This window comes from Manacus vitellinus, unplaced genomic scaffold (genome assembly GCF_001715985.3).
Source record: "Manacus vitellinus isolate BGI_N305 unplaced genomic scaffold, ASM171598v3 scaffold_70_pilon, whole genome shotgun sequence".
In the NCBI taxonomy this organism is placed as follows: domain Eukaryota; kingdom Metazoa; phylum Chordata; class Aves; order Passeriformes; family Pipridae; genus Manacus; species Manacus vitellinus.
Window position 1 is genome coordinate 1,481,405 of NW_021940754.1, and position 60,948 is coordinate 1,542,352.

Below are 60,948 nucleotides of genomic sequence, written 5' to 3' on the forward strand. Positions count from 1 at the left end.
AGAACACAGGGCCAAACCTAACCCAATTCAGTGGACAAAATCTAATGCTCATCCAGCCTTCATCCTGTGGCAAGATATTGCTCCAAATGTGTTTTCCTGCAGGGCTTGGTGTGGAGGTGAGTGTCGGTGTAAAACAGCGAGCACTTGGCTCTGATGGTTGGTTGGGGTTTTCTTCCCTTAATTGTAGGCTGCAGTTTGTTTTGGAGTAAATTCTTCCTCCACGTGCCACTGCGCTGCCATGCTGGTGGAGGCTTCAGCTGGATGGGTTTCATGTGTGTCCCTACCTGAGCTGGGGAGGGAAGCTCTTGGGTCACACCACCTCTTGTGGGGTCACCAGTCAACCCAACAACGTTGTGCTTCAATCCCTGGGAGATGGGGAGTGCTGGTGGCCACGGGGAGCTGGTATCCAACCCATTCCCAGGCCACCAATAGCCTTTTTATTGGGGTTTGGATGTGGTGGCTTTCAGGATAAATGATGCCTCGTGGTCCTTACCCCCAGCGGCTCTTGGAGGCCATAGTTGGGCTTGTCAGAGTTCAGTCCAGGCCTTTGCCTTGCAGGGCACAGCGAGGTGTTTTAGGTAAGCCATGGTTTCCTCTGTAAGCTCCTCGCTTCCAGCCTTGCATTGATTGATAGCGTCGCTGAAGCCGGTGACTCATGGGTTGTTTTTTCATTTCAGTGGTGGGTGAAGTGATTTGATTTTTTTTTTTCCTCCAATATATATGGTGTTAAAAGAAATAAGGACAGGCTCTCCTGATAAGTTTTCTCGAGCTGTCAGAACAATGGTAGTATAGCGTGCTATTTGCCCTAGATATCTGGCTTTAATTTGCATAGCTATTCTTGTTTCACAGAGTGCACTGTGAGCAAATGTTAACAGCCAGATTACAAAAAAAAAAAAGGACCACTGTCAAGATGCCTTTTAAAATAACCCTCTTCAAGTAAACAACAAAGGAGGTCTCCCTCCATTTTTTTGCCTTTTTTTTTTTTTGATAATTTCTTGAGAACAGCTAGATAAGATTTTGAGTTTCGAGACAATTTATAAAACCGAGGAGAGGAAAAAAAAATGGGGCTTAGGATGCTGTAAACTCATCGGTCCCTTCACCACTGCACCATTTCGGATCGATACTTAGAGGTCAATTTGTCATTGCAAAGCGAGCGCCTCAGTCTGCATCTCAGCCTTTATTTCTGCTCCCACTCCTTCCCCCCCTCCACACGTCGCAGGGTTGGGGGAGAGCGGGGACGCCTGATAATAAATCGGAGCCATAAAGCTGCGACGGTGGGAGAGTTTTCGGGAAGTGCTGCCTCTGTATCCAGACGATGGGCAGCTGCCCACTGCGAGCGGTGACCCTCTCCAAACCCACCAGCTCCCAGATGGGCTGCCGGTGTCTTTCCGTAGGGAGGATGGAGCTGAACCCTTAAAGTGACTCGGTTATGGCCGGAGGCTGCCGCCTGCTCGTTCCGATGCACGGTTCCAAGAAAGTCACAGGAAGTAATTAAATGGAAAAGGTCAGAGAACGAGGAAGTGTTGGTCCGCAGCCTCTCGCTGCCTGGGATGGAGCCGCGGTGCCCTGCCTGAGCCCGTGTCCCCGAAGTGTCCCCGCAGTGTCCCCGCTCCTCGGAACGCGCGCTTGATTTATTCCGGCGGGCTCAGAGCACGCCTGCCAAGTGTTTGCAAGTGGGACTGGTCCCCCGGAGGTTTTTAACGAGCTGGGTTAAGTGGGATATGTGTAGGGCTGCTGTGGTGTCGTCCAGGACAGCAGAATGTGGTGTGAGATCACACCGATGCGTTTTTCCCAGTCTAGGCAAAGAAAATTAAACTTAAGCCTCATTTGTTCTTTTGCTGGTCCCAAAACCCCACTTCCCTCCACCCCTGAGCAGAGATCAGCGATGCTTGTCTAAATACTGAGTCCATCAATGTTGCAGTTTGCCCTTTATGCTGAAAAAAATAATTTATTTCCTTTTTTTCCCCCCCCCTTTCATTTTTCACTGTGTTTTTGCCTGGTGATTTTTCTGTAGGTATCAAAGGCAGCTCATTCAGCCAAATTATTTTGCTGCAAGCTTCAGCCAGGGAGGAAGGCATGGGACATGCTGCGTGTCATGACATTATTGCTTGCAAATAGGACAGGAAATGAAGGATTGCCAAAATATAACTGTTTATTTCTTGGCCTGAAAACATGCCTGTTTAAAATATGACATGTAAGTAGCTGCTTTGTTCAGTCACTGGGAGAAGTTGCTGTTTATAAGGGAATAATAGCTCTGTTGGATGAAAAGAAAGGGGGGGGGGAGGGAAGAAGGGATTTACCCTTTCTACTCTTTCTCCTTCTGTCTTGGAAATGCTTTAAAAAGAAATTGTAGGTGGAAGATATATGGAGAGGGTATTTTGTCGGACAACTGGAAAGGAAACCTGTGGGAAGAGGGGTTGCCACAAGCAGGAGGGAGATGGATTTTGAATTTATCAGCACATTATTAGTCCACACCGTGGCCCTGGGCAGCCCTTGGATAACCCCGATTCTGCATTGAAGAGAAGAAACCTAAACAACCCACCTTTGGGCCAAAACGTGAGGTTTTTCGGTGCGACTCCCCTCATCCACCAGCTTTGGGATGCTGGTGGTGGGATAGTGCTGGAGTGCAGCGCAGATGCCGCACCAGCAGTGGGATCCTCTTTGACCTGTTTTTGCAGCCTGTTTTTTATCTCGCCGGGGCACACCCTGGAGCGTGGGTTAAAAGGTAGGTTTTATCTGCCTGTTTAATTAAATCCCGAGGCTGCAAACAAAAGTACGCTGTGTGGCAAGGCTCGCTCTCAACATGGGCTTGGTTTGCTGTTAGCTGGTTTCAAACCACAAAATCGTTTCCTGTCGGCCACCAAATTGCAGGGAGATGATGGTAGTTGTCCTCCTTCTTCCTGGACCAGGCTGGAAAATAGGAGCTCAGGAATGAGACACAACTATTTGTTTCAGTCCCTCCTGTTTCTTTCTTACACACTCTGGCATGCTTGAGGAATCGATAAATTCAATTTTCTGCCCTCCAGCAGAATGGCCATAGGAACTGCTTCCTACAACAAATTCATTGAAAAATGTGAGGGTTTTGTTGTTCTTTCTTTTCCGCCCCCTTTTTTTTAACAGAAGAAGGTGATCTTTTTTGCAAGAGCTGTGCAGGGGTGGAGAGGGCACAGAGATCAGTGAAACTAAAAGTACAGCTCTGTAGACTGTTTTTGATACATGCCCTGTTTGCATTGTGGAGCGTTTGATTTTTGGAGGACTTACACTTCTAAAGCAGTGCAGAAATTTAAAAAGAAGAAAACTAAAAAAGGTCAGTTGACTAAAAAAAAAGGCACAAATAGACTGCAGAGTTGATTGACAGCAGATGCAAGCCGCAGCAGTCCCCATTTCTGTGGGCTACCAAAGGCAAGCAAGAAGCTGTTGTCACATAAATCCCAGCACTGGAAAGAGAGGTCTGCTCCAAGCCTGGCAGCAAGCAGAGCAGGGCAGCATCTCCCAGCCTTGCTTGCACTGACCATTGCTTTACACCTTAGCCATGGGTATGCTCAGCTGATGGTTTCTAATGCTTTCTTTTTTCTTTTTTTTTTTTGTTTCTTTTCTTACCTATTGGTTTTCTGCCAAGATCTTGTGAGCTTTCCTTCCTTCCCGTTTCTCTACCCACATCCACCCCCTTTCCTTGTCAAATTTCCTTTAATCATTTATTTTTCTGGTGCTTGCTCAGTACTGAAAACCTGACCCTCTCAAGCTGCAGAGAAATGCAGCAGACTGCCTTATTGATGCCTTCCCACTGCATCTAACCCTCACCTTTGGTTTTGCATCAGCTTTTCAGAGCAAAGTTGGGTTTGCCCAGGTAGTTTCTCGTGCTTTAGTTCCTCACAAGGCAAACCATCTGCTTGGCCCCCTCTACTTGGTGAGCTGAGGGTGCCGGCTGGCAGGATGGAATTGGGATGAAGGGCAAGCCCTGCTGAGGCAGCAAGAACAGCAAAGCAGTGCCCAAATACTGCGCTTCTGCCTGCTGGTTTTGGGGGGGTTTATCATATCGGTGTGACCGTCAGTGTTGGTACCCAAAAATATAGCAGCGTTCCCTACCTTGTTTTTCTACTCCAGCTGAACGCCAAACAAGCGTTGGGTGGGCAGGTGGACATCATCTCAAAGTCCAGAGGATGTCTTTGCTGCATTTCATTTTCTGTCTCCATTTCTTTTCCCTAAGCTCTTGGGGGGGTGTTTTTTGCCTCTTGCCTATTTTATTTCTACTTCCTCCTGTATCGCTCTTGTCTGGAAGCAGGACTTCTCTTGCTCCAGCGAAACCCTCCTGGCAGTATTTTCTCCTCACATCAGGAGAAGGTGATCACGGTAACATGCACCTGATGTAACCATTGGAGTGAAATACTGTCTGCCCCATGCAGTAAAAGTAGATGCTTCACCTTAAAATAAGGTGTGTTTTATCAAAAGCAGCATTACAAGGTCTACTTTCAAGGCTGTTGGAGACCTTTCTGCCAACAGCCAGCAGGTTCTACCTGTTGCAGTAGGTCTAAGTGAGATTTAACCCAAATTACTGTTTTTGTCTCCGACCTGCTCTTTGAATAACTTTATTCTTTGACTTTCTCTGCTTGCAACTCACACTTCAAGGACTATGTTTTGGGTTTTTGTTGTGTTTCTACTCCCCGCCTCCTTTGTTCTCAACTCCTACGTGTGCCGTAATCGGAGGAGAGATCTTGAGTCTATCAGCTGAGTATTGCTGATGGCTATTCCAGCTAGGAAGGAAACTTCTTACTGGCAGGCGTTGGGAGGAGGGGTTACAGGGCTTTCTAACAACATAAGTTGATTTCCCCATCTGCAGGTGTGTTCAAAAACAGTGGAATTGCAGAGTTGCCCAAAATGTTTGGGCTTTGACAGAGATGCCTGGCAAGGAGAGAAGCATTTCATGACCTGAAGACTGATGTGATGATGGAACTTACTCCTTGCTAGCTAGTTCTTTTTGTCCAAGGTACTACAGAAATCAGGCAAAAGGCAAACCAGAAGTAGTCTTCAGTGAACTACCTAAACAATAAATAGATGGTTTTTATTTGCATGTGTATTAAATGGGCTTTTAAAAGTAACATTAGAACTTGTTACCTGCATACATCTCTTCCTAGGAACAAAAAGTGTGTGTGTCTTTGTTGAGAGCAACCACTTCCCCCCACCTTTTTTAATAGGAAAGTTGAGTTGGTGGCTGTTCCACCTCTGCTGCTGCTCTCTGCCAGACCGGTGCTGATGGCGCTGGGAGATGTGTTGTAAAACCTGATAGCGTCTTTTGATCCTGCGTATGGGAAACACATCTCTCTGCTTGTAAGGACCTGCGCTGCCGTGCAAGGACAGGAGCGTGTTCTGCACATGCACTCGAGTCCCAGGGAGATCTGGAAACACTTAGATTGGGGGGTTTTTAACTGCGTTATACATACATCCTGTTTGGATAGTCCCATTACTCCTTTTCTTGCCGGTTAAAAGTGAGTCTGAGGACTAGGCAGCTTCTCCCCCTGTGCTGTACATTGAAGTGTTGAGCATTGCTTGCCTGTTTGTTGAATAGTTGGGAGCAAGATTAGTTTCCATCGCAGTATCTGAAATACACTGAAGGCATTTGCACAGCAGTCAGAGTTTCAAAACGCTGTGGGAAATCGCAAAGCTCCTTCCCTAAACACCAGAGCCTGTTGCAGCACCACAGTCTCGCCTACCAGCTCCTTCCTGGTCCTCCCCTCGCCTGCGGAAAGACAAGATTTCTTAAATGATGTGGTTTTATAGGAGTTAAGTCCATGCTTAGGATTAGTTGATGCCACTAGCAGCAATTAGCATCTGAGCTAGAACATATCTGCGTGGGTTTTTTTTTTTCTTCTTTTCTGTTTGAGTCTCTAGACCATTTATGCTTTTTATTTATTTCTTAATTCAGATGCTGGTGGTGGAAAGCGCTTTTTGGGGGCAGGGACATGAGCTGACATACACATAGCCTTGTGTATATCTGTTTTTAGGGGGGGTGTTCCTCCCTTTAGATATTGGCAGCACTCATTTTTCTGCCGCTGTAGAGACTCCTCAGCTTTAGCACCTTGAGCAGGTCCCCATGGTGAGTTGGATGCTGCCCAAAAACATACCCATCGTGTTCACCCCCCAGGCTGAAGGCAGAGAGCTCAACTCACCTCCGCTCACTGCATTTCTTCCGCTGACATGTCCAAACACTCCCGCCCGGGTTTCCAAGTGCTTGGAAGGCATGCTGGCTGTTTACCTGGTTTTATGAGTGGAAAGGTATGCCCCCGAGCTGATGGAAGGTTGCTAACTAATGCTTCAAGTTGCAGCATATAGGGAAGCGTGTGCTTTGCCTCAAGTTGGGACAAAACGAGGCAAGGGGCGGGTGAATTGCTGGGATCGTACCTTGGAAGCGAGCGGCGTTCTGGGCTGGAATGCCAGGAAGGTCCCACTGGGACAGTTGTCCTTGGGGCCTTTGTAAAACCTTGAGGACTGAGAAGAGAAAAAGTATCCAGGTGTTAATACCGGAGAGCTCCTTCTTTTGTCTTGCAGTAATCCAAGGGATGCCATAAAGAGGTGCTGGAAGGCATCAGCAGAGCTGGCGGGTGTGTTCAGCCACTGCTGCGGGGATCTGGCTCTGGGGTTGTGATTATTTACAAACTGTCTGGTTCTTAAAAGTTGTGTGGAGATCTGAAAGTATCACCTGAGCTAATTTAAAGTAGGTTTGGAGTTTCTCAGCTGTGTAGCTTAGTTTTTGTGCAGTTGCTTACTTTTGTTCGATTTATTTGAGTGATTGCTGTAATGCTTGGGTCTTTGCATCTCTCCGTGAGTCGTCTGGACCTTGTGGGTGAGGGTGTGAGATCAGAAGTCCAGCGGCTCAGTGGGGTGATGAATGCCCAGTTTTGCCTTAGATGCCCCATGCAGTCTGTCCTGATCATGCCAAGCTGAGAAATTCACCCTCCTCTGCTTCCAGGTTGGCTACTGAAGAGCTGCATGGGAGAGCACGTTGCTGAAAGTGGGGGCTAGACCTGCCTTCTGCCGTCTTCTCTGTGATTTCAGCAATGCTGCTGCCTTATGTGATCACATTTGTTAAAACCCAAGGTGCCTGGTTCCTTAGTGTTGATTTTTTTTTAATGTTTTTATTTTAATTTTTTAACTTTTATTAAAACCCGTGCTTGCCTCAATGGCAAGGGAGAGCCAGGATAGGCACCCCTGCTAGACCTCAGCGTAAATCCCTGTATTTCAGGAGCTTGTTATGCTCCATGTATTTAAAGTCTGTATGTCTAAATTACACTGATACTTCAGCAGTGTGCTGCCTTTTGTTTTTTTTAAATACTAGTGAAATTACAGCAAAAAGTTTATCGCTGGAAATTTATAGTGCTGCCAACATAATTCATCCTTGACTGAAACTTGGCATGGGAACTGTTAAGCTGGTTGCAGCTCGTCATTGCTTTACATGTTGTTACTGGATGTATGCAGTTTGGTGACTGTAAAGATAAAAAGGTTAGGAAATGGTACAGAGTTTTATAAAATAGTAATTGTGATATTTGCATTGCTTGAGTGAGCTCGGGTTTTTAAAAAAGGCACCTGGTGTTTGGTTGACCTAGAGAAAGAACTTAGTGAAGAGCTTTTCTCTGTTTAATTGCAATTAAACCACTAGAGCTGCTTAAGAGAAAAAAATTCCTTTTTTTTTTTTTTTTTTTCCGTGAAAGTATTTGGCATTTTGGTATAGTAATGCTTCATGAGAGTGTGTTGAATGGCTGGAAAGTTATTAAGCAGTGCTGGAGATGAGCTTCTGCTTGTTGTCTGAAGGAAGTGAAATGTAGAGAGTTAGCTAGGTTGGTTAAAAACAATAAATAAAATAAAATAATTAAAGGGGGAGTGATAGGAGAGGGGCAGGCTGGTGCAGAGATGATCTGGAGACTTACGGAGAGCACGATCTCACAAATGCAATGAGGAAGTTCTAGAAATACCCTTTATAAACACTGCATCCTGCAGGAAGAACCTTAAAGCCCAAATAAACCATTTCCCCTTGTGCCTATGTATACATAAACTCCACTGGTTTGAAAGATCTTATCAAGTCAGTGATGTGCCTTTTTACAGTAGTTCCTAAAACAAGTTATATGATAAATGTCAGCCTTTTTTGTTTGTTTGTTTTTTGAGCTGTTCATCAGGTTTGTTTATTAGTCCTTAAAGTCTATGTCTCCCTTGCCCTTCCCCAGAAGTCTTAAATCTTCCCAGGTCAGTCTGTCTGGATAAGTGACCATTTTTGGTTAGAATCCTTCCAAACACAGAGCTGTGTGGATGGGCAGAGTCAGGAGGAAGGTGGGGAATTTTATCCGTTCGACTTGATGTGTACATGGGGGAGGATGATCTTCCCCCACCTAAAAGTTTGGATTTTAAGTATGTGGCATGTGCAGAAATGATAAAGAGACAGCACATAAAGAGGAGCCAGAAATATACTTATTTTGATGCCTTGGATTGAACTCCAAAAGAGTCTGTTGGTCCTGGGATTGCTGTGGCTGTCTTTGCATGATACCGGGCTGGATGATGTTAAATATGTGTGATGTTTTTACCCAAGTCATCTCCTGTGCTTGAACACTAAAAATCTTCTTGCTTTCGTCCAAGATTTATTATTAGATCCCAAAAATGCTCATGTGCACAGAGGCCAAGATCTAGCCAGGGTCTCCCAGTTTTTGGGTGTGGAGATAGTGGTTGGTGTTCCTGTTCACCTCAGCTATACTGATCCTCCCCCAGCGAGCGGTCGAGGAGCCCTTTAAAATCACAGCCTGTGAATGAAAAAAATTATGGCTTAACAAAGTCTGCCACCAACCATTCATTTGGTTTGGTTCTGCATGCACGCCTTTAAACAAGATTCCTGAAATAAATTTCCAGGGCATGCAAAAAGGCAACCCCCCTTCCCCTTCATTCCAAACCTCCATAAGCAACAAAAAAGACTCTTCCCTAGAGCTGGCAGCTGAATGGACTGTTTTAGAAATGGTGGTCCTAAGGATCTATAAATTCAAACACAGAAAACCCCATCTGAGGTGTTTTTATCTTGAGTACGAGGGTTTGGCTGTGGACCACTGAGATTCTACAGTGCTTAGTGCCTCTCCATTCATGTACTCTATATTTTCTTGTTCAGGAAGACTCTAAGTGAACTGTGAACTGGGATAATTTGTTGATAAAATTTGCTGTTCTATGCAAAAGTCATGAAAAAATACATTTAGCAGCTTTGTGGCTGGTGGGGGTGTTTCGGTGGTTGGGGTTTTTTTTTCCTCCTTCCCTTTGCTGTATCTCTAAGGAAGCGTGGGCTACCTTTATCAGAGTATTGGTGGAATAGCTTCCCTAGCCTTTCATAAGGTCAAATAAAAAAACAAACAGCCCTCCTTATGGGAAGGAAGGGATGGGGAAAGAAGGGTGTTTGTGTACACTTTCCCATTCATGTTTTAAAAAGAAAATATATAAACTTCTGGAGTCGGTGCCATGTATCTCATGTGATTATAGGAGCTGAGAGTTGGAAGCTTAATTTGCTTTTTCAGTGCTGACTTAAAAGAAAACCAAAGGGGAATAGCAGTGGGCAGGACAGCAACTTAGTGCTTTGGGTTTGCTTCTGTTGGCCAAATGCTCTCCACGTTCTGCAGTGATTAAAGCAATAAAATCACAAGGTGCTTTTCTGAATCAGTTCTCGTTGGATTACAGATATATCTAAGGTTTCTGTGTTGATTTTGGGTACGATGATACAGGGGAAAATGTGTCCTTTTTGTTCCAGCACTTAAATTTTGAGATTTCAGTAAAACACATACCTTTTGTGCAAACTTGATATGAAGGAAAAAAAAGGGCAGTTAAATATTACTAGACTGTTTCCCTCTTCTGCTTATTCTCTGCTGCAGGAATGGGAAGAATAATTTTTCACAAGACCATTTACTGGATTGTGGTTCTACATGAATCTGGTACCTTCCTGAAGATACTCAACTGCAAGTAGCACTTGCCTGTACATGTTTTAAGAAGGAAAAGGTTGCTCTGATTTCTTGAGATATAAATGGTAGAGGTGGGACTAAAAATGAGCATCCCTGGTTGGACCTTCTCCCGGTGATCATCTACCTTGGATCACAGGTAGTGAGCCCTGGCTATACCTACTCATGGTATGGATATTTAAAGCAGCCAGGTGCTGCCTTTGTCCAGTATTAAAGCAACCCCTGCCTTGTAAGCAAGGGTGGAAAAACCCAGCTGCTTTGGGAGAGGCATCTGGATCTGTTGTCTCTGACCAGTTGTCTGAGGAACAGTTGTAGTCAATATATAACATATGCTGTTTGTTGTGATTAATGCTATAAAGGACTCATTAATGGACTTCAGGGATCTAGCTGAAAGCTGATGATGATGGTTGTAGGGAACATGCCTGTGACTGGAAGAGTTTGTCTCTTCAGATGGTCAACATTAACTGGCTTTCAGCTGAGAACTGAGCATCGAAGACAGATCCTTCACATCCTCTCATCTTTTTATGAAAGGGACTGTCCAAACTTTAGCATGCATTAAAAAATACTTGGTAAATAGCTACCAATGTTACTTTTGAGTGTGCTTAGCACTAGATTTTTTTTTTTTGCAGTGTATATTGATGTAAACATCCCTGCATGTAGTGAGAGCAGTGGGGAGAGAAGGCAAGGATAGGATGGCAGAGAAATTTGTCTAAATTGGTGATAGGTCAGCAGAAAAAACACTTAGTTTTTTGTACTGATTCATTCCAGTTTATGGTTTTATTAACTGCCATGGTGTGAATTGGGGCCAGTTGGGTCACTCCTTGCTACAGGGGGCACAGGAAGGTCGTGACTGTATTTTTCTTAGACCAGGAGAAGTGAATCATCTTCTGTCTGCAGACAGTACCTTCCAGTGTCAGATGTGATGGGTCTTCCTTGGCTTATCATTCAGAGGTGCATGCCTTACCAGATACAGAACACCTGGCTTTTTTCTTGCCTGTTAAGCCCTGTCATGTCTTCCTTTCTGGATTCTGCAGGGTGCAGATGCCCAGCAGTGTGGCAGTTGGCTTCTACCTCAGCTGCTGGTTCAAGCCTGCATGCCTGGGGTTCATCCTCATCACCTTGCCTGCGTGATGTCACCCAGATGCATGATAACAGGTGTATCTTCAGATGACTTCAGAGGTACAACACCACCAGTTTTGTGCATTTCCTTGGCAGTACTGAGTTGCTATGATGTTTCCAAAGGAAAAGCAACTCTGCTTTCTTCCATGAAGTGGTGGGGAGCAGAAGGTCACACCGAACCCCTGTTTACAGAATGGTTCAAGAGAGAGGGGTGCTTTGGGTTTTTGCAAGTTCTTTAATTGAAAAAGGCTCTCAACAATACCCAACCACTCTTTTAAGCTCTCGTTTCCTTAGGTGGATGGAATAAATGTTCAACCCCTTTCCTCCACTTCTGCATGTGACTTTTGTCAGCAAGAAGCTTCTGCTGGTCCCTGAGCTTCTGAGTAAAACCGGCTCCTCAGGGAAGAAAAGGGAAACTCCTTGAGAGAGCACTCTCCAGCGTCGAAATGCCCGGTATAAAAGCACGTTTGTACACTTTGTTACACGAAGGAATTCCTGGCTGTACCCAGCCTTAAGTAAATAGCCAGGGAGAGGCAAGTGAAGCATGACGGATGGCTGTGGTTGGCAAGGAGGGACGTGCAGCGTGGAAGTCCACAGTGCAGAGCAAACAATGAAGGGAGCCGTGCTGTGTTTCACAGAAGTGCTGTTGTGTTAAGAAAAAACTGTCTAGTGCCTAAAGCTCTGCCCAAGAACTCTTGCAAAAAGTACAGAAAATGCAGAAAAGTTTGTTGGGTTTTTGTTTTGTCTTTTTGAATCCAGAGGGGAATTTTCCTGTTATGTCGTGCATTTCAAGACACTTGGAAGTTATAAGTCTTCATCAGTGAAAGGAAATAGCCCACTAGGGTGTTTTGCTGATTTGATGTTTAGCTTCGAATTCTGGACAGCAGAACACTTGGAAAGTTTATGATCTTTTGCTTGAGGATGTATTATATAAGGTCCAGGAAAGTCCTACCTGTAGATTGCCACATGTCCTTACAGCTCCCTGAGTAGGGTTTTCCTTGCATGGCTTCAATGGAATTGTCATCTGTTTCAGGCATCTCTGGCTGCATCATTCACAGAGGGGATTTAGAAACTCCTCTGACAGCAAAGGTAAATTTTTAAAACCCAGAGAAAATGTACAACTGGAGAGAGGGAAAAGTGTGGTTTGTTGGAAGGTGCTGTGTTGCAGGGAACATGAATGAGTTTCTTCACTTAATTGAATAGAGAAAACCTGAAAGGATTGTGCTTGTTCACAGCTTGTACATGTTCTTACTGTTTTATATTTAACTTATTCTGAAAACTAGACCTTAAATATGGGGAAGGAAATACCTGAAAGGCTAAAATCCAGTCCTTCTATTCATTTTATTTTGGAACGTTTTAAATACAGGAACTTTCTTCTGCGACATTGTAGCTTTGTCATTCATGGTCTAATTAAATGTTAAATACACTAACCTCTTCTGTGCTTCAGAAAAATACTTACTTTTCTATGTGCTAACTTCCCTCTGCTGGATGGCCTTAGTTTTGTCAAGAGTGTGCTGTTGGTAGCTCCAAGGCTTATGCAGGCTGTCTCCCCATCTTGTGTAGCACAGCAGTCTTGGCTTGTGTTATCCATGGTTGTGCCTCTAGTTTTGTCAACACTTTTTGGGATTTAGCTCTCCTCTGCATTATGGATCGTGCATATATTAGTCTGCTCATGTCATGGAGCAGGACTGTGGCAGAGTGGATTTTCATTTTATTTTTATTTCTTTAGCTAGGCACTGCCGAACGTGTTATTCCCTTTTGGCTCAAATTAAACCTTCTTCCCACCTCTCAATGCACTCCCACCCTTGGACTTCCACCACACGAGGCATGAGAGACATGCAGAGAAGACCATAGGTTGGCACAAAGTTTCAATTAACTGTTAAGTGTTTTAGCCAGGGATATGATCTAATTAAGCTTGAAGAGCGTGCTTGCCCCAGGTGAATAGAAAGCCTGCCCGAACAAGCATTGTGGCACCGAGCAAGAATTACTCCCTATCAAAGGAAAAACTTAATTTTATCCCTACAAATCTCAATGGGATGTAGCACTTTCAGCAGCCCGTGGATGCAGGTTATTGCCTTGCCAGCTGTTAGCAGGTTGAAGTTAATAAAACCTGCTGTTTGGAAATGGTGTGAGCACCGCTGGGCTCAGCAGAGCCATCCTTGTCCATTTCACAGCAGGGTTTCAGGAAAGCAAGTGAGGAGCCACGTGGAGCTTGCAATGCCACGTGCTTGGCAGAGGGTCACACGGAAGTCCCAAGCGCTATCCAGGAGTGGGATTTTTGAAATAGTCCTTGTACCATCCTCCATACCAGCAACAGGTGGTCATTATAGGCATGCTGGGCATCTGGGGTCCCTGGCACCAGAGCCCAGCCTTCCCCTTGCTACCTTGGTTGGCAGGAGAGTCCACAGTCTGTAAGTGCCACCAAGATTTTTGAAGCTGCTTGACTTTTTTTTTTTTTTTTTTTTTCCTGGTGTCATTGGCATGCAAGTACCCATGGATCTCCAAAACTGGTGGATTTACTGGATAAGGCAAAAACATGCCAGCCAGGGCTGTGCAAAGCCAAGAAACCATGAGATGTCCCAGAAGAAGAAATGTCCAATACTTTCAGCATCAGCTGGCTTACAACTGTCCTGGACCCCATGTGTTCTGTCACCAGGGCTGCCAAAGCTTGAAAGCCTCCTTTGGACAAGGCACCCAGCGTTTTAATTTGTTTTTGTCTTACTTCATGCCATTTTTATGTGCTTTGAAGGCAGGGACTTGAAGAGCCAGTCTGTGACTTGTGAGAGTATCTCTTGGGTATTGGCAGATGACAGATGTATCTCTTGGGGATTGGCTCTCACCTGATGATCTACCTGAATGGCAGAAGTCAAAGTTTGGTATTTTTGTAGAAGTACTGTCCAGGTTTTTTTGGTAGCTCATTCCTTCATCTTCATCTAGAGCAAAGAAGGGGTGAAGCCAGGTTGTCTGGGTGTCATTTCAAGGTTGAATTGACATTTCTGCGTGGCATTTCAGAGTGCAAAGCTTAGGGAACCTTGGTGAGCACTGTATACAGGTCCACCTCAAATACTTAATTAGCAAGAGAGCATAAACTTTAACAGTCTTGATAGTAATTTCCTAGAAGCTGGTGCTCAAGGGCTCTGTCTCTGTGTTGTTATTATTCCAATTTCTGCTTGTAATTGATGTGAGATGTTTAATTACCAACACTGGTAGTTAACACGAGGAGCTACAAGGTGATGTAGAACATTTGGTCTCATAAAACCCTGGTACATTAGGACACATGAGAGACAAAACCAAAAGATAGCAAAGGTAACAGCTGGTCTGTTGAATGAGCAGCAGTTCATTAAAGGATTTTAATGTAATGTATCACGTGAAAAGGGAATGTGAATTGGCAAAAGGCAGGTACCCACTGTTGACCATACAGTCATAGTCCTACTTGACACAAAACCAGAAGACATCTGGCTTGGTATATTCTGTGTCAAACAAAAAGCAAATGCTTAATATTTGATCCAATATATAGATACTTATATATTTGTACAAATGGTCCGTGCAGTAAGCATACAAACAGCATCTACATCTTCATTCCAGTTGTGGTAGAGGTCAAATCCAAGTGGAAAGCTGATTGTACTTGTCTTTTTTTAAGGTAGATCATTTCCCCACGATAGTTAACTAACATCCTCTAACTAACGTGGAAATTTAATTGTATTTCCTAAACTAGGAATGCCCTGGTTCAAAGGGATCGCTTTCACTGGACAAAAATAATTCATCTGTAAGTGGCAGTAAAGAGTGAAGTGATGAGGACATATTAGGAGAATAAATACTTAAACCTTTCTTTCGGGTTAAGTTAAACTTATTTTCTGCATTGATGGCTTTTCGTGCCCTGGGAGTTCTGCAGGCAGATGTGAGCATCATTCTGCTCCTAGGTTGGCACTCAGCACACGTGCGTAGCATTGGCTGCAGTGGGAATTATCTACATTTCTGTTAGGCTTTTGCAGGGAAAAGGTGGAGAAGTTGCTTCAAAAAGATCCTGGGTGAAGATAAATTGATGTGGTGTCCCTGTCTCCTACACTCTCCACCTCCTTTAACAGCAGAAGACCCCTGGGCAGTGCTGTGCCTCAGACTGACTCACTGGAGATAACTTAGGTATAAGACGTGACGCTAGTGGCAAAACCCTTCATTTCCAACAAGTACTACCTTAATGTTATTACGGTAAATATACCAAAATACGTATCTGGAGGGAGCACCCAGTCCTGTGGCTGTGGGGGGAAATGCAGCAGCAAAATAACATGATTTATTGGCGTCACGGACAGAGCACTGTCCGTGCAACAACTTGTAATGACTTCAGATGAGGTGAAAACTGAATAGCAATGTCGATTAAGGAGGCAGCAGATCTGTAATGTGCAGGATGGCCTCCTCATCCAACAGCTCTGGGGACCTGGGTGAGGAAAATCTGTGCAGCTGCTTTTGTATAGAGAATAGTGTGACCTGCAGATGGAGGCTTTTGCTGGTATCTTAAGCTTCAGAAAAACAAATATTCCCTCAAAATAACATAAAAAAATAAACTTCCACTTCTTCCTGTTTTTATAGTTCGTTATTTCCTCAGTGTCATGGTTTTGTCTCCAGTACTGTAGATTGTTAATCTTCAGAGGATCAGGACCTTCATAGAAGTATTTCCTGTACATGTTTATCTGTCTTTTTAACAAATTAGTATCTACTTGTTCTCTTCTGAGTTTTCCTACAAATAATAGGAAACCCTCCCCTCAGTAATAAGGCTTTTTTGCTAGAAAAAATATCTTGATGAATCACTGCCAGGGGTTAAAGTACCTTCTTTATGACTTAGTTGATGGCATCCTTTAGGACATCTGCAAGTAGCACCAAATTCCAGAGGTCACTGTCTCTGTGTTGGTTTTGGCGAAGCATTGTTTCAGCTAGACTTCATTTACTTGGTTGTGAGTGCATCTGGAGGTCTCCTGTCCAAGTGTGAGCTGGACTCCTGGAAGAGGGATGCTACTACATCTGGGCTTTCTCTTGAGACCACAGATTTCCACCTAATTTATTAGCAAGGTTGAGTGTTAGTCAACAGAGAAGTGCCCGTTTTCTACATCCAACTCTTGTGTTGCCTTGTTATAATGGGATGGAGGCAATCTTTTCAGCCACTACACTGCTAATTTTTGTTACTGTTAGCTTATCTCAGCACAGTTTTAAAATACATGCATTAAATGTGGGCATGTAAATGTATTCCTCCTAAAACATGCATGCGCTTGTGTGTTGGATGGACTGAACTCCCAAATCCTCCATGGACTCATTACAGCCCAGGCACATCTGGACGGGGTGAAGACGGGAGAAATGTGATTTCTCCCATCTCAGAATTGACAGTATGCATCATCCATGCATTTCCAAGGGAGAGCACTGGATTTGGATGAGTAACTGGCTTTCCCCCTCAGCTTTCTATTTCGAATGGAGCTGTCATCATCCGACTCTGTCACTGAATCCTTTGGAGCTGGGCCTGTAACTCGGTGCTCGTTCTGGCACTGCCTCGGATTTCTGTGGTGGGATGCACTGGATTGCATTGATATCCCAGAGCATCTTCACAGTGTTGGCCTGGTAGCTCCCAGGGCTGTCCCTGCAGTGGAGGAAGCACAGTTTGGGCACCGGCCTCCTCATGGTGCTAACATTAATAAAAAGGCATCCCTGGATGAAGAAGCAGCTTGCAGGTCCTTGCCCCACCTTGCAGATTAATACTGAAAATAGCACTTCGTCTGCCTCAGAGAGTCTTGGATGAGGGGGTTTATTTGATGGGTTTTTTTCAGACATCTTGTCAACTTGTGATTTCCCATCATGGTGAGAACTGTTAGCAAAGCTTGCATTCATCTTGCTTTTGGGCAGTGTGTGCATATGTCTCTCCCTTAGGAGGCCGAAAAGCTGCAAAGCCATTGCTCTTTCCTCTGAACATTAATTTCTAGTGCAAAAGAAGGCCTTGCAGGGCAGTCTTGACATGTCAGTCTTTCACTACTGTCTTGTCTGGGAGCCAAAACATCACAGTGGAGTGCTGGGCATGGAGCTGCCCTCCCTTTGCACAAATACAGAGGAGACCTATCTAAAGACCAAGGCTCTTCCTTGCTGTAATTTCTCTTTCTGCAAGATATTAGTGGATGCAGTGGCAGAGGCAGGCAAATCCTAAGCAAGGAAGTCAGACTTATAACTGGATCAAACTGCCTTGAGGAAAAAGAAAACCAAGTTTGTAGATGGGGCATCAAAGGATAAGTGTGCATCTCCTGTCGATTTTGTGACCTTGATAAACAGGAATTAAAACCCTAGTTAAATCTGAGTTTAAGGGGAGAAGGAAAAAAAAAAAAAGAAGCCATTTTGGATTGAGATAAACACTTGTGGTTTCATTATCATCTGCTGAACATGCGTAGAGTGGTGGTAACAGAGCTTGAGACAGCAAAAAACCAATGGGAAGTTAGGGAAAAAAATCAGGGTCTATCTTCTCTTGTAGATATTACTGTAATAATTTACTGGAATTGGGCAATGCATGGTATAGATGGGGCTTTACACAAAGAGAAAAGGTAAATGCTTTCCTCTCACAGATCTTCCACAAGAAGATAATGTTGCTTTTCTTCAGTATTCATTTTTTGATGTTTTTGAACAGTGTTGTTGCCCATTAAATGGGACTTGCATAAGCTCTTGCCCCCTTATGTGGGGCATTGATGTTATGGTATTCCAGGAGATTTGAGATGGCAGCTCTCAGCTGATATTGAGTGCACCAAAAACTCTGATGGGTACAGGATGAGAAGCTCCTTCACCGTCTTTGGTGCTAAAAGGAAAGACCATGGGAGGCTTCAACCTCCTTCAGGTGCCAGAGGACTCCAGCTGTCACTATACTGAACCTTTTTGGAAGGAATTGGTGTGAGAACGTGAATGTGCAGCTGAATAACTCATCTGATATATAACTTACCTGCCAGAATGAGAATACAGAATGACCCCAAGATGATCCCCTGACTGACTTCTCTGCAAGCAAAATGCCTCTTGCCAGTGATAGGTTCAGCAGGCACTTTGCACCACCACGTCTTTTAGCATTTAAAAGATCTGCCTGTTAAAGCAGATCTCAGGAAACACAAGCTGTTAAATGCATGTGACACTGTTGTGACCGGGCGAAGGACGGTGGTAGGAGGAGAGGCGCAGGCACGCAACTGCCAGCATTTTGAGGAAGCGCTTGTTTGTTTGTCCTTTTTTTCCATAGCCCTCCGGCTTTCCAAGGGAAACGACGGCAGAGATGTAAACAGGAAAGCTGGCTGCAGGGAGAACAAAGTAGAGGTTAGGAGATGCACACAGTTGGCCAGAGGAAACCAAAGGTATTGGTGCTGCCTGCTAGAGAGCTAGGAAATAGAATTGTAGAACCATAGAACGGTTTGGGTTGCAAGGAACCTTGAAGTTTACCCAGTTCCAAAGCCCCTCCCATGGGCAGGGACACCTTCCACTGGACCAGGTTGCTCAATGTTCCCTCCAACCTGACCTTGGACACTTCCACATCTTCTCTTGGCAACCTGTGCGAGTGCCTCACCACCCTCTGAGTAAGAATTTATTCCTAATGTCTAATCTAAACCTGCCCTCATTCATCTTTAAAGCTGTTCCCCCCTTGTCTTATCACTGCACGCCCTTGTAAAAATAGTTAATGCTGGATGTCCTGATCCAGGGCAGGCATGGTGAAGCTTGCAGTGCTCCATACAGGAGGGAAAGCCTGCCCGGTGTTGCCTTCTGTGCTCTGACAAAAGCAGACTGTGAGGATCACTGTCATAAATGAGCAATAATTCCCACACTACTAAAAATGAAAGTAGACTCGTAAGTGGTAACCATCTTCCTTTAAGTCTGTAAAGTAGCAGATTGTTCCCAAGAGCGCTGGAAAGAGCTGGACAAGGTACATTTTAAGGGCAGGATAATGTTTTACTAACACTGACAGGAGAAGCAGAGTGATCCTGGAAATTTAAGCTGGTTAGCTGAAGTCAGGCCCCAGCAAAACAGGGAGCTGGCTGACAGGAGGTGCAGTCAGCATCAGATTGAGAGTATGAACTTGGAACTGGTCAACATGGTTTTATGGGAGTTCTCAGTGATTTTAGAAATGTAGGTGGATAAAGGTTATCGTATCGTGGTGCTTGCTTCTTCGTCTGCTTTTGCAGGTGCTTCTGGCATGGAGTGTGGAGTCCTGGCATGAGGGCTTTGCAAAAGAAATAACCAGCCCTCAAAGAGCAGTAAAGATGATTGGAAATCTAGAAGGAAGAAACTGGAGAAGACAAGAAACTGGATATATGTTGTCTAGGATGTGCATAATTAGTCTGAGAACGCTTGTATGGGAAAAAAAGAGAAAGCAAAGATGCAGTGGTTAAAAGATTCCCACTGAAGTACTTCGACTTTGAGCTAAGTATTAAAGTGCAAAAAAGAGGAGGAGGAAGGCCTTGCTTTTTCAGTTTGTTGTTGGGTTCTTTTTTAATCAGTTTTCTCTCAGGGAAATGAAAGTTTGCAGTGTGCCCTGTGATGATCGAGTCCATGTCACACAAGTAAAGCAAAGTACAGGGTTAGATTTCCTGGAGTATATTACAACTGTTTGTCCAGGTATCAATTAGGAGCCATGGAGGAAGGGTTTAATTAGAAGAAAAGCACATGAGGCTTTTCCGGCACAGAGGAGCTCGATGCATGTCATTTGTGTAACCTCTTTTCTGGTCGTGGATGTTTATTTGGAGTCAAGTAAGACGCTCTGAGCGCTCTCCTTTGATCTCTGTGCAGGAAAATTAAATCCATATGGCCTCCACCCGGAGCCTTTCTGCGTCCTGGCTGGAAATACCATCTATGCTGGGGTCATTTTTTTGTTGTCATCCATATGTACAAAGGTCCATTCATCCCTGAGAATGATGTGGAAAATAAGGAAAACATGGATAATGATATGGAGGGAGGAGCATTTCAGTGCTCCCAGAATGTTCAGAAGCCCCAAGCACATCATAAAATGTTTGAGTCCTTCCTAAGGATCTACTTTTGTGCCATTTTTTCCTATTTTTGCCATACTTCCTGCTCTTCCCTACAACACGATTCTTAATGAACGCTGTATTCAAGACAACTTTGTGGGCAACAAGGACAACATGAGTGCAATGGGTATCTCTGAAGTGCTAGGCATAAAGCTACACTGGCCATGTCTATAAAATCTTTTGTTTAGGTTTGTTGTTTGTTTGGGGGGAGGGGGGTTGGGTTGTTGTTTTGTTGGGGTTTTTTTTAGTTAAAAATGGAGAAAAGCGACCTTCTTTACCTCTCACAAGGTACAGTAAGCAATGTTTAGGCAGTATTCTGTAGATAATCTTGAATGCTACACCCAAGATAGGTTGCCTGGTGTTCCCAGATGATGAATCATGACAAGTTTATGTCCCCCATATGGACCTGGGACTGCAGATACTCGGAAACCCTACACTGCACTGAAATTACGTGCTGAAACATCTTTTTTCCTGGTTCACAAGCTGTCAGGCTTGGTCCCATGCACCGTGTTAATGTTGTGCTGCAGAAGTTCAGCCCATTAATATGACTGGTATTAGCAAGGTGACTGGATTTCTTTCTCCTCACCACAAGTAATCCAGCAGCCTCAGTGAAAACGGGCTCCTCTCGCTCCAACCACAGTCTCAGCTCTTTGAACCATGCTTGCAGTTGGCAGGTGGGCAGCAAAAGGCAGATCCACCACCTTGTTGGCTCTCCAGTTGCAATGTTTGCTTTGGATTTCTAACAGCAAAACCCCGTAGCAGTGTCCACCTCTCTGGGAAATGGGGGAAGTGTTTGCGTGTTGGCACAGCCACTCACCAGTCCAGGGTAGGAATCGCAGGAAAGCTTTAGAGGATATTTCACTGTGGCACTGAACTAGTAGGGATGGGTGTGCAATCTGCTGGACGGGGTAGTATTTGAAGGGGAAAATAATGTTTACTGTTATAATAATAATTAAAGAAAAAAGTGCAGCAGCACTGCCAACACTGGAGCTGAGGTTTGCTAGCTTAGGCTTTAAGTTAAAGAACACGTGCAAAGGTGAGAACCCAACCAGTGATTCAGCTGATGCTGATCCAGTGACTTGATACTTGCTTCCCTTCAGAGAAAACCCTTGGGAGCAGGGCTTGAAGCCACCTGAATGAAGTGGTGGTTCTTCTCCTTCTTGACTGATGCAACAGCTTCTCAGTGTAGACAGGAGACATCACTATGGATTGAGCATGCTGTAAGATTTGTAACAGAGAGCTTTTCTCTGTCTTGCATTTTCACATGCAGAGTGTTTCTCCCTACCTGCTCCTTACCCTGGGCAGACCAGCAAACAGGCAGCTTTGCAGAGAATACCCAGGTCATGGATGAACCCAGCCCTGTGAGCTGAGAGCTGCCCTGCAGCAGCTGTACAGTGGGATGGCTTTTCCATGTAATGTGGTAATGCTGGAATCGTGTTTGTTACACCACTTCTCCATAAAAACCCTCTCATAGTCCCGAGTCTCTCCGTGTGCTGAGCCTTGAGTTTCTAGGAGGACCAGTGGCAGGATGGTCTGCAGAGCAGTAGAAAGGCGAGAAAACAGGGAAGCTTCGGGGAGATGCAACCACTCAAGATTATTGTTTCAAAAACATGATTACAACACAGCTTATTCAAAGATAGTTTTGTCTTAACACAGGGAGGTTAATTTCATCTTCTGTCCCTTGGGAGAAAAGCTTTAGAAACTGGACTTGCAGCAAAAAGTGCCAGGCAGCTTTATTTAATTTTTTTTTTTGGCAGATGTTGCCTTGGACTTTTGTTCTGAGTTCTTGCTGGAGACAGCTGAGAACAGAGCTGATGGCTGCTGCTTTAAGCATTTGATGGTAGGAAACAGGGCTGCTGCAGAGCTTGAAGAAGAAAGTGAGGCAGCAAATTTTAGTAGAACTGAATAGGATGAGAAGAGGACTGGGGATGTGCAATTAAAACTTAAAAAAAAACAACAAACACATATTTTTTTAATTGCTAGCATACCGTGGTACTCTGACTAAAGAGCTACCCATCAGCTGAAAATGCACCACTACCAACACAGTACTCCTTGCCCATTAAATTAAAGACCCTTTTATGTTCTATATTGAAATACGGTACACGCAGCTGTCACCTGATACCACTATAACAAACTTAACATGCTGCCTGTTGCCTTCAGCATGGCTTTGGAGCGTAGCTTGAGTCCACTGTCATGACAAAATCCAGCCTAGTTGCAAATAGATGCCTGTAGCTACACCTGCACAGGTGCTTGCTGGGTGCTGGAGAGAAGCAGTGAATAAATGCTGGTGACTCTGAATGTCATAGAATCATAAAATAGTTTGGAATGGAAGGGACCTTTAAAGGCCATCTAGTCCAGCCCCCTCAGATGTCCTCAACGTCCTCTGTGCAGCCCGGTGTCTATGCACTGAAGCTGGGTTCAAGCCTTCTTGATCTCAGGCTCAGCATTTCTGTGGTCCAAGCTTGAAGTTTTCAAGAGTGTATGTGGTTTTAGGTTACTATGTCTCCAAGGTGGGGATGCACCTTTCCTAGAGGATGTTTTCAGGTGTTCACCATTCTCCATCTTGGAGAAAAAAGTAATTTTTGCTCCAAATCAGGGTTAAAACAGATTGGATTTAAGGAAGGCAGAAGCAGCTGAGCCTGGAAACACTTCAGTTAGCTTTCTTCTCCCCTCCTACCTAATCATCAGCGTAGATTAGTTCAGAAACTGGACAAGTATTTTTAGAAACTGCTTTCAGAGCCCCAGTGTCACAATTTTTATTCTTGTCATTGGTGCCGAAGCAGCTCCTGAGCAACATTTCTGCTTTAATGAGAGGGTGTTTAGGGATGATCATATAACTTGGGGGGACATACACAACACACTGGCTGAGCTCTGAGGAGATCCAGTGGTTGGGAAAGTTTCTGAGCTGCAATGGAGCACTTTGAGACCAGCTGTCCAAAATTAAGCTCCTGTGTAGGGGATGTCGCTGTGTTGGTGCTTCAGTAGCATGGGCTGCCTGCAAAGGTACGGTACACCAGGATCTGTAGCTGATACTTAGAAATACCAACCTGCTGCAAGCTGGAAATATTTAAAGTCCCATTAAAACTTGCGATGGAGACAGACACCTTGGGAGGCTGAGTGCTTCCTCTGGGCCTGTTGAGTTGTTTGGACCCTTGGTCCCGGCGCTGTGTTAGCAGCTTTGGGGGAATCAAAGTGCTGACGGGTTTACCAGAGGATGTGACACCTGCGTTCAACTTTGGACCTGTTTGTAGTCCTGGGTGAGCGAGTGCCGCGCCTGCCGGGCTGGTGCAACCTCCGGGGCAGCACGTTCGCCCCGTCAGCTGCTGCTGAACACCCCCCTTATGGATTTATGGGGGTTGTATCGTAATCGTTTTATTTTTTTTCCAGCCTATAACCGGGGTGGGGAAGCGAGGATCTTTGGTCGATGCGTGCGCCTGTGCTCTTCGAGCCGGGAGGATATTGCGAATGAGTAATGGTCCGGCTGGGGCTGTAATGTGCAGAATACCTCTGGGATGACTCACCCGGTACAATGCAGCACATCCCTCAAGGAGACTGAATCACGCATGGGGGGAAGCCGCTTCCTCGCCCAGCAGCAGCCAGCTGGGACACTGGGACGTGGGGTAGCCAGTGCCACGGGAGGCTGGCGGTGGCAATGATGGTAAAACGGAGCAAAGAGGGTGTAAAATGTAGAGGAAATGGCATCCCCCAGCAGGTAAGTGTGTGTTCTGCCTGGATATAGTTTCATATTTTTTTTTCTCTTGGGTTGGTGTTTTTTTTTTTTTTCTCCGCCTTCCCCCATCTGCCCCCACAGCCCTTCTGAATGTTGTCTAAATCAGCATATGATTTATCAGTGAATATGTAAGACTACTTCTGTGAAACACTGCCTTTCATTTCTGGTTTCATATCTTTTTCTTTCTTTTTTTTTTTTTTCAGAAGTAATGGTTTAGCATGCACCCTCTCTTAAATACAGAGAGGAAAATAGATGCTCCCTGGGAAGCTGCTTCCCTTGATGTCCCTCTCCATGGACACTTGATGAAGTAGGAGATTTAAAGAGAGGTGGAAGGCAAAATCAATGTGCATGCTGGTTTTGATGTAGCTAAGAATGTATTCTTTTTTTTTAAAGTTCATTTATCTGGCAAAAGATAAAAACCCTTTAGCTTTAAACCACAGTTATCCTACTTACTCCCTCACCCCTCCTCTGATACAGATTCAGCTGGAATTGAGTCACAGAATTTATTTTTTTTTATATTTGCAAAATATTGTCTACCCTTTGTAGTTGTAACATACGTGTCATGGAGGATGTTTACAGAGGGATAAATAAAGTAGTCTCCACTGATGAAAATGGAGGATAGTGGGGGGAAATTCAATTGCTTTGGGTGAGCAATTTCTGGATTTTTTTCTTTCCTTTGTAAACTTTGAGTTTTCAGAAAGACTGTGTCTATGTTGGCGTGGATACATAATTATTTTTATGGAATACAGTTGCTGTGCTTGTTAGGTAGCATAGGATAGCTCTAACAGTGTTTAAGGTCAGTGTATGTTAGAAAAAAAATTAGGGTAGAACTTGGTTGTGGCGCTTTTTTTGAGATGGGGGGGAATCAATTCAGGATGCAGATCTTATGGATCTACCTGTTTGCCTGGCTAAACTTTCATGTGATTTTTGCTTATCTTACATGTGATATAAAACAAATACCATCTGTCATGCAACAACAACTTCCGTTCTCATTACAGTAAATGATAGTACTAATTAGTTTCCTTGTAATCTGTTAATATTTCATACTCTTGCACAAAAATAGGAGGACTTGAGTGTGCAACTCTTGCCAGTACTGCACAAGCTGCAGGCCAAATTATTCAAATGTATTGTGTTATTTAACTGATTTTTTTGTTTGTTTTCTGCCGTCCCTTATAATTTTTCAAGACATGCCACCATATGCAGCTATAGCCATTTATTGCAAAATTGACCCATTCAACAAATTCAAAGAAAACTTTTTTTTACAGATTTCATTAAATGATTCTGTTTTCATTAAAATTTCGTTAACATTTTCATTAAAATAAATGAAATAAGTTTTCATTAAAAGTTCTGTTGTGAGTGTGTGTATGCCACTGATGTCACATCTGTCTTATAGGAAAAAAACCCAACTTTTTGGGTCTTTTTATGGCAAGATTTGCTGTGGATTTTGATAGCTCTAACACAATTTCAACATGTTACATAGATGCTTCTATACAGACACAACTCATAAATTAACCTGCCCTGATGCTGTTAAGACTTTCTTTTTAATTCAATATTGTTTGCATAATAAGCTGATTTCCGGGAGACCGCTTAGATTCCATGCGCTTGAGCTGCATCAATGGATCTTTGCTTGCCCATCAGCATTCTTGCAAGTCAGCTTTTTTCCCTTAAAAGCTGCTTGCCAGTTTGTTTGAGGTTTTGCCCATGTGTACAGCACTTTGTGGGGATCATCAGGCAAGTCTGGCACAGGGGAGGCTGAAAGATGGATGTAGTCCATGCAGGACTACATTGTATGTATTTATATGTATGTATGTATGTATTTTAAAAATGAGTTTTCATGTACTTCCTGGAAGCATCTGAAATAATTATGGCATTATGAAATCCCATTTGAGCTGGTTAGAATAGAGCTGCTTCTTGTAAACTCAATAAAATCAGCCTTAAATGTTGAACACACGTTTTGGTGAAAGGATTCCTTTGTTCCTCTCTGCCTCGGTATTTAAGGGAGATGTGGAGGCGGGTGGCTGGGTTGTTGCAGGTGTCTTGGTTTTTTGAGAAGTCCTTTTTCTTCGTGAAAAAACCCCCAAACAAAACTGCTGTTAATTTTTCCTATGAAGGATTTTTGGATGCGCTGAAGTGCTTGAAGCAAACCCAGGCTTGCTGAGCACTGGCTGTGGAGGACCTGACCCCTCTTTGGGGCTGCTCTTGACCAGCATCTCTGGAGCAAGGAATGTGGAGACTGACCTGTCTTGTATTTACTTTGACTGTGTGGAAATTAAAATTTCCCAGATGCCTTTTTATTCTGATGGTATTAGATTTGAAAGACAGAAAAATACAGATTGTAAATTTGTGATACTGAGGTTGGGTTACAGATAGAGCAGTTCTATGTTCCTGGTATGGTGCAGAAGTGAGGGCAAGGAAAACTTTTGGGAGGTTTTCCATGGTTTTCTTCAGGCTGCATTCTAACATGTGATCTGACCAGAGAGGCACAGGTGGCTTTTTTTTTCATGGTGAAACTTACTGAAAGAGTTTCAAACCTGCTGAAAATTCAACTGGTATGGAAATATCGACTTTATTTTGCTGTAGCTGCACGCACTCAGAAGTTTGCTTTCCAACAAATTGGTAAATTAGGTTTTGAAGGAGAAAATGCTGGTTGTAATCTTCAGATATTTCACCCTTGCTGGAAGGTTCACAAACCAAACGTCAAATCAAGAACGTGTGACTCCAAAAATAGCAGTTTTTCATGTCTTCCACCAAAATGTCACTGCTTTCTGGCTGTGGGATGAACTGCAAAGAGGAATGCTCACAGCATAATTTGCAGCAATCACCTGGGCGGAATGGGATGGCTTTAACTCCAGCTGCCAGAGCTGCTGGGGCAGGGAAAATACCTGGCACTGCGAAATACATCCAGCTCAGCCAAGAACAGGTTATGCCCCAGTGATCGTAAAGTTATGTTTGCATGGATCCAAATAGTTTGAATTGTGTTTATGTGCCCAGTTCAGCTGAACAGCTTGACCTCTGCTGCTGTTGAATTAGCAGCCTCCTGCTGTCCTTTTGGCTCTTCCCTGAAACCTGGGATCTGGGAATGTCAATGCATTTGTTGAAAGACAGCAGACCATAATTTTGAAACGCATTGAATGCAATTACCTTTCTGTTTGAGACCTGAATCTCTCCTGGTCTTGTAGGCTGCAGAGTTGGGAAGGGAGGAAAATACTGAAGTGCCTTATGGCTACATTAGCAAGGAAGTTTATAAGCTTATATTTTGGTCAAGTAGCTTGACTGGAGGAAAAAACATCATTGCATTATGGAATGTGTCTGGGAAGTGTTTTAGATGCTAAGTGTGACTCAACAAAGAATAGTAAATGTGGTGGGTTGGTCTACTTTTTTTTTCCCTTGGGATTTTTAGACATCTCACATGGTATTTGCAGTTGCTGCGTTGGAAGCAAAGTGGAGAAGAAGAGCAGCAGGTGGAAGGGAGCTGTCTACTTTGACCTTCCTTTTTCAAAGGCACTGGTGAGATTAAAGCCTTAACTAGCAAGTGAATTATTTGGTGTTTAGTCCTGGATGCAGGATAGCAGTCATAAGCCCACATTGAGCATACAAGGCAGCTCAGGGCTTTGTCCCCCATTGGTGTTGCTGGAAGTGATTGTGGCTCATGTTGGAAAGCGCTGGATGGTGTCAGCCACGTTTGTACATGCTGGGGGAAAGCTCTTCTATCAGCCTTAAATGTCACCACTTAGACACACAAATGCTTTGTAAGTTGGGCTGTAGGTAAAACTGGCATTCAGTGATGGCAAAGGTAATCCTTCAGTTATTTCTTGTTTAGGAAAATGCTCAGTGTCCTCCAGAATAGCAATTATACACACAGACACACACACACAGTTTTTTAAATACTTTTATATATATACCCACACCCACAAGCTATAATTTTTAAAGGGTTTTCTTTTCCTTCCAATAAAAACAGAACGTGCTTTTCAGCACTACCTTTACTCCCCAAGTTCATTCTGGTTTGTTGTTGTTGTTTTTGTTGGTTTTTTTTACTCAGGATGGGACGGGCAGACAACCTGGAGCAGCCCTGGAACATACTGGCCAGCTGCCATGCAGCTGGGTAATCCCTTCAGATACTTTCTTCCCAAGCTTTTAAGGCTGTTGAAGACAAATCTGTAGGGTTAAGATAGCAAAGTATTCCATTTAAGAACATAATTAAGAATAGTTTGCATGAAATGCATAACACGTAGGCCATAAACCCGACAGTTAGAGTAGTCTTAAAAGTTTTAAGAAGCCAATAAAACAAGGGGAACTAAGGCTGCTGTGGGGTTTTTCTTTAACTGTTTCATTTTTAGCTGTTGGTATCTCATTAATTGTAACAGACCAAATATTTTCATGTACCTCATTAACCGTTTTTCCTGAAAGAGTCAAATTGCAGGTGCCACGTTAAAAATGCAGGTGTTTCACTGCCTCGGTGCATCATGGTTTCAGCAGTGACATGCACTTGGGATTTGCAGATTGCTCCTTTGCTCCTCAGGATTTTGAATGCCTGGAACCAGCGAGAGCCTTGATGCAGTCGCGTAAAATTAAATAGCAAAGAAAATAAACAGCTTTTACACTAAGGAAGCGAGGTCCTTATATGGACCTGAAATATTTGAGTACCTCCCAAGTATTTATCAACACTGGCATGAGGGAAAGAAGCATTGCCTATTCTAGGCTTGTGGATGGAAGCAGCAGGCAGGATTTAGACAGAAGACTGAAGGAAGCTGTGCATAGCCTTGAAACTTCAACGTGCAGCTTCTGAGTCCTAATCCAGTGATTAAATCAAGATGTCAAGCCCTAAGAACCCTTAACCACCTCCTTTCCTTCAGTCTTTTCTTCCTTTTTCCCCAAGTGCCTGGGCATAGATTGCACTCTGGGAAGCATGTGCCTGTGGCTGGAGCACAGTGGGAGTGGGGACGGGGCTCTGCAGGGAGCCCAGCGTCACTGATGACTTTTGATCCTGCAGGAAAGCGTGCCAGGGGATTACATTAACAGAGCCAGAGCTCTGCTTGCCCTGCCAAAGGTGAACCCTTCTGCTGGACAGGGCTCTAATAGGGGAACAGAGGGCATCTTGCCATGGTAGGGGGATGGAAACTAGGTTTTCTGACTTGATATATTTAATGAGGTAGCTCTCCAGGATGGGAAGAATGCAGTTTATATGGTATTCTCTTGGCATGTGGTGGCAGAGTTTGTAAGAGCTACAGGTCCCAGTATCAGTGTGGATATGAAGATGAAAACCATATGGCTTTGTGCTTCACCAGGTCATCATTATAATGGGCAGGGATAGTAGTCAGGGCACCTAAATTTAATGTGTAGGCATCCACTAGTATTCAAACATAACTACAAACTTAGAGAATTTACTGAGAGCTGATGGAAACACAAATAATTGGTAGGAATCACAAAGTACTGAGTAGCTGCTACTTGATTAATTTTCCTTTAAGTGGACTGTTTTTGCAGCAGAGTAACTGAAGGCAGACATTACTTTTGGGACTGCCCAAGGCTCCAACTGCTGCCATAAAAGTGAATGGTAAATCCTGCAGGAAGCTATAATGCCAGTGGCAATTTTTGAGTGTGGAAGTAGAAGCAGCAGTTTGTGTGTGGATGACTTTTGCGGGAGGATGGGAGAGAAGGTCGTATTGAGCGGCTCCGACTTCAGAAGAGAGCTAAAAATAAGTCTAGGAAGGATCCTTGGGGAACTGTAGAACGATATAGAAATGTATAGTTGGCTTGCTTTTTTTCTTCATCTGCTAATTGCTAATCCTTGTAGACCGTATGGGAAAGGTACAGAGAAGAAAACAAAAACTGTCTTGTCTGGAAGCAGCTCAGTTTTTGCACAGTAGGAAATGAGCTGAGGTATTTTGCTTAATTCTGAGTATCAGGAAGTCAAAGATTAAAGTTGCTATTGTAAAATCTAGAAATGGGTTTTCATTAAAAAATAAAAAGGTAACTGGATCTCTTTATAGACACACTTGCCTTGTTTTCTGTACCAGGATGCTGCTTTAAGGACTGGAGCAAAAATATTCTTAAGAACAAAGTTTCTCTGATTGCCTTGTGTGTGTCAGCTGTGGTACCCCATGGGCCACGTATCTGAGTGTGCTGAAAAGCTTTTTTTCAGCCAGTGCAAAGTCCTCTGAGCAACAGGGGATGAACTTCAAGCATCTGTGCACTGCCCTCATTGTGTAGGGGCAGTGAGAAAGTTGGCATATCCATAAAATAAAGGCGGTGAAGGGAAAATTGCAGCGTGTGCTTGGTGAGATCTCTCTGGCTGCAGAAGGGATGAGCTGGTCCCAAAAGATGCTCACTGCTTCCCTTGATTTGTCCTCAAAACTGCCTTCAGGTAGGCTCCATGAGGCTGCTTGCTTAGATGTTAGGTCTGTCATGTTAGAGAAAGGGAAACTCGGACTTTAAGTATTAGCACCTGAATTACAAAAGTGTTGCAGAAATTATGTCGGAAAACAAGAGGCGGTTCTACCTGGTGCAGAATGAAGAAAGCTACTGCTGTTTGTAATGTTGTACAGGATACTGGTTCTGTTGTCATGTTGTACAGGATGCTGGGAAAATGTCCGGATACAGAGCTTCCCTCAGGGAGAAATTTCTTTTCCTAAAGGATAGTGCCTGTCATTTTGAAGGGCTGCCTCTTGGAGCCCTTTGGAGCAAGTTGATCTTCCTCCTTCTGGTGAGCTCACCTGGTGGCCTGGAGATGGACAATCCTTGGGCAGTTTTCTTTGTGCGTCCTTTTTTTTTGATGTTCTCAGGTTTGAGTGCCCTGCAGCACTTTTGTGGGCACCAGTGGGTGCCTCGGCAGCTCTGCAGCCAGCAGTGCCTTGGTTGTGCCTGGTTGACACTGTGGTGACCTCCCTGCGAGGGCATCACAGCTACCAGTGCTGTCCTGAGCATCACATGTTAATCCATGTCCAACATGTGATGGGCTGCACTGATTCAGTGGCAGCATCAAGGACCCAAAATCTGATTTGGGTATTGCCCAGCAGTTCTGTGCTGGGGACAACCCGTTTTAGCTCGAGGTCTGTTGTGTATTCTGTGCAAGGTGCTTTCTTTTTCTTTTGCTTGCGTTCTGTGGTGGCCTTTCTGCTTCTGAGTGACCCTGGTCATGTCCCGAGCAGATGAAGGAGTGACTGCTCTGTGGAAAGGGTGGAGCAGGAGGCCTGGGGGAGCAGAGCCACCCGCTGTGGGGGCTCTTTTGAGCTCTTGCGGTGGGCATCTGGATTATCCCCCAATCTTAGGTGCTTCCAGAATAGTTTCTTGTGAGGTTGTGATGCTCTGCCTTTCAAAGCTCCTTGAAATGCTGGTAAAACTGTTTTAGGGACATGGTGTAGTCCTGATGACCTGAGCTGAGCTGATTCCCAAGGCTGTCCCAGATGCAAAGGAATTTGAGTGTCATCTTCCAAAACCCACTTCAAGAATTTGATCACAAAAAACTTGAAACACTTTGTGCATGGGTTATTTGAGCTCCACGTGTCCTTCCAGCACTTTGGAGACCTGATGCCCCAATGCATGCCCTGTAGAAGGTGGCCTTGGGGTGCTGCCTTGTTCACCCCACTCTCTTGGTCCCTGTCCCCAGCTGCATGAGGGAAAGAGCGTCAGGAACCATGGGTTGTTCAATCTGTATTGTTAATATCTGGAAGCCCAATGGGTTCTTCCCTTGCTGTTTGATGGGTCTCTTTCCTATGGTGGCTTGAGTGGTCCAGGCCATCCGTCACGGAGGTGGACTTCCATCCTGGGCAGGAACTCTCTGCTGGGGTCAGCCCAGCGCCATCTAAATGCCGCTCTCGAGAAAAACACTGCGATGAGACTGTGTGATGCTCACAAAAGGTTCTGTTTTTGTTTTGTTACCATTGCAGTGACAGCTATATTGTGCGAGTCAAAGCTGTGGTTATGACCCGAGATGACTCCAGTGGGGGATGGTTGCCGCAAGAAGGAGGCGGTCTCAGTAGAGTTGGCGTCTGCAAGGTCACGTACCCGGAGGGCAATGGAAGAAGTGGATTTCTAATCCATGGTGAAAGGCAGAAAGACAAACTGGTAATAGACCCTAATTCAACTTTTGTCTGTTCTTATAATGAGAATTATCCCAAATCTATTGCTATTGTATTCTTGTGCAAGTTTTTTGTTTGTTTGTTTGTTTGTTTGTTTTTTAAAAACATAAAAAACAGCCATGTGCAAATAATAGCAGATTGGACGAAACAAACCTATCCTCATCTGGAATTGCCACCTTTTGCTATCTAGGCTGGCAAGCTGCCACCTGGAAGGAGCAAGTAAATTTTTGACATCCATGCAAAGATCCCCTTTGAATGAAAGAGGGCCTGTGTTGTTTTGGGGGCTTTTTTTTCTTTTTTTTTTCCTAAGACCTAGCGGGGGTAAGTGAGAAGTGAATTGAAGTGTAAAGAACCCATGAAGCCAGTCACATTGCACTGAGTAATGCAGCGCAAGCCTTTTAAAATGGGCCATGAATTATTTATGCTGCGTGCCGTTCAAGGTTTGAACAAGCTGAGTGAGAATATGAAGACAAGTTGTCTCTTATGAATTGACACACTCGGTTTCTCCTGGTAGCTGTTTATCTAAAAAGGAGCTCTCTTCTATCCCTGCACAAATCAAATTAATAAAGCCTTTTCCTGATTTCCAGGGGCAGTTTTAGATGTTACAGTTTGTTATCTCGTTTTTATATGTTTGATTCTTCTGAAATAGACTCCTGTGAAGATATGGGCCGGCTTAAAAATAGCACTCCCTGCACAGGCTCCAAAACTGCATTATTGGAGTCAGAAATGATCTTGCTTTCAAAAAGACTGGTGTTTTAAAGCTGTTTCAGTTGTAGTTTGTCTTTTGCAATTCTGTTTTGCTTAGGATGCTTTTTTTGATATTATTTGGGAGTCATGCTTATGGTTTTGGGGGATGGAGTAAGACATGACAAGCCATTCCTGTTCTCCCAGAGCATCACCCTAGAGATGGTTTTTGGCACAGCAAATGTTGAGATGAGTGTCTGGCTGGGGGTGAACAATTTAAAAACGGTGAGGGGAATGTGGCAGCTCCTCCCAAATCTGCTGCTGGTGGTGGATAAAGTTTCTGCTGAGCAAAATTATGGAGGGAAGAGGTTCTCCCTCCACCTGAGCCCCCAGTAGCTTAACCTGTGCCAATGCTGAGCCTGGGTCTAAAATAGGCTCCTGCGCTATGGAATGAACGCCTACTCAAAGCACAAGCAGAAGATGAATGTGCAGTGGTTATGAGAACAATTACAGAGTCTGGTGTTTGTTAGTCATCGTTTGGTGGGGAAGGATGTTCCCCTACGCGAGGCATGACTTGGCTTGCTTTTGGGTCCGGCCTGAGATGGTGCCGGCCGTGTCCTTGGGGTGGGAAAAGTGACTTTGCTCCTCTTTTGGGGCTCACGCCCTCCTAGGTGGTTCTGGAGTGCTTTGTGAAGAAGGACCTGGTGTACACGAAGGCAAACCCCACCTTCCACCACTGGAAAGTTGACAACAGAAAGTTCGGGCTCACTTTTCAAAGCCCCGCCGATGCTCGAGCCTTCGACAGAGGAGTGAGGAAAGCCATCGAGGACCTCATTGAAGGTAGCATGGAGGTGGATGCTTCCAGCCTTGGAAGAGTGGGGAAGGGGTTTTGAGTCAGGGAGCTGGGAAGAGGGATGGATTTAAAATCAGCTTCTAAGAAATGAGTTTTCTCTTCCCTTAAGGAGATAAGGTGTTTCAGTCCAAGTATTTTTCAATCCTGTCTGTCCACACTTCTCACCCTTAATTATCATCAAGTTTGTTGTTATTGCTTTCTTTGATAGGCTTGGGTTTCACGCTAGTGATGGCAACTCAAACAACCCAGGCTCTTCTTTATGTGCAGTCAAAGCTCGTCTTGCTGAAGTCTTTGTTAAATCATAGGATTAATTCTTGCCTGGAGTTGAATAAAACTTTGGTTTGTCTTTGGTTTTATTTTGAAGTAATTAGTTTTGTCTGCATCCTCTTAGTTGAATGGTAGTTCTTGAAGACTTTGTTGTGTTTTGGGGTGTTGTTTTTTTAATTCTGCAAAAAATGCGTTTGAATTGCCCGTGCTTTGAAGTTGTCATAAATTTTTCCTTTTCCCATTTCATTGCAATCAGGCAATCGTAATACAGCTATAATTCTATTGTACTTTATTTTAATGACATTTGATTCTTCATGGGGTTTTTTTCTTGATTTTTTTTTTTTAACCATGCCACTTTATGTAGGGACTTAGTGGTTCAAAACCTTTTGCCTTCTCCCTCTGTGTGACTGGGACACTTTTATGTACAGATGGTATCATTTTTTGAGGATACTCACTCAAATATACGTCCAGATGTGTATTATTTTTTGAGGACACCAGCTCCATAAGACAGCTTAATGTTCTAGATACCCTGTCCTTGCTTTAACATGAAAATGGTAGATACTGGGAGACAATTAATCATGGTAGATAGTGGGAGACAATTAATCCTCCAGTGCTCCTTGCTGGCAAATACCTCATCAGTTAGAGGAAGGATGCTCTCAAATAGTTACTCATTTGCTTTTTTCTGTGCAATTAACATGAAGAAGCTACAGCCAGACTTTCCACTTTCTTCTTCTTGCTAAAACTGTGAAGCATTTTGAGTCATAAAAGTGATGTTTTATGTAAGTGGCACGGGGCTGTGCAAAGTTTCAAGGAGGTGATAACTCATCTGTATTGAGTGGTCTTTTGGAGATGCCGATACTTGGCAACTCCTGTTTTGCTCTTTTTGATCCATTTTGCAGTGGAGGTATTTAAAATCAAGTTCTGCTGCATCTCAGATGCTTCAAAATCAGCAAATCTATATTTATCCCATTAACAGTACAGGCTGATCCTCATGAATGTGTTCCTCCTTAACTTCCAAATAAGGCTTTCTGAATGAACAACAATAACTGGCTCATGCACACACAGCGTCGGGCAGCCGACTTCATTTGTCATTCATTTTTTGTTCACATACTTGATCGAATTTAGCAGGTAATATTAAGCACAGCTGACTGTGCATTCGGAACTTCGTGAAATCACTGCTTTATTGTTAATATTTAACCTGCAGTTCATTCCCTGTAGCATCAGAAGTTTGGTGCACAAGTACAGGAATCCTATGCAGCTCCATAGAGCATTGGGGTATTTTAACTTTAAAGCTAATGTAGCAAATGGCACAAATGTTTCCACATTACTCAGTGTTTTAAGTGGGCTTTCGCACTTAGCTCTGCACATCTTCATGATGATGCAACTGAGAGCAGCCAAGGCTGGTGCTGATAGCATTATATAAAGCACGTTATTTTAACAAATTTCCAGAATGAAGGCGGTACAAACCGTTCAACTATTTTGGTCAGAGATGTGATGTGGCTGTAATTCAGTCTAACAGTGGGCTTACAGCAGAAAAATAGACCTTTGACTTGGGATTTCTCCCCCAAGACCATCTTGCTGCACCCAACTTCCTTGGAGGCCTCATGGAGGGTGAAGCCAGACAGGAAGAGGGGCTAGTATAAGGAGAGGGGTCACCCCCTTTTAACTACAGCATAAATTTACTGTCAAGTCCAACAATGGTGTGTGCCACCCTCTGTGATGCCCTTCTGGAATGTGGGTGCTGACTGGGCTTTCCAGCAGCTCCAGAGGGGAACACCCACAGGGTGAGGAAAGACACTGGAAGAAGATTTTTTTAATATGCTTTCCCACTTTTCCAGAAGATTACCACATAACTAGTGAAAATGGCACCCCAATATTTTACTCTTTTCTATGGTTTTACACATATCAACTCCTTTCAAATGCTTTGCTTACGTGGGGCAGGGTGGTTTTCTGAGAAGCAGCTGATAACAGAGAAGACCTTTAGAGTATATAACAACTTCCAGATTTGGAAGGAGAAAAAAACTCAGTCCAACTCTTCATTTTCGAAGTCAGGTTTGTTTTTTTTTTGAACAAAAGGCTATTTTGCCCCCAGATTTAGGGAATATGTGAAGAAAAACTCTTATATGGTTTCTTGACAGCTGCAGATATAGCCTCAAGCACTGATTAGTGCATAGCTTTACCATTCTACAGAAATTAAAGTCTTCTGTAGTTGGAAATGGTAACTGCTATTTTTAACATTCTTAATTAGCATTGCCAGCCACACAGTTGCTTTTACAGACACTTTCAGATTTTACCTTCACAAACCTAGCCTGGATTTTACCTTTCCAAAACCCAGAAGATGGGTTTTTCTTCCTTAGTTTGAACCACTCTTTCACATATCTGCAACACACAAACTTGTGAGAATCCAAACCTTTACCGGGCCGATTAAAAAAAAAAAAACCAAAAAAACAAAGTTTGCATGAAAATGTCGTCGTGTTTAAAAAGTTGTTGGTTTTTTTTTTTTCCTAGGATCTACGACTTCCTCGTCCACCCTTCACAACGAGGCTGAGGTCGGCGATGATGATGTCTTCACTGTAAGTACATGTCACCCGAGGTCGTTCTCTTTCATGCTCAGGTTTACATGGTCAAGTTTGAAAGGGTTTTTTGTTTTTGTGCCTCAGGGTTGGCTTTCAGCCACCATCGTGTTTGGCCATTGGGTGTGTTTTATTTGATGGAAGTATATCCTCTACAGAATGTTGGGTTTCTTCTGGCCTCCCACTGCCACGTGAAAAGCATGTCGGAGCAGATGATGTCAGGGGCTAGAAGTGAAGAAATAGTCACCCTCAAATTTCCTGTGGCTTAGTCTGAGTGGTGCACACACACCTCTCAATACTTCTCTCTGTCCATGAGAAGCTTCCTACAAACTCAAGGAGGTGGCTGCTACTCAGGTACATACTCATGGAAATAAGATTTTGAATCACAGTTCTTAACAGAAGCCAACTTTAAAGATGTTTCACCTGTACATAAAATGTAGAAAGTTCAAACAAGTGGCTTTTTAGGTGGAGGAAGGCACAGTAATGTACCATCTGCCTAACCAGCAGTGACTTAAATAAGAGTTAGTTGTTTGCAGTTAATTTGTGGTGTTGTCTAAAATGTATTTTGGAGCTTTGCTGAAACAGAAGTGGCTACACTTGCACACTTTAAAAGGAAAGTTAAAAAATAAAAAAACCTGTCAGGTGAAATTCTGGATCTGGTCAGGGCTGTTTCACAGGCTGAAAATGAGTTACTCAGTGTATACTTTGTCTTATTGAATTTATTTGCTCACCTTAGATTGCAGCCCCCCATGCACACATATATATATGCATTAGTATATTATAAATGTCATTGTTCTGTGGGGCCTGAGTGCCAGGAGGGTGGAAGGCGGGACATCCCCTGTGCAGCAACAGTATCACAAAATTGTCTTTGTGATACTTCCCTGGATCGTTAAGGTGAATGGGGAAAGAAATGAGTACAAGCATCAAGCTGTTTGAAAAGGGGTACCAGGAAGCACCAGAAGCCAAAAGGTGTTTTTGAGGGTGGTGTTTCACCAAGTGTGGGACCGGGTCAGGTTCCCTGCCGCGTTTTGACCAGATCCTCCCGACGGCTGGCACGTTGTCCGCATCTGTCCTTTTGTCAAGGCTCAGGGAGACAAACAACAGCAGGCAGGGTTAAAAGGTGACTTCCTGCACTCTGCAGCAAAACTATCATTAGCAGCTGCTTCCCAACTACCTGCCAGAAGTGATTTATAGGCTCTGGGATGGGACAGACCGGGGGGGAGGCACCGGTGGAGCCAGAGCCGTTTACCGATATGTGCTGTTTTGCTCCCAGATTCACCGGACGAGCTGTGCTCTGCTGGGGATGGACAGTCACTCTTGATGTGTGTGTGGCTATTCTGTGCTCATCAGAAAGGGAATGACTGTCAAAATGTACCTTGGGTGGGTGTGTGCCAGCTCTCACTGGGTTACACATGGGAATACTCAGTGTTTAAGCAGTGAAAAGTAGCCTGTGGAAATAAGAAGGGATATTTTTTACTAAAATCCTACTGGCTGATGTTTAGGGACCTGGGAGTGCTCCCGAATTTCTCCACACACTCAATCTTGAGGTTGAGTGTTGATTATTAAACTCGTAGGATGCTTTTTACCAGGAGGAAGAACTTGTTGCCTTTAAGTAGGTGTTGTTTCGCATTGGAAAAGTTGGATGAATGGTGCTCCAGCTTCATCAAAATCACTCAAACTCCTGCAATCAAAGTGAAGGGCCAAAACTATGAGAGATTTTTCCCACTGTCTTGACCCCAGGGAGGTGACAGGTAACTCCCTGCTATGCAGATATTTATGGGTAGGATTCCTGATGGAGAAGGAGCAAGAAGATCCTCAATAAGCAGGGAAACCTCAGCAGCAGTCAGGATTTTTTTGGGATCTGGGGGATGAGTTGTGCCCTGGATGGCAGCGCTCTCTGCATGTTTTTGTGTTCTCCAGAGAGCAAGAGGGTCTTCACTGGTGGTGCTTCCTCTCATGGTGCTGTTAAGTCGAGCTGTTGCATCAGGGCAGATGTGTTGTTATACTGCAGAAATAAGGCTTTAGGGGCATCTTCTTCCCTAATATTTTTTCTTTGTTTTCCTGAGATTAAGTCTTTCCTTTTCCTACAGCTCTTCAAAGCTCTCAGCTCCTATTTATCTGGTAGATTATGGTGGAGTATGAAGTCTGCATAAGCCAGAAATAACATACTGAAGCATGGAGCAGTTTAAAACTGGAAGAAATTGATAGGGCTGTGAAATGTTTTATTTTTACCCTTCTGTTTCATTCTTTCTTTGCACATATTTTTGACTAGTGTATCATAGTTCACTTGGTCATCCTTCCACACAAAACTTCCCTGCAACTTTCTGTAAACTCTTTCACAGCCACAGCAGTGTATTTTTTGGGTTTGGGTTTTTTTTTCCCCCACCCTGTGTTTTAAAGAGAAAGTACATTTGTTCTTTTTTATTTCCTAGGGTAGTTATTAAAATCTTCACAGTCCTCCCCCTCTCCCACTCATGCATGAATAAACTTAACTGCGTGCGGCAGAATTTTCAAAAGCATCTGCATGATTGAGTCATTTAATCAGTCATTTACCCATCTCTGAAAATCCCAGCCGTTCCTGCTGCACTGCTGCCTCAAGTATTTGGCCCGAGGTCCTGCTCTCCTTGAAGATGTTTCAATCTGTTCAAGCACAGCAGTCCAAAACCTCACATTTCCTAGGATGCTTTGTGACCGGCCACCCTGAGTTCATCGTGCACCGATGTTTGCACCAACCAGTTTTAGAACAATCACCCTCGTTGCATAGAAGCCGTGACTCCAACGTGGCTGTTGGATATTGACTGACCTTATAATGTCAATCCATTGGCTTTTATAATGTTAGCTCCGGTCCTGCTCCGTGGGATGTGCATATTTTTGTGTGTGCAACTTGTGCATCATCCACTTCGTTTATTCATTATGCAGCCCTTCCAGGCATCCAGCCTTCCATGGGAAAGAGAAGTTTTGCCCTAGAGGTAGAGCTCCCCTTCAGGCTATGCTCTTGTGTGGCTTAGTAGAAAATAATTTTCTTGTACCAGAAGGTGGATTTATTTTTTTTGTTTCTGAGGGGGTGAATTATCTACAGTTGTGGCAGTGTGAACATTTGCTTGGTGTCAGGAGCCTTATCTCCTCCCATCGCAGTAACTTGCAGTGCCAGGATGATAACTTGGGCAGCAGTACCCTGCCCCATCCCTGTGGTGTATGCTCCCCATCCATCTTCCTTAAGCATGGGTTACATCTTTAAAAACAGGACTTTGCCAACTAAGGCTTTTCCTGTGGCTCAGACCTACAGCAGACCCCTGTTCTGAAGCTCGTACCTGATAGGGCAGAAAACAAAAGTATATAGAAGTAAATGTCACTGACTCGAGTTGAAAAATGCTTATTTCTTAAATGAAATCTCCATTTAGAAGTTTTAACAATATGTAGTTGTGTTTCTTTAATTTCAGATCCTCAGAAGAGCCCATAAATGTTTTCCATATGTTAGCAAATAAATTTCTCCTGTCTTGTACATTATAAATCGTCCTCTCAAGAGATGCAATCTGAGTAAGACTGGCCATCCGTTCTGTCTCCATTGGGGAAAACACTGTCATTGCAACAGGCTGAGATTGTTCTGTTTGTCTTCATCCATCCAGCCTGCATCTTCAGCCTTCTTTAATTAACATTCATTTCAGAAGTAACATTTAATGCAGGCTGAATATATTCTATAGTTCCTCGGCCACGGAATTTGTCATATAATTGGGTTCTTGTGTAAAATTTTTTCCTTAATCTACACTTTTACTTTCAATTACAGATAATAATCCCACATGACCACAAAGTGAAAAATGTGAATTGAGTCCAAGGAAAAAAGGTCAATGTCTTCCAGAGTCTTCAGAGTGCCTGAAATGGTCTCTTTTAGCATCCCATCTGAAAAAGCAGAGGTGTTTTGTTCTGAAACCTTATGACCAGTTCAGCTGAAACACCACTCATGTGTTTTTCAGATAAATCTGCAGCCTTGTGCCTGCTTTAGTGCTAAAGAAAAGACACCCACTGGCAGGAGGAGCAGCGGCTCCCATGTTTATTCTGGTTTGTGACTCTAAAAAAATGACTGCAGTCTCCTTCTGGGTTAGGGGGAACATAAGAGAGAAAACAGCAAAACTCAGCCTTACTAAGTTTGACATGCACTGTACAATCACAGCTGTTTCATGTAATCAATAATAATGTTTTTAAAAACCTAGTTTTTGTTCAAAGTGAGACCTACAAAATTTTGGAAGTAGAGCAGGCATGATCTAGAGGCCCATGGCTGAGCCACAGAGTTGTGTTTCGAGGCGCCTACATTTGATTCATTGCTTCCCTTGTTGACTCCTGGCTAAAAGCTTGCTTACCTTGGTTCCCCAACTACAAGACAGGGAAAACATTCTCCTGCTTCACTAAGGTGAAGATCTTGCTGCCACTGCTTTTCTTCCAGTAGGAGTCTTCATACTTGTGTTTTTACCACCAAATCGTGTGTTTGGAGTGATCCTGTGCCCCTTGTGCCTTTTGAACGTGGACTCCTGTGCTTAGGATGTTTGAGTTAGGAAGTTTGTTATGTGACATGGATGGTGCTGGTAGTCATTTTAGAGACAGGCACAATTACCCATTCCCCACCAGAGTGGTGCACGTTGGGGCAGATGTTGCCATTACAGTCCTCCTTGCATCTCTTCTGCTTTCCTAAATAAAAAAACAGATTTCTCCCTGCTGCCTTTCCGTGTAACCTTTTGTCTACTTTCATCTCCCATGTGGGCCTCAAGCGTGTTAGAGCCTTACTATTAAAATTTATAAGATTTATGTTAGTTAGATTAGATAAACAGTAAATGTAATTTTTTCTTGCTGGCTCGGACGTTTCACATTCAGATGGTTCTTTTAAAGAACCACTGTAGCTTTTTTTCTGTAAAGTAGACATGCAGAAACCCGGTCCAAATACTTTGGAATATATTTGTAAGTTTTGTGGGATGCTGGAGCATCTCATCCCACCCCTCTGTGGAAAAAGATGTTGCCGAGAGTAGAGAAGCACTGATGTGTTTCTGTCAGAAGTTGTGCTCAGGGATTGAGGAGCCACAAGAGCCTGCAATTTCCTTTTTCTTGACGCTGTGCTAGAGTAGCAGACAGGAAAAATGCTTTTTGGAGGAGCAGAGCCCTCTGTGGGGATGATGGGGCTGTCACCTTCAGCAAATCCACCTTGTTTGCTCTGTGAGGCTGAGCAAAGTGACGAGGGGATTGTCACAGTGACAGGACTCGATGGCCTCACTTCTGTTCTTCTTCCTGCCCAGCAGCCAGCTACGCTGTGCCTGGACAGCCAGAGGGTTCATTGCTGCTAGCCACATCCTCTGATGTCTGGATTTTGGACTCACATTGTAAACCACAGCTATTCTAATTCAGATTTTAAAAGGAAAAAAAGAAAAAAAAGTACTTGCTAAGGAGAGAGAAGTTCACACACAGAAACCAGCAGGCTCAAACCCCTCCCTCAAAAAAAACCAACAACAAAAAACCCCAAACAAACAAACAAACAAACCAACAAAAAGAAGCCTTAGCTGGCTTTGACCAATGAACTCTTTTATACTCTTTTATAGCTGAGTCTCTCACGGTGCTCTGGGCATCCTTGCCCGGCACCCGAGCAGTCAGTGCAGCACCAGTTCAGCGAGCGCTCGTCGTGTCTGAACACGGCTTTCACTCCTCGCACTTCAGCACTGGGAGCTCTGCCTTGATCTCTTCCAGCAGGCTCACTACCAAGGTAGTCCTGGAGGCTGAAGTCATTGGTTTATCTGTAGTTTGTTTTTTTTTCCTTCTTCCCATTAACCCCAGGGTGTATCGGCTTTTCAGTGGAATTCTTCCTGCTTGTGTGCCGGGGGTCAGAAGGCAGGAGAGATGCCACTAAAACAGTGAAAAGGTCCTGAATACCCAGCTGTTTTAAGGCTAGCTGCTTTTTATCCCTTCCTTTGTTGTTTGTTTGGGGGTTTTTTGATGCCTTCAGGTTAACTTTGCCCACACAAATTCATGACACTCAATGGCAGTGGATACTGATGTTCAAAGAGATTTTTCAGTAGGGAAGGTCAAGTGGAAAGTTTTTTCTCTGGCTGTCAGGTTTATTTTCTAGTGTTAAGTTTCTTCCTTTCTTTCGGGACCTCCTGTTTCTTTCCAGTGATGCTGGAAATTAACCTTTTTTTTTTTTTGTCTTTTTACCAATACAAGCAAGGTTTACTCACTGATAATTTAATACTATTGCCAGTGAAACAGAGGTATTGTCTGGGATGGCAGCTGCTCTTTTACTTAAGTCCTTCAAAACTGTGGGGGCAATTACTATCTACTTCAGCCTATAGATTGTCCTTGCTTTCTCATAGCCTGTCATCTGGGCAGAAGGAAATGTGAAAATTACTGTGGCGTTGGAGGTACACAGAACATAAAATCCATTTATTCTTGTGTATATAACAGATCCATGAGATGTAGTGTGGAGCTCAGGGGAGCTGGTAGGAGAGAGATTCATGGGGTAAATTTGAAGCTTTATTTGCTTCCTTTAAAAGAAAGGAGGGGGAATAGGGGTCTTGCAAAATTTATGTATTGCTTTATTGTATTTATCATGTTGGATTTTTTGCTTTTGTGTCACTCTCTGATAGGCAAAGCATACTTTTCTTGCTGCAGGTCAGGAATAAGCAGTTCAACACAATTCCCAAATGCATTGAACTTCAGTTACTTTGGCACTGTTTCACTCTTAAGTGAATTACGAATAAGAAGAACAAAATATTAAGCAGAAAATATCTGTATTGCTATCAGGTATTCTAAGTCTTGCTGTCGTGTAATTTTTATGTAGCTAATTATAGCTGCAACTGGGATGTGTTGAGCTACCTTGCTGAGGGTAAGCAATTTCTCTTGTCACAATATTTCCTCTCAAGACCATGTTTGTAGTGTGTTTTCTGGCTCTGTACCATTCCCACATGCAAACACAGTTGGTTGTGCACTGGGATTGGGATATATCCTGCAGGAAATGGAAATTTGATCTTCTGCTGTGGTGGAAGTTTCCTTATAGCTGCATCTTGCCAGAGCTTGTGTTGTAATTTGTGCACCAGTTAGGTGTTGGTTTTGTTTGGTTTGCCCCAGCAGTTCAAAGGATATCTATCCTTCTTTCCTTCTTTCTCCTTCTCTTCCTTATCTTTTTAACACCCAGTTTGGCCTTTCCCTGTACTTAGATGATGATATGATGGCATGCTTTAGCGTGCCAGCTCTTCACCTTTTATACTCTATTAATTATTTTTGTTACGTTTAACCAAACTTGCACTCAAATATTTAAGTAACCTTCAGGTTACTGAAACCCTTGTTTTCTTGCAGTATGAGGCTTTAGGATGAGAAGGGTCACCAGCAAACCTGCCTGTAAGATTTCCACATCCAAAGGTGACTTGAGTGGTGCCTCTCTCTGTTCGTAGTTTCTGGCTGGTGAGTTTGTGATCAGTGTGTTGTGGCACCATTTCACACTTGCAATCAACCAGCTGCATGTTTGTCTCCTGAAAAAATAAATTGGCTGTGTAGTAATGTACTTAAACTGTGTGATGAGTTAAAGTGTGAAGCTGTTTATGAGCGTGTTCCCTTTTAATTCATCTGGAGCTAAATGCTTTAGTTTATTTGTGTGCTTAAGGCACAAATGTGTCAGAAACAAAATACAGCCAAGATGAAATTGCCATTTCTTAACATACAGTAAAACGGGGTGGGAAAGGATTTTTTTTGTTATTTTATTTTTTTTTTACCTTTGCTTTTGTTCAGCCATGGTTCCCAGGGCATTTCTTCACCATTATGTAAGGGGGGGGGGACCTGATTTGAGTCAAGAAGCCTGTGAAAAGCAAGTTGTTTTCCAGCCAGCTCAGTTCCCCCACCTTGCTTTCGCAGCACAGCCATGCCAAGAGTGGAGCTGGTGTGGGGGAGCAGGATTTGGGGTGGCAGGAGATATTTTAGCACCTATGTGAAACCACAGCCGAGGGATTCAACTTGACTGGTGCATCTTTAGCATGACCAGAGCAGAGAGGGGGCTCCTCCATGCCCCTTTTCCTAGCACGGCTGACCCAGCGCTGAGCCGGCCTGGGGAAGTGAACCAAAAACCAGCCCTATAAAAGAAAGCGAATACTTTTCCGGTGGTTTGGCTCCTGGAGCCAGCTCGCTGTAGGGCTGGAAAAGCAGAAGTGCTGGCTCAAGGGAAACTGTAAGAGTCGAGGGACTGAGCGGGCGGCAAAAAACCTCTTCCACCCCACTAATATTCATCGTGACACCTGAAATTCATCGTATGCCCCCTGGCCCTGGATACATCGCCTTCTGCAAGACCCGGTGGTACAAGTAAGATGGTTCTTGCACTCGTGTCTGAGTCTGGCTTCGGATTTAAGGCATTTTCCTCCTTCATGTTGCTACTGTGAAATTCATCTTTCGATCGAGACAAGAAGGAGATGACAGAATAGCTGAGGTGGTGTCAGTGTGGGTGTGCTGTGGCCAAATGTGGCTTTTACCTTGAAAATACATGGTATGACTATAGTTTTCCATTAGATTCCTTCTTTGATCTGGGCTATGCAGTCAGCCTTTGAAGTTTACAATCCTTTCTTTCAGCTGTGGGGTGCTTGACAGAAAGACAGAGAATGACCTTTTCCATTATTTTAATATTCAACCTGAGGAAGTGACTTTCAGCAAACAGCTGGCTGCTGTGTTGGAACAAAACTCTTTGTCCCAGGGCACTCTGAGGAGGAGGCACCAGCTGGATTTGGGGTGTCTTTCCTGGCCCCAGGCACTGGCTCTGAAGGTGACAGGCAGAGTGGACCCTGCACAGGGTGTAAATACTGTTGGAAGGAGACAGCCTTGGCCGGGGGGGCAGAGCTGTGACTGACAACTTCCTGTGCTGCAGCAGAAGGGATTAGGGAATGGCTGCCTGGCACATAACCTGGTGGGACCAGAGAGATGCAGGTCTGGAGCAAGTGGGCAAAAGCTGTGCTCAACCCCAGCCTCTGCCTAATTTAGAGGGGGTTGCTGAGCTGGAGGGAGCATCCATCTTGGCAGTGATATGGAGGGAGCCAAGCTGGAACTGTGGAGCAAATGACTGTATTGCTCTTCTCTTCCTGTAATTTCCATATGCTGTTTAAACACTGGCAAATCTGATTTGAATCTGTTGTCTTGTGTAACAAGTAGAAAATAAAAAAAAAAAACAACACACAGAGTTGAGACTTCCTGGAGTGTGCACCTGAATTTTGCTCATCTGACTGGGATTTAGTTGCATCCTTTCAAATGGTTTTTGTTTGTTTGTTTACAGTTTCTTTTTTTTTTTTTTTTGTAGAATTTGGAAAGGAAAAGAAGGACTTTGGTAAAGCTTAACAATGAAATGTGCTTTTGCATGAGGCTTCAAGATTTTCCTTTAAATTGGCAGGCTTCCCCTTCCACCCCTTTAAAGAAAGGAAAAAAAAAATCCCACAGCACAAAAAAACTCACAACCTTCTGACTGACAAAATACTGCAGGTTGGTGTCCCCTCTGTCCCAGGTATGTTTTTGGTGGTAACTGAAGATGTACAACAAAATACAAGAGTCTGGGGGACTCAAAACGGACCTTTGCCCAGTACAGAAATGCATTATAAAGAACTGCATCTAAATAACCCTGTTTCCTTCCCTCACCTACCTAATGTGTTTTGCCAAGGGTCTGCTTGCCCTGTATCTTGTAAATATTTTATGAAAATTAAATCAGAAGTCATTATAGGAAGCAGTTCATCTGTCTCTGGCTCTGTCTGCAAAAGGAGAAGGAAAGGCAGAAGTAAATAAGTACCATTACATTTTTAAGCAGAGCTTGACATATTTGCAGTGCATGTGAAGAGGGTATTTTAAAAGTTTGCATCAGCTGTTGGATTCTATTTTGGTGATAAATACCAGCTAAAATAACATCAATGCTCATAACTGTGTGAATAAATGACCCCTAACTGACTTCCTAAAATATCATATCAGTCTGCTGTGGGAAGTTTGCATTTAACTGAGTTTTTTCCCCTCTGTTTGTAAGCTGATGTTATTATATAGGAGCAGCACTGCTGAATTTAGAGGCTGCAGTTTGGAATTTTTACATAGCAAAGACATTCATGATGGATTAGGTGCATCAGTTCTTTTAGCTTGGCTAATTTAATTTTCATTAGCATTTTTCTTTCCCTCCTAATATTATTTCCTTCCCCCTCCTTGAAAGTTTCTGTGTAGAAGAGCTGAGATTCAGTGGTGGGTTCTGTGGAGCCATCTGTTCCCAGCTGTGCTCTGCAGCAGTGCAGGCTCCTGCCATCCCCTGTGCGTGTCCATTGTTTAACACCCCCCTCTGAACTTTCCTCCTTTATTTCCTGGCATCGTTACCCATCTTGCAAAAGGCTTTTTGGCAGTGTTGGATGTGCTATGCTCTCTGTTAGCACCTGAAAATTAGGAGCTCCCCCTCCAGCCTCCCTTACCTCTGCCCTCTGTGTCACCTGGAGACCCTCCTGTGCCACCACACGGATGGTCAGCTGAGGTCAGGGAGCTCATGCAGAAATTATTTTGGCCTGGATTTCTGTGGTCCTCCACCCACCTATGCCCACAGAGCAGGTGATGGGACTCGTGGGAGGGAGAAGCAGTGGCCATCACCTCCCCACAGCAGTACAGACCTTGGTGGCCATTCTCATGGCCTTAGGAGAGGACATGTGGTAACATGGCTAATATTACTTTTTAGAGGAGGGAGGCTTTGCTGATCCTCGTGGAGCTGTACAAACACAAATACTGCATGCTGATCATCCCACCAGTGCTGTAATCTGCACCAAGATGTCACTTCCAAGGCATAAAGGGATTAACAGAGCCTTTTTGCGAAAAGGAAAAGCCTACCTCTACCCCAGATGGTTTTAAGCAATTGGTTAGTTTAAACAGTTCCCAGGTTTAGGTAAAAAGATCCTGTTGAAGCAGTGTAGCTTGTCTCAGCATGGAGAAATCCAATCAGGCCACCACATGGAGGAGTCACAGGAATGAAGAAGGAAACGTGGGAGTCCTGGTAAGGACTCTCCAGATTGATGAGGACATGGGTACAGAGCCACCCTGCTCTCACCACTGTACTGTGGGATTGCTGTGCTGCCTGGGGGAGCAGCCTTAGTCGCTGGGGCTTGTGGTTTGGGGTTTTTTCCCCTTACGACGTTCTGGTTTTCCCTTATAAGTACCTGATGCAAAGACTTTTCCTTCCACTGAAGTGATGCTCTAGCCCAGTGGCACAGTAAGGGCAAGGGAAGAGGGTATCATATGGGAAGGAAATGTTGTGTGGACCCACTCACAGCCTCTGGTCCTGGACTGAGTTTGAGTAAAATGGGTGGTACTGTCTTAGCTCAGTCCTCCTCTGACTTTTGCAGACGTTTGTCTTTGTATCTGTCCAAATGCCTTCTTTTGCAGAGATGTCTGGTGCCTTGTATGTGGCAAATAGTGAAACAGGAAAATCTCACTGAGGTTTCCCCCTTACCACATCTGAGTTTGCCGTGTCATTTAACTGTGTCTGATTCTCATATATTCTTTTTACTCCTCAAAGCGAACTGTTAAACCACATCTGTGGTCCACGCAGAACTGACCAGTGTTGCCAGAATCGGGTTTAGCAGGAGTTTAATGGAGATGATCTTGTGCACCAAATTCTTGTAAATGTTCCCTGAGTTTTGCTGACTTCAGCCAGCACAGCCACCAGCATCTTTCTGGCACTGAAAGCTGTAACCACAAAAACTTAAAATAAAAAAAAAAAAAACATAGCAGTAAAACCAGCTAGCTTTCTGCACTTTATATTGGTATTTTTGTAAGGGATGACTACACTCCAAACATTTGAGAAATTCTAGTCCTGTTCTGGTATTAGAAAAGTCTGAATCCATGCTTATTGTAGTGGTTGTGTACAGCCAATTTGTCTTCAAACTGTACTGGAATATGATCTAACACAAAGCTTTTTCAGACTCTTTGCTAAGGAGTAGAACTAGATTCAGCTCCAGCCATCCTCAGTGGATGAGAGTGGCAAAATGTTTCAAAAACGTATAGAAGCAATTTTCTACAAGACAATTTCTGTCTTCGGTGATAGGAAACAAACAGAAATTTGACAAAACATTTTCTTCCGTGCCTTTATCTTACCATGACAAATTAAAAGCTTATGCTCAGGAGACAGGACACTCAAATCTTAAAAGATTTTTCATGCTGAACCTTTTTCTTAATACTTGAAATAGGCTGTCATGAGTATATAGGGCACAGTCAGAGGTGGATGGAAAATATCAGCTGTTTCCTTTTCTAAATTTCTTGAATAGAGAGAGAAAGGTGTTTTGAGACAAAAATTAGGATTTGTGCCGTTCCACTCTCTGTGAAACTCGAAAGTGCTGTATCTCTTTAGGCTTTAAAAAATAAAAAAAAGCTGGAGGGGAAAGGAAGCATTTGTTCTGGTCTGGCAAGATTAGGCTGAGGGAGTTCTGGGAGACTATATTTTATCTTAATTTCTTTGGAAAGGTGGAAGTCTCTTTGCCATGCATCTGAAATAACTCTCAGACTTCCTCTTTGTGAAGTTCCTAAACAGCGGAGGCTCTGCAGATAAGCTCCAGGCCGGCGCTGAGCTCGGAATCACTCCCTTACTACGTTGTTTCGCCAGCTTTATCATTTTTCCTTTCTGTATTGATAACACAGCTGTGCCTCCCCCTCTGCCAGTGAATGGAACGGGTCAAGTGAGGAAGGTCTGGCTTGTACTCAGGCTCCCAAGGGAATGCACCTGGGCAGAGCACTCCAAGGGCTCTGACTGCCTTTGGGGAGCTCTTTGCGGGAGTTTCGGCTGGAGGAGGTCGGGCTGTGGCACAGGAGGATGCAGCCTGCTGGCTGTCATTTTTCCAGGCTCATCCTCAAGCCATGAATTGGTGCAGAGCTGTTTTTCTTGTCCTGGGAATGGTGGGGATGCCTTCTCAGATGGCCATGTGGCAATGGGCTCCTCTTTAACATGTCCCGAAGCTGCTGTGAGGAGTAGAGAGCAGGTTGGTTTGCAGAGGGCTTGTGCTTTGCAAAGGCCAAGCAGGCGTTGGTTTTTGATTCCTTTAGAACTATTACTTGCAAAACTAATTGTTCAACATCATGATACTTCTGTTCCCCCCCTGCCTCATGTAACAGTTAAAATCCTAGAGAGAATAAAAAACCCCCATCTTGTCTTGCTTGACCCACAATTATTTTTGACAGCAAACTTGCAAATCCTTTAACTGGCTGAGAGCACTTCTGGAAGTTTTAAGGGACAGAGCTCCATAATTTCCCTTTGGCAACCGATTTCTGACAAGCTGCCACGGATTGTATTGCTTCGTAATTCTGAGAGGAATCTTTCTTCTTTTTCGTAGTCACCCTTGGGTATTGTGTCACGTGGGATGAACCTATTCTGTTGAAGCCATTAGAGGCAAGTTGATCAGTCCAGTTCAGGAGCAGGAGAAGGCTTCTTTTTCTCAAAGTTTTCTGATAGATGCTTATCTATGCCTATTACTTGGGTATCTGATTTGCCTTCTTGTGTAACAAATCCATTTCAATGAGAAGTAAACTGCAGCAAATTATTAACATAATCTTCTTTACTAATGACTAGGGCTTTTTAATTTAATGAGTCACTTCTAGAAGTCTGAGGGGGAAACAAGGACACAGTTTTTCCTTTTTTAAAATTACCACAGTGCCATCACTTGCCTGTAGAAGCACGGTGTTGTTTCTTACAGCAGCCATACCACACATATGGTACGTCTGCTCGCTCAGATATGTACGGCTCCCTTGCAACAGGAAATGTGTTGCACAGGTTTTATAAAATGACTCTTATGGTCATGATTAACGATTTTGCTATCCAGGCAGTGAAACCACAAGACTTTGGGGCCGCCATAGCAATCACAAAACTCTGGTACGTGCAGCACAAATGTCTCATAATTGAGCATTTGAGGGCATGTTGAAACAGAGTTTCTTATCAGACTCCCTGTTCCAACTTTAGTTTTGGGTTCATTTCTCTTTTGTGACTACTGGGCATGTTTTCAATAGCTTCCCCTCAAAACCAAATGCTGGAGCTGGATTGGTTTCAACAGGTTTTAGAAGACAGTGTTTCTCTGACAGGCCAGTGGCTCAGTGTTTTGGGACCTGATTTCCCGTTGGTGAAATAGCTTGGCTCTGGACAGCATGTCCTTTCTAGGTGTATTCCTGTAGGCGAGTGTGTTGTAGTTGGATGACCTGCAGCAAACCTCTCATGTTTCCACTCTTGACCATCCTCCCCAAAAGTTTCCCTGCTACGCTGATGGTAGAAAATCCCAGCCAAGACCCAATCTTGTCATGAGGGACAGGAATTGTTCACTGCTTCCCTCACTAACAAAGTCTTGCCATCATTTGTTCATAGTGACACTTGGCTGAAGATGAGTGTTGCCTTTTCTTTGAGAACATGCCTGACTTTCTCTGGTCACCAAGTCCAGTTTTGGTCCCAGTGGAGTGGTACTGAGAGAACAGTACGCTTCTGAAGGCCTGAGGCATCATCATGTCTCTGATCCTTGGATACTTATTTTCTTCTGAGGGTTTCCCTATGGCTTCTTGAACCACATTTTAACTGTAGGCACCATCAGAGGTACCTCATTCTGCCTGAACCTTATCTGAGCCAGTTCCAGTGAATGCCTCAGAATCTTCCCTTCTGAAGGATACTAAAAGAATAATCTCTTCCTGCTCCCATGTCCATGGGACTCACAGTCCAGTAGACTTCTCTTCCCATCTTCTCCCCCATGATCTCTTTCCCAGGCTGGAGGGACCCAGGGTATTTAGTTAGCTGTTGTTGAGAAGCCATCCCATATCCTCTGTTGTCCTGGCCATGCTTCTGTCACCTTCCCATGGTGGAAATAACCTCTATTGACGCAGGGTGGAGGGGAACCAGGACTGCAGACAGACTGGGGAAGCACAGCAGATAGATACAATGCTTTGGTGATTGTTGCTTCTGCTTGTTTTTTTTTTTAATCTGTCACAGAGCTGCCTGTTTTAATCCCAAAACCTCTTTCCTGAGCAGCAATAACTGGCTCAGAGTGCATCATTGCACATGTCAGATCAAGGTGTCTACGTCACATTGCACTTAGGGTTTTTTTTTTTTAACATCCAATCTCTCAGCATTATGAGATTCTTAAGCAAGTTTTCAGGGTCAGCTTTCATTCTGAATAACTTAAGTTTCATCAGAAAATTGTGTCATCTTGTTCACCTCTCTCAGGTTATTGATGAGTATTCTCACCAGCACAGGTGAGGAGCCCATGGGGTTCAGTGGTGACCTTCTGCTTGGGAGGTGGGTATTTTCTACCTTTTTTCCTTTTCCTCAATCTTCAAACCATTCATATGTGTCAAGACCTCTCTTCTCCTATGGAAGTTTGAAGCTCCCATGAGGGACCTTGTTGGAAAGTAACTGCTTATCCCAGCTGATGGTCAGCAAGATAACCCTGCCTTTGTTAACCAGCTGCTGCCTTTAACGTCGCCAACCAGGAGTCAGCATGAACTTTGTCATGGACCAGTGAGCAGAGCCCTGGTCTCGGATAGTTTTATTTCCCCTTTCTGGGCTCTCAAGAGTAAGTATTTGTGTTGGCAAACTGCCCCTCTAATCTGAGGACATTGAATGTGGAAATGCAGCAATTTTTAATAAGGTGAAAGCGGAGAGCAGAGCCACGGCCTCTGTGGTGTGCTGCAAACAGGTTTTGTAGCCGTGTCAACACATGTGGAGGAGAGGCTCAGTTGCCCTGACGGGTCTAAAGGTGTGGAGGAAAGCAAAGGTAGATACGAATCGGGCAAGATAAAAATCACTACAACCTCCTTTCCAGTTGCCTGTTGCAGAAATGCTGCCTTCCCCCAGAGGCAGCGAATAGCCCTGCTCGGAGGGCTGGTTATAGCTCCCAGCTGCCCTGCTGAGATTATCTAGGAGTTATATCCAGTTTGGGTGGGATTTTTATTTTCATGTAGGACAGCGAGGGAGTTGCAGGACAGTATGTGCAACCACCTCCAGTTGGGTAATTTTCCCAGGCTTCGTTGTTCCACCCATGAGCACCCATGATGTTTTCAGAGCGAATCCACAAAAGGCTTGTCCCAGCAGGGCTCAGTCACGGATACAGTGAAGGCGAAGGATTCTACTGGCTGCCATGGCACGGTTTTAAGGCCTGCCTCCTTTTTGGTTCATGTCAGTCAAAATTTAACTTTGAGAGCAAGCTGAGGCTGCCCGGACTATGGGGTGTGCACCATGTACAGCTCTGGAAAAAAAAAGGTACTCGTATGAGTACCAAAATGGTTGCTGTAACTAAATCCTAACTCTCCTCAGGTTTTTCAAACAGGTTGTAAGCTTAATTCTATCATGAAGTATTTGTAAAAGCTGCTTGTTTTCTTTTGAAATGTCCCCAAAATGTGCTGTTTATTGTAGGATCTGAAGTTACGGGTGCGAGACTTGGCTTTGAAGGGTTTAAACCCCAGATTTGAAGTGCCTTTGTATAATAAGATATGAAGACTGGGCTGATAAAACCACTTTTTTAGAAGAGCCTGAATATTGGTGCAGTTCCATTTTAGAGGTGTTAACTGTGTTAAGAGTTGATCTGCTTGTACATACTTGTTTAAAAAAAAGGCAAAAAAACAACCAAAGCAAACACATGCCTTAAAAGTCTGTTCCTAGTGGGTGGGTCAGCCATTCAAAACTCATCCTGCTTGTTGTACCTCTCAGATAACCCTGACTGGCTTTACATCACACTGCAAACATCTGTGTATTTGCTTTAAACAAAGTAAGTTGGGAGTTCAGTGCTTTTTAAGTGCTATACCAGTAAAAGAGAACCAACATCTATTTTTGTGTTGTGACACTTCAAGGTATTCTCATCTTTGGACAGAGTCTTGCAGAGCATTGTTTTATTTAACAAATACCCACAATGAGGGTGCTTGTATTCTTGGAGTAAAAAAAGTGTCTAGGACGATTCATTGGAAAACAGTGTTTAGAGAGTGCATTCTTGACAAGGAGAGAAGGTTTTTCAGGTAAAACCAGTCTTCTACTACTGATACAATTCTCTGCTCCCAAGGTTGTGTCTCTAGCTAACTGTGGAGGCAAATGGAAACCTTTCTCTTGGACTTGTAGCTGCAACACATCTTGTTAGTTGAGGGGGGGGATGGGGATAAATTTTTTTCTTATTTCAAAGCAGCAATGTTTTAGGCACGTTCCATGCTACAGCTGTTCTGATCGTTGTGCATGGAGGCTCTTTTTTTCCTGCTTCCGGTTTGCTGGTGCATTTCACAGCTGTCCATTGATATTCATGGTAATATGAAAGAGCCCAAAAGCTATAAATAGAATTAACAGGCAAAATCCTGAATTTCTAGATATCGTATGGCAACTATACTAACCTAGGAAGGGCCGTGGAGAGAGGATGGCTAAAACTGTTATCCCACTGTGTATTTCTACAGGAGGAAAAATACATATGTTAAGAAGCTGCAGGTATTGGCAACAGCATGTTATTGTGTGATATTTCACCCTTTCATGATCATTGTTGCATAATGTTGTAACTAATTAACCTAAAGAAAGTGCTCACCCTGAGCCAGGAACGTATAAAAACTCAACCAGCGTTCATTGCACGTTAGAGAGCAGTGACAAAACGAGAGGGAAAATAAACCCTGAACTTTTTAAAGGAAAGCTGATTTTTTCAAGTAGCCTGTGATGAACTAGGAATTTGGTGAGTGTTTGGAGAACGTGTAAAGGTTAACAAAATTGCCAGTGTTTTTGTAGCCTGGGTAGATGCTCTGTCTGAGCCCGCAGAACTTAACACGATTGCATCATTTGATGGAGTTTAACTTTCCTCCTCAGAGGGAGCTTCTAGTGACGACTCATCGTCCTGCCATGCCCAGGATAACAAATAACATGCCAAGCAAATACAAGTGGTGTTGGTGAATATGTCACGGGCAGGCTATGGCATATTATTTTTCCATGTGTGTGGCGACAGCTTTTATGGCCTGGCAACAGATCTGCCTCTTTCAAGTATTTTATGTGAAACTTTATGAAGCCTCCAGCCGTCAGGTGTTGCCAATATTGCAGGTGTGCACAAAGTCAGTGAGTGGCAAAACATCTCCTAATACCGTGTGTGGTAACAGCTGAATGTGTGACCATTTCCCCCCTCCCCTTTCCATTTAAAACAGAATGCTACAGATAGCTCCTCCAACTCCTCTCAGAAAAGGGAACAGCCTGTGCGAACTCTGGCTTCTCCTGCATCCTGCGAACATCGAAGAATTTGCACTCGTGGACACCTTCACGACCATTATAGCTCTGACCACTACCATCTAGAACAAGTAAGGTTTCTTCCCGGTGTTGCTACCTCAAGGTCTGTGTCTCTGCCAGAGCTAAGACTGGTGGTTTTCCCCCCACATCCCTGAAAGACACCCCCCCGCTTCCACTCTCCCTGTTTCCCTCTCGGTTAACTTTAAATGGCTTCCAGTTATTAAAAACAAAGCGGGGGGGAGAGGAGGGATTACACTGTGGTTTAATGTGTGACACTGTACCAGGTGCACACAGGCCACTGTAGGACTGTGACAGTTGTACTCACTCCTGAGCCAAAGGCTGAAACTCTTGTGATGGATCACGGAGAAGGGCGTACAAAAAAGGAAAGACAAAATTGTTAAATATTGGTTCTTCATGAAGCAAGGAGACAGCTGTTGCCAGTAGCTAAGAGAGCTTATTTATCTTTTCTCTCTCTTCCTCTCCATTCCTACTTCCACAGTCAGTACCACGGTCCTACCGGCACGTCAACTTTCCAGACGATGATGAGGAGATAGTGCGCATCAATCCTCGGGAAAAGATCTGGATGACTGGATATGAGGATTATCGCCATGCCCCAGCACGAGGAAAGAACTTTGATCCTGATGACATGGACTCCTACGTACGTTTTGCCAAAAGCGAGGCCTCAAAACACGAATACACTTATCCTTACGTAGACAACTCGGACTTTGACCTGGGCGAAGATATCAAGGGTGCTGTGATAAAGACTCAACCTGTCAAATTCAAGCCCAGGCGGAAGGAAGACGGTGAGAGGTCGCGGTGCGTGTACTGCAGGGACATGTTCAACCACGAGGAGAACAAACGGGGTCAGTGCCAGGATGCTCCAGACCGCGTCAAGACTTGCATCCATCGAGTGAGCTGTATGTGGTGCGCAGACACTATGCTCTATCACTGTATGTCCGACCCAGAAGGAGACTATACGGATCCTTGCTCGTGCGACACCAGTGATGAAATGTTTTGCCTCCGGTGGATGGCCCTTATCGCCTTGTCTTTCATTGCTCCATGTATGTGCTGTTACTTGCCGCTTCGGGCTTGTTACCACTGTGGGGTCATGTGCAGGTGCTGTGGTGGAAAACACAAAGCTGCTGGATGACTACAGATGCATTCAAAGTGTTACGTTTCTCCTGTAGTTCAAGGAACACGTTGGTTTTGGAGCATTGAGATCACTCATTTTGATGCAGCCACTGTGCCCGACAGCATCTGGGAACCACCAGTTTGGATCACTTCACATTGGGTCGTCTGGGGCTCACACTGCATTGATTTGCTCATCAACTGTTCTAACTAACTAACCTACAGCATAGACTTTTGTATTATTAATCTGTAATCAAAACAGACTGTCTTGTACATGTTTATATTTTATTTTTTTTTTTCATTTAAAATGAGTTTGAGAGAAGAACTGCTTTAAATGGTGGTGGATTGTAGAACATCTCCAGGTTGTGTCTGTCTTGCCTCCGCTTGTGTGGTACCATCAGCGTGTTAGCAAGCTTTGACATTTCTAGAAAAGGGGCGGTGTAGTGGATGGAATCTCACTCGGAAGATATTTTAACTTGCCGTCAAGTTATTGTGTGTGTATAGAAGGTGTGCTAGTAACAAACTTGTACCACAACACAGTATTTCTGTCACTGGTTTTCTTTGGGTTTTTTGTTCTGTTTTCCAAAGCTAAAATAGCCATCTAAGCTGCAGTTCCTCTTTTAGAGTCCATCGTCATTTCCTTCAGCAAACATCTTAAATTATTTCTCTGTTCGCAAAGCTCTGTGAGCAGAAAGCTCATAGTCACATAACCATTGAGAATCTGGAAGTCCTCCTTACCTGTAATCATTTCAGACCACTACTTGAAAGGGAAACTTAAAATTTTAGTGTTTTCTTTTTTCCCTAAATAACATTGGAAAAATAAAACTGTGTTTTCAGAGCTCTGCCCAAAAAGAAAGGGAACTTCTTCATTAGCCAGCAGTGTAATGATCTGTGAATAAAACACTAAGGTTCCAGATGAGGAAAATTGTTGATATGCAAAGAATTACTAACAATGCAATGTCAAAAGCACTATTATGGCAATTCTGGGGAAATGCTGCATTACGTGGTGGATTATATGGAAAATCGTGTTTGCTTGTTTTCTGTATACATGAGCATGAGAACATACGCGTCCACTGTAGAAACAACATTTAGCAATCTAAACAGGTATTTAAAAATCCAAAGCCAGGATCTTAACTACCACTTCCAGCTTGTGACCTGTGGTCCCAATCCTCCAGATACTTACACGTCTCAACGTACTGCGCGCGCAGCCGGCGTCTCTGTGAGTCTGTGTGTAGGATGAAGCATGTGAGTCTTTGCAGGAGCCAGACCAAAGCGTCTGCCTGGCTTTCCCCCTCCCCAGTTCACCACCCAGGTTTATCAAGTGGATGCATAAGGTGCATACAGCAGGATGCTATTACTTTAATTTTTTTTTTATTTTTTTTTTTTTAATGTCATGTTGTCTTGTGTACAAGGCTTGTAATTAGCTTGGAAAAAGAGTATTTTTCTAATATATTACAAGGAATAGCCAAATAATTTTTATTAAAAAATAAAAAAACTGATTTAGCGCAGTGAGCTCTAACTAGCATAGTACAATCCGAATACTTTGAGGCAGCTAGGGATTGGCTTGTCAAAGCTGGCACTGCTGTTCCTGCCATAATTTCTTTCTGCAGTAAATTGCCAGTGGGCGCATGTCCTTTCCCTCCCTCTATTGCACATTGACATCAGTCTTAAAAGAGAGGAATTTTTTTTTTAATAATTAATTTGCCAAATAAATGTAAAAGGAACGCTTGCCATTCTTTCTTGGTGGAATGTCCCGACGGTTCCTCTGAGAGTTAATCACAGCTTTCTAGTCAACCATGAATTAAGTATGCAATGTGCTTATTATACACTATAGAGTTGGGTAGGTTTAATTCATAGCAGTTACTGGGGATTTTTTCAGTTGGAGAAAAAAATTGAATGATAGTGGAAAAGGGATGGAGTGTTACACTCTGGGTGATGTGTCTGGGTTTGCTGAGTGAAATATAAATATTTTGTGCCTAATAGCAGTTGACAAATCTCTCAATGGTGTCTAGTAAACATCAAGCCAGCCTCGTAAAAAAAATAATTAATGAAACAACCTTTTCCTTTTATTTCTGTTCTCAAAAGTTGTTTCATGTAAACAAACATCTGTAAGATCTTCTCTCTATAAAGCACAACACTACAAAAAGATCTTACAGTTTTTTGTCCGGTCTTGAAGTGCCCCTATTTATTTAAATAAAGTAGACATACTCCATGCCTTTCTGTATGTCTGAAAATAAAAGTTTAAAAAAAAAGTCCCTCTTTTTTTATTTTATTTTTCCTCCCCCTCCTCCTTCCTCCCTCTTCTCTTGGGTTTTTGTAATACTTGTAGATTTTGCTGCGTGCGTTATTTGGTTTGTGATGGCAGTGGTGTAAGGGCACAAGGATAGAAATGGGTGGTTTTTTGTAAATATTTCTCCTTAATTTCCACACTGCTGCTGAACAGTGTGTAGCATTCTCCCAGTCAGCTTTGCAATACTGACATCAATCATTTGAGAGAAATTATTCAGATTTTATTTTTGTATCTGTGGTAACAAAAACATTAACCAGTTTTTTTTTTCCTGTTGTGGAAAGGTTTTGGTTTTTTGTTTGGTTTTTTTTTTTCCAAGCTATTGCTCACATTAACAAATTAAAGTGCCTGAAGCCTCATCATTATGTATCTATATACTAAAAGTTAAAACCCTGTTGTATTGATTTTTATAAGCCTTTTTACCTCTGTGTAAAAAAAAATATATATACAAGTGTATGATGTACATTTTAGTTCTTAACTTCTTTTTTTATTGTTTCTAATATGTATGATCAGTGTAGCTATTGCTTTAAAATGTACCATGTAAATATAAATACATCATATCAAAATGATGCCGTTTATTGTCAAAATGATGCTGTTCATTGTTATTCGGATGTCCGGGAAATGAGGGGAAAATGGAATGGGGGCATCTCTGAAGCTACCTGGGGGTTTCTGAGGAAAAATATTGATTTATTTCACATTTTTGGGTGGTAAAGGCTGCTAGCCTTGGGCACGGGCTGTTCTCGCCGAGACACAGTGGGGAGGACGAGGACAGGTGTTTTTCCAAGTGGTTTTTGGGTGGTTTTCAGGTGTTTCACACATTCAGTGGGAGGATGTGGCCTGGTGACACCGTGCCCCAGTAGGCCCTGGCAGCAACCGGGACTTCCTCCTGCTCTCCCTGCTCTTCTTTTCCAGGTCCCCATCCCACAGGCTGCTTGGGGCTGAGGTAAAAACGCTGTGGAGCTGTTTTTGTTTTGTTTTGTTTCACCCGAGCAGAGTGGCTCCAAGGAGGAGGGGAGAGCAGAGAAGGGTGACAGACATGGCTGCTGGGCGAGGGCCGCCTCGGTTCCTCAGGGCACGCAGAGCGGGTTTGCAGTGGCTGGTAAGGAGGGGTTCCTGAGGTTCCTGGCACTGCCATCCCTGCTCAGAGAGACTTAATGCGGGAGATGTCAGGAGAAAAACCCGGTTAAAATGGACACCAGGCTGCCCCCAATCAACTGAGGAAACTGGGGGGAAACTAGTGAGTATATCCAAATTTTTATAATTATTTCCAACAGGAGTTGGTCAGGCCACCACCAACCACATCTGCTGAGCTCAGGGTTTTTTTTCCATAGGTAAGTGGTAACACAGCCAAGCTGTTGCTCCTTTTTATGTGCTCCTGCTTGTTTCGCCGCTGAACAGCAGAGCTGCCTGGAGCGGTGTCAGAGAGGAGGCAAAGAGCACCCTTTTTGTTGGTTTATATTTGTATTTACATGTTCCTGGAAATGTTATATGCTCATATAAACAAATATTTCTGTGTAGGTTTATTATACAACTGTACGGATGTTACATATTTTTAAAAAAAGACTTGCAGTCCTCATGACAAGCACAGACACTGTGAGTCAGGTGCTGTGTTCGGGACTTGCTGCTCACAAAATCATTCAGTCTGTGTTGGTGTTTGGCTCCATCCACAGCAAAGCTGCACAGTGACTCCAACAGCCTGTTGCTCATAGTCCATGCTCTCTTGACTAATTATGTCAGGGCTCCTCCAACCCTGTTCCTGGCCACTTGGATTTAGCTTGTCCCACAAATGCCCAGCTATGCCATATTTCTTACAGCCCGCAATGTCCTCTTGCTTCCATCTGTGAATCAAAGGTGTTGCTTATGCCTGGAGATTTCTAAACTGAACCAGAAAACAGTACATTTGGACCCCGAACCTGTGGAAAATTAAAGTGTCACCAAGATACAAGACAGCATGAATGGCAACCAACCTTCTGCAACCTAATTTACTCCTGATCATCTGGGACAGGTACTGTCCTCTTAGTAGGATGGAGTCACAGAGACTGAGTTTGGAAAGGACACAGATACTGTAGGCTTGCAACCATATGAAACAAGATTGAATATTTTCTGGTTTAAAAAAAAAATCTGTTTCACTAGTAAACATGATACAAATTACATTTTAGAATACTCTTAGGAGTGTAGCTGCCTACCGTTGCTTTTAGGGGCAGAATGTTTGCATGAGGAGAGTTCACCTGGCCTGCTTTATTCACTCAGTAATCTAAGCTTTTCTCACTCTGGTTGGAGAACTTGTAATTTAAATAGGCAAAATGGACTTATCCCTGTTGTGAAAACAAGTAAGTCCAAGAGTTTGAATGACTTACATAAAGTCATATGGGGATTTTGTGGCACAGTCTGGCCTGGAGTATCCTGAGCACAAGTTCACCACCATCTTCATCCAAAGGTCATTTCTTCTGTCATTCTGAAGATTAATTGGGAAGTTTGGGCTTCAGCAGGAGCTTTGCTGCATGGAGCACAAACCAAACCACCAGCCAGGGGTGTGTAAATCTCCTTTCTCTGCTAATTCCACTCGGAAATGCAAATTAGAAGTAGCTCTCAGGATGCCTGGAAGCAAGAGGTATCGCTGCATGTGTTCTCAGTGCTTACCACAGACAGAACTTGGCTTCTTGTACAAAAGAAATGCTGCCTTTTTCTTTGAGAGCAACAAGGAGATGCTTTTCTGTCTTCAGCACATCATGCTAGGTGAGTTAACATCCTCCTCGCGCCTTACCCTTTTCCAGGATGGTCAGCCTGCTGGTATTTTCTTAACATTTTGAATTAGGCAATTAAATTCCTTTGAATCTTGGTGACATATGTGGAAATAAATAGAAAAATGTTTGGCTTCCACCCAGAGACAAGATATTTAAATGGTGGAAAGTATGTGTGTATTTTTGGGTGGTATACTTAGACCCCCACAAATATTTTTAGTTGCTTCCCTGCACTCATGCACAACCGTGCCATGCCATTCATCTCATTCCCCCATTCCCCACTTGTAAATTCATT

The 60,948-nt window shown here is 43.7% G+C and overlaps 1 protein-coding gene across 1 annotated transcript; it reads left to right on the forward strand.

Annotated features, from left to right (window-relative positions):
* Positions 1-23,611: 23,611 nt before the first annotated feature.
* SPRED2 (sprouty related EVH1 domain containing 2) lies at positions 23,612-58,481 on the forward strand. The gene is made up of 6 exons (XM_008929030.2): positions 23,612-23,813; positions 31,715-31,892; positions 33,262-33,430; positions 36,219-36,283; positions 54,419-54,568; positions 54,997-58,481. Exons 1-6 carry the CDS (start codon positions 23,797-23,799, stop codon positions 55,645-55,647), a joined length of 1,230 nt encoding a protein of 409 aa, XP_008927278.1. The 5' UTR covers positions 23,612-23,796; the 3' UTR covers positions 55,648-58,481.
* The last annotated feature ends 2,467 nt before the right edge of the window (positions 58,482-60,948 follow it).

Excerpts from the sequence above, each read along its gene's own strand:
- SPRED2 (XM_008929030.2), top strand. Across the intron at positions 36,284-54,418 it reads GCGATGATGATGTCTTCACT|AATGCTACAGATAGCTCCTC; the intron begins GTAAGTACATGT and ends CATTTAAAACAG. Across the intron at positions 54,569-54,996 it reads ACCACTACCATCTAGAACAA|TCAGTACCACGGTCCTACCG; the intron begins GTAAGGTTTCTT and ends CTACTTCCACAG.